General features: G+C 33.4%; 2 protein-coding genes across 2 annotated transcripts; both read right to left on the bottom strand.

The window, feature by feature from the left end:
• Positions 1-12,915: 12,915 nt before the first annotated feature.
• LOC132760298 (uncharacterized) lies at positions 12,916-23,119 on the bottom strand. Its single transcript, XM_060752248.1, has 4 exons — positions 22,777-23,119; positions 19,627-19,848; positions 19,082-19,178; positions 12,916-15,270 (listed from the first exon to the last, which is right to left on the bottom strand). The coding sequence occupies exons 1-4, from the start codon at positions 22,909-22,911 to the stop codon at positions 15,098-15,100; spliced, it is 627 nt and encodes a 208-aa protein (XP_060608231.1). The 5' UTR covers positions 22,912-23,119; the 3' UTR covers positions 12,916-15,097.
• A 12,240-nt stretch (positions 23,120-35,359) lies between these two features.
• LOC132760297 (guanylate-binding protein 4-like) lies at positions 35,360-45,455 on the bottom strand. Its single transcript, XM_060752247.1, has 7 exons — positions 45,373-45,455; positions 43,970-43,992; positions 43,573-43,766; positions 43,210-43,337; positions 41,027-41,136; positions 38,504-38,964; positions 35,360-35,607 (listed from the first exon to the last, which is right to left on the bottom strand). The coding sequence occupies exons 1-7, from the start codon at positions 45,451-45,453 to the stop codon at positions 35,360-35,362; spliced, it is 1,245 nt and encodes a 414-aa protein (XP_060608230.1). The 5' UTR covers positions 45,454-45,455.
• Positions 45,456-72,089: the final 26,634 nt, after the last annotated feature.

Below are 72,089 nucleotides of genomic sequence, written 5' to 3'. Positions count from 1 at the left end.
GTATTTTATCAAAGGATGGACTTCCTCAGGGTGAGCTGATATATATATCGACATGTATATCAAAAATGCGTCTGTCCATTCTTCGATGTTCTTTACATATAGATTTGATGCCTTTAGGCGAGTTTCAAGCATACCTTGATCATTAACAAAAAGGGACGCTCTATAATGCATGTCAGACAGCTCCATAGACCCTTTTAATAATAAGCTTAAATTAATAAACTAACCTTTTATAATTTTTTCTTTCAAATTTTGGGGGATATGGCTTGCCAACTCATCCCCACCACACCTAATGAATTCTCTTCCATTAAAATTCATTGGAAAAATTTATTTTACCAAAAAATATTGTCAAAATGATTTATTTGATTTTCTTCCTACCTGGTTGCTCCTGATGGTCACCATCTCCACCAAGCAATACTGGTTCGACTGGAATCTCTCTTTCCTGTTCTGGAGGATTCTCATTTAGATCTACAGCTTTGTATTTTCCTTTTCCTCCCTTTACCTCTTCCAGGCATTATTAGTACAAAGATGAAATTAAGATTCTTTTTATGATTAAAATGTGCTGCTGTTCTCTTTGAGAGTTTGCAGGAAAAGGAAGCTGATAGGGAATTGCATCTTGGGTAATAATGCAAGACAAGATACAAGGTCGAAGTTTCAAAATTACCTCCCTTGATATTTGAATTATGCCAGTACAAGTAACTTCCCTTGAATATGTAGACAGTACAAGTTACTTCCCTTGAGTGTATTTGAATACAATAACAAAATATAGGCATTCTAAAATAAACAGCAAATATTGTTAAATGCAATATTTGGATTTATTCCTTGATTTGATACTGCAAAATTGCAACATGAAAGTTTTGTCATTTAAATAATCGTTGATTTTTAGCTCACCTTGCACATAGTGCAGGTGAGCTTTTAGGATGGCCAATCAAATGCGTCCGTTGTACGGCGTCCGTCCACATTTTATTCAAACGACATCTTCTATAATACCACTTGGCCAATATTAATGAAACTTGACAGGAATACTCTTTGTATGAAGCTCTATCAAGATTGTTCAAAGAATGCAATTCCATGCTAAACTCTGGTTGCTATGGCAACTAAAAGAAAAAACTTAAAAGTTCTTATACATCAAAATGGAAAGGGCTAGAGCTTAGATATTTCTCACAAGACATTAGCTTGTTGGTTTCTACAAAGTATATTCAAATTATGGTCTACAGTTGAAAATTGGTCTCTGTTTTGGGGTTTAAAGGGTTTTTTTATTGCAAGATTATATAGACTGTCTTTGTAGGGATAAATTGAGATAGTGCATCTTGTATTTTTTGTCTCAACAGACATTGTTATGAAGATTTTTCTATTAAGACATTAGAAAGATGAAAATGTTGTTGAATGTGAATGTTAATTCAAAACAAAGTCAATCAGAATAGCACAAATTTGAGAGCTACAGTGAAGTTGATTTCCCCATTCAATAATGGATTCTTCCATCAATTTAGTAACACCATCAGAAAGGAGACTGTGTCATTTCCGAAATACAATGTAAAACATTTCGGTTCTTGACATTGACTTGCACATTTTATTGTGCAAGATATTGCACAAAGTAACGTAAGTGAACAAAAAATGTTGTATTTTTTCACAAAAATCAGCTGATTAAGATAAAAGTTTAATTTACAGTACGGATATTACTTTAATACATCCTTCCGGTTTGCGGGAAAAATCATATTCAACATGTGTACACCGGTCTTACTGATGAACGAATTATGTAATAATATTTCATTCTGAGAACAAACTTACAATTCAAATCATCAAATAATGCATATCAATCAGTCAAGTCAACAATTTTGCCCCAGAAAACATCTGTATCAATCTGACCTATAAACAAAACTAAACCGGAAGTATTACAAAATGGCGGCCTTGCACAAGGAAATTGAGAAATTTTGTAACGTAAACTCGTGTTTCAAAACAAAGAAAGTGAAGATGAATACAATTATCGGTGTGCTTCGTTGAAACAGGTATTTTGTTAACTATTTGTGAAGTATTAAGGCATGACATTCAGTATTTATGTAAATATCACCTCCCTTGATATGATTTCTAAAATTATACATGTACACATGTGTTATTGACCTCAATAGATGTTAGTGAAAATGGAACAATAATTATGGTAATTATCCATGGTGCTATAAATACTTAATTATCTTTATCATATTGTTAACTAAGCAAGAAGCTTATGATTTAAAAATTAACTTAACCTTAAAATAGTTATCAATTTAAACTTGAAAATCTACTCAAAATGACTTCCCAAACAGAATTTTTTGAAACATGAAAATGATTCATGTAGAAAAATAACACAAGAAAATACTGATTAGACTCATGAAAAATTTGGCCAAACAGTCTGCCACTTGAAATTCTGACCTTCCTGAGATCCCTGCTGTTTGTTGTTGTTGTTTTTTTATAACATTTTACAAGATTTAATTTTACGATTAAACCTGTGTATAGAGCCATTCATGTGAACAGGAAGAAGTTTTTGTAGAAAGGGGTGTCCTAATATGATAAACCACAGATGCTTGGGGGTTAGATCCTGTCTACAACATGATACCCCTAAGTAAACACTATCAAAAAATATTTTAATATTTAAACACTAATGGGATATCTGTTACGACTATAATACTGGTTTTCAAAATGAATTTACATAATTATTTGCAAAAAAAAAATACTGTTTACCATCATGTATTGAGACTTGATTCCAGGCAGACAGGCGAATTGGGCCATTTTTGTCCAACAGTTTTCTCAGCAACTACTTATCAGAGCCTCATAATATTTAGTATACAGCATTAACACATTGTCCCATACATTGGGATTCGATTTCAGGTCTGTCACTCATCCACTTCATGTTAACTGACTTAGTTAAATTCATAATAATGGTCAATGGTAGGAATTTTTCGTAACAATTTTCTCAGCAACTACTCATCACAGCCTCATGATATTTGGTATACAGCATCAACATGTAGTCACATACAATGGGATATGATTTCAGGTATATGGCTCATCCACTTCCCGTTTGCTGACTTAGTTAAATTTTCAGCATTAATTGTAAATGGAAGGAAATTTCCGTAACAGTTTTCTCAGCAACTACATATCACAGCCTCTTGATATTTGATATTTAGTATTGTGAATGCATTAACATGTGGTCCCAAGTTCAGGTCTATCGCTTATCCACTTCCTGTTTACCGACTTAGTTAATAAGTTAAACTTAAATGTTCGACATGGTAGAAATTTTTTGTAACATCACAGCCTCATGAGTCATGTTATTTGGTATACAAATGCAACCCGGCCATTTTTGTCTTTGACCATTTTTATTGAAGTATTATCCAAATTTGTACTTCGTCTTGTTAATTATGATGTCATTGTTAAATATTCATGATGTAAACACGCTACAGCAACCTATACTTTAAAGAAAAGAAAAAAAGAGGTATTTCTATACACTTGTTTGCATTCCTGTTGCTGTTTGCCAAACATATTTTACATTTGACACTAACCTTAAGATGACATTAAAGAATTTTATAAACCTCAAATTGTTGCTTGTTTTAAAAAAGAAAAATATTTTTAAGATCTATTCCTTAAGGTGAGCGATATAGGGCCATCATGGCCCTCTTGTTCATTTTATTTTGGTCTATATTTACATATATTTCAGTGATCTTTATTGTTTTATTTCTCTTTAATTGTTTAACTTTAAAAGTGGAATGGTTAGTTTGCCATTGGACTTTTCTTGACACAAATTAATATACATTTACTATTACAGCTTTTTAGTGGGGATTTACATGCCCTGACAACTTTGGAGTCCCCAACATATTTCACCAAATGTGACCATAAGGGTACTCTTTGTCAGTCATTCAATTTGAACCCATAAAGAACACCTTGGATGAGAATACTTGGTACATTGATTAAGGGCCCTTTTTACATTTTTTTTAGCTCACTTGAGCATATGCTCAGTGTGAGCTATTAGGATCACTCTTCGTCCGTTGTCCGTTTACACTTTTAAAACGACATCTCCTCTGAAACCATAAGGCAGATCATAATGAAACTTCACAGGGATGTTCCTTGTGTGAAGCCTTAACAAAGTTGTTCAAAGAATTCCATTCCATGCAGAACTCTTGTTGCCATGGCAACCAAAAGAAAAAACGTTAAATATCTTCTTCTAAAAAAGACCCAAAGAGCTAGAGCTTAGATATTTGGCATGAAACATCTTCTAGTGAGTGTCTACCAAGTTTGTTCAAATAAAAGACCTGGGGTCAAAATTGGCCCCGCCCCAGGGGGTCATTGATTTTCCCTATATGCATATAGTAAAAACTTAAAAAATCTTCTTTTAAAGAACCCAAAGAGCTAGAGCTAAGATATTTAGCATGAAACATGTTCTAATGGATGTCTACCAAGTTTGTTCAAATAAGAGCCCTGGGGTCAAAATTGGCCCCGTCCCGGGGGTCATTGATTTTCCTTATATGTGTATAGCAAAAACTTAAAAAATCTTCTTTGAAAAAAACCAAATAGCTAGAGTTTAGATACTAAGCATGAAACATCTTCTAGTGAATGTCTAACAAGTTTATTCAAATAAAAGCCCTGGGGTCAAAATTGGCCCCGCCCCGGGGGTCATTCATTTTCCTTATATGTGTTTTACAAAACCTTAAAAAATCTTCTTTGAAAAACTTAAATAGCTAGAGTTTAGATATTAAGCGCAAAGCATCTTCTAGTGAGTGATTACAAAGTTTGTTCAAATAAAAGCCCTGGGGTCAAAATTGGCCCCGCCCCAGGGGACATTGATTTTCCTTATATGTGTATAGCAAAAACTTAAAAATCTTCTTTGAAAAAACCTTAATAGCTAGAGTTTAGATACTAAGCATGAAACATCTTCTAGTGAATGTCTAACAAGTTTATTCAAATAAAAGCCCTGGGGTCAAAATTGGCCCCGCCCCGGGGGTCATTCATTTTCCTTATATGTGTTTTACAAAACCTTAAAAAAATCTTCTTTGAAAAAACTTAAATAGCTAGAGTTTAGATATTAAGCGCGAAGCATCTTCTAGTAAGTGTCTACAAAGTTTGTTCAAATAAAAGCCCTGGGGTAAAAATTGGCCACACCCCAGGGGTCATTGATTTTCCTTATATGTGTATAGAAAAAACTTAAAAATCTTAAAAATCTTCTTCGAAAAATCCGAATAGCTAGAGTTCAGATATTAAGCATGAAACATTTCTAGTAAGTGTCTACAAAGATTGTTCAAATAAAAGCCCTTGGGTCCAAACTGGCCCTGCCCCAGGTGTGTCATTGTTTTTAACTATGTGTGTAAAGAAAAAACTTGACAAGCTAGACCTTAGATGTTTAGCATGAACCATCTTCTAATGGGTGTCTACCAAGTTTGTTCAAATAAAAGCCCTGGGGTTAAAACTGGCCCCGCTACGAGGGCCTATATACAGGTGAGCGACTTCAGAGCCATCAAGGCCCTCTTGTTATTAAAAACTAGTCTGTGATTCTGTTTTTGTCCCCCGCCTTTTCGAAGAAAAAAGGGGGATATAGAAATAGGCTCTGTCCGTCCGTCCGTCCGTCTGTCCGTCCGTCCGACACACTTTCGTGTCCGGTCCATAACTTTGTCATTTATGAAAGGAATTTGAAATAACTTGGCACAAATGTTTATTATAATCAGACGATGTGTCATGCGCAAAAACCAGTCACCTACCTTCAAGGTCAAGGTCACACTTGGAGGTCAAATACTAACATAGTCTGTTACAGGGTATATTTTGTGTCCGGTCCATAACTTTGTCATTTATCAAAGGAATTTGAAATAACTTGGCACAAATGTTTGTTATAATAAGACGATGTGTCATGCGCAATAACAAGACCCCTACCTCCAGTGTCAAGGTCGCACTTGCTCATTCAAGGTCAACATTGTCTATTAGTGGGTATATGTCGTGTCCGGTCCATAACTTTCTTATCTATGAAGGAATTTTGTAAATACTTGCCATAATTGTTAACAATAACCAGACAATGTGTCATGCGCAAAAACCGGTCACCTACCTCCAAGGTCAAGGTCACACTTGGAGGTCAAATACTTACATAGTCTTTTACAGGGTATATTTTGTGTCCGGTCCATAACTTTTTCATAGATCAAAGGATTTTGAAAATACTTCGCACAAATAGTCTCTATAAATAAGAGGATGCGTAACACCTGCGTCCCTACCTCCAATTTCAAGGTCACACTTAGAGGTCAAAAATTAACATAGTCTGTTATAGGGTACATTTTGTGTCGGATCTGAACTTCTTCATAGTTCAAGGGATTTTGAAATAACTTGACACAAATAGTCACAATAATAAGACGATATGTCAAGTACAACACCTGCACCCCTACCTCCAAGGTCAAGGTCACACTTAGAGGTCAAAGGTTAACAGAGTCTGTTATTTGGTATATTTTGTGTCCCGTCCATTACTTCTTCATAGATTAAGGGATTTTGAAAATACTTAGCACAAATAGTCACAATGATTAGATGATATGTCATGCGTATCATCTGTGTCCCTACCTCCAAGGTCAAGGTCACACTTAGAGGTCAAAGATTTACATAGTCTGTTATAGAGTATATTTTGTGCACAATCTATAACTTCTTCATAGTTCAAGGGATTTTGAAAATACTTGGCACAATTAGTCTCAATAATAAGACGTTATGTCATGCACAACACCTGCTCTCCTACCTCCAAGGTCAAGGTCACGCTTAGAGGTCAAAGCTTAACATGATAGATTTTTAAATTCTGTGTTTCATTTTATTTTTTAACAAATTTATTGTTGCATTTGTAGATTTAGCATTGATCATAATTTTGGACTGAATGTTCTGAGATCCATACATCAATCTTTTGAAATAGCACAATTTTATGCTTCATATAAAACTCCCCGAGGCGGGGGACGTTGGTAACTCTGTTACAATTTTTGTAAAATAGATCTGGATCCTGCAATATTTCATAAAATACAAAATGCTAAGTTTATAGAACTTGTAATAACTCAAAAGAGTACAAAAGGTACAAATTGATAATAATTGGTATATGGATAAAGAATCATAACTATAAACAATATGTAAACCTTGTTAGCTCACCTGTCACTTTGTGACAGGGTGAGCTTTTGTGATCGCTTTTCGTCCGGCGCCCGTCCGTCCGGCGCCCGTAAACTTTTACTTTAAATGACATCTCCTCATAAACCACTAAGCCAATTTCATCCAAACTTCACAGGAATGTTCCTTTGGTGATCACCTTTGAAAATTGTTCAAAGAATTTAATTCCATGTAGAACTCTGGTTGCCATGGCAACCAAAAGAAAAAACTTTAAATATCTTCTTCTAAAAAACCCCAAAGAGCTAGAGCTTAGATGTTTGGCATGAAACATCTTCTAGTAAGTGTCTACCAAGTTTGTTCAAATAAAAGCCCTGGGGTCAAAATTGGCCCCGCCCAGGGGATCATTGATTTTCCTTATTTGTGTATAGCAAAAACTTAAAAATCTTCTTCGAAAAAAACCGAATAGCTAGAGTGTAGATATTAAGCACGAAACATCTTCTAGTAAGTATCTACAAAGATTGTTCAAATAAAAGCCCTGGGGTCAAAACTGGCCCTGCCCCAGGGGTGTCATTGTTTTTAGATATATGTGTAAAGAAAAAACTTAAAAAATCTTCTTTTAAAAAACCCAACGAGCTAGACCTTAGATGTTTAGCATGAAACATTTTCTAATGGGTGACTACCAAATTTGTTCAAATAAAAGCCCTGGGGTTTAAACTGGCCCTGCTCCGGGGAGGGGGGCTATATACAGGTGAGCGACTTCAGGGCCATCATGGCCCTCTTGTTCATTTTTAACTCTACAAACTAGATTGTTAATAATTATAGAGGATAAAACAGATTGCTGGTCCAAAAAATGGCCATGCCACGCGGAAATCTCCCGAAAATATAGTTTGGATTACGCTTTGGTGCTCATGTTGTGCAAAGAATTCCATCCAAAGTTGTACAAAAACGAATTTGCAACTAATTCAGACAAATGGTGTCTTAACGGTTGGCTCTAGAATAAATTATGGTGTTTTTTATGGACTTTATATAGACAAAGAACAAATTGTTGGTCCCAAAAATGAAAATGCCACGCGGAAATCTCACGGACATATCGCTTGGGTTAGGACTTTGGTATTCATTTTGTTCAAAGAAGACATTCTATAGTTGTACAAAAACGAAATTGAAACGGAATCAGACGAATGGCGTTTAAACGGTTTGATCTGGAATATATTTTTTTACGAAAATTTATGCATTTTATATTATAGAGAAAGAACAAAACTCTGGTCCAAAAAAAATGACCACGCCATGCGGAAATCTCACGGACAATGTTTTTGGGTTAGGGCTCTGGTCTTCATTGTGTGCAAAGAAAACGTTTAATAGTTGTACAAAAACGAATTTGCAACGGAATCAGACAAACGGGGTTTAAAGTGTTTTTTACAAACATGTATGCACATTATATAGAGAAAGAACAAAACTCTGGTCCAAAAAATGACCATGCCAAGCGGAAATATCACGGACTAAGTTTTTGGGTAGGGCTTTGGTGGTCATTTTGTGCAAAGAAAACCCTCCAAGGTTGTACAAAAATGAATTTGCAACGGAATCAGATAAATGGTGTCTGAACGGTTGGCTTTAGAATATGTTGTTGTTTTACGAAAATGTATGCACTTTATAATTATGTTGATAAAGTTTGTTTTTGAGTAATTCACCTACATTCATGATTTATTAAGAATTGCTTTATTGATAAAAAGCTCGATTGATAGAAAGTCCCATTATCATCAAATTCCTTTTTGATAGAAAATATTCTTTTGCTTTCTAAGTCACATAACGTGAGTTTTTTTATTTTAGAATGGAAAAGGAAGTATAATCTAAATAAATACAGGTACTCCTATTTGCTAAGAGTTGTAAGTTAAAAAAAAATGTTTTGTCAAAGGACATTTTAAATTTAGAGAACTTTTAGTTAAATAAAATAAGGGTTATGGTGAGAAACAACACCCTTTTTAACTGCCATTTTTATTTCTCATAATTTAACGAGTTCTAAATGCAGGATTGAAAAGTTATTTGTTTTCTGATGCACATTTATTATGGTTCTGAAGACACCGAAAGAATTCTTTTTATTCATTCAATAGTGTTTTTTGGAATGTGCACTTTTTAATACCTAATAAATTGAATTTTGTTATTCTTTTTGTCTCAAAAGGATGCACATAGTCGATAAATTGTAGTGTCATCACTTTCTCTTCCATTTTGATCAAGGAACAAGCGTTTCTTCTCAACGAACACCTATTTCCTTGATTCCGTGATCTAATAAGTGGGTCTAGCAGTTAGAACTTGCTATGGTACATGCACCTGTGATATTTGGAGGCTGTAGATAAAACATGTTATGATCACGTTTTTTTACAACAATTTAACAGACAGATCAGTAGCTTGATTTTTCGTTGAACATAAGTAAATTAATCAATATCTTGAATCTTCTTTGACGATTTTACTGAACCGGTACCTTCAGTGTTCTTGAATTATAAGTATAATGGTTTAGTACCTCAATTGTTCACACAAATTATGTTTTAAGTTTAATTTTATGTGGCCAGTGCGGTCCATATGATGATCTTATATTAATCTTGCAGAAAGTCTTGCCAACCAAAGAGATAAATTGCCTTACAAGCGAATGGCGTATACACGAAACCATTTCTGAACAAATAAAAAACCGTACTTTAAATAGAAAAAAATATTTTGTTCCGGGACATATTATTCTGTTTACGTTCTTTATTTTTGAATGTCAAATATTATGGTCGATCATACGACCATTGAAACAAAATTGTTTTTACTGTTAATATTGTTATTTTTTTGTTCTTTTTTTAAAAAATATTTTATAAGACTTTAAATGTTATGGACCATTTAAATTCCAAGCAGGTTTATAAAAGCATTGTTTTCTGGAAAGAGAACACATTTCCACAAAGCCTTGGACGAGCGCCTGGACAAGTATGTGATCAGAGGAAACATTTTTGTGATACCAGTAAACTCCTTCCCGAAAATATTCAGAGGTTTCTTACAGTGTTCTGCATACATATTGTTTGTTACTGCTTATTGTGTCATTGGAATATAACTGGCAGAAGGGATTGTCTTTAATGCCTGTGGCATCAGAATAGTTTGTAACACCCGAGTTGAGCCAAAAAGCATCTTTCCTGTTTCAGCGTCATATGACCATAATTGTGTTGTATTGGCCGGCGTTAAACCAAACAGGCCAATCTAACTGGCAGAAAAAAATGTCGTAGTTACGCCAGTTTCTATTGCATATCTGAGAGGAATTTTCGGTTTTAAGTTAATGAGAAATGTTAATTTATTCTTAAAAAATCAACAACAAATATGATTATACTATAATTATTATAACACACATTAATGATTGGTCACAGTAAAAAAGCTTGGGATAAATAATTCCACTAATCAGAAGCACATCATTGTCGACGAGTAATATATCGTGTTTCAAAATTTGATTTTTCAAATTAACAATGATAAAGAAAAGAACACTATAAAGGAAGATAGTTTTTTCTGATTAAAAGCACAGCATGTCCAAAGAATACAATTAAATCAAATTAAAAGTGCAGATTTTAAACAAAAAACATTGTTTGCTATTGCAATGCCTTTGAAACATTAACTAAATTGTAAGTTAAAGGGACTCCACTGAGATTTTGACAAAACTGAAAATATTTACTGACATTTGAGTATCATTAGATGTAGCGTATGTACAACATTTTAGATCATTCAATCTCTACGTTATCTTAATTATGCTAAATGAACAAAAACTCGAATTTCAATTCAATTCTGTGCATATTTTTTTCTCTCTTACTTTTTCTATTTAAAGTGACATTATGTCCATCCAATGGTATACAATGCATGAATAGGTGAAAGTTAAAATAAAGCTCCGTTTTGCATAATTCCTTTCAATTTTATTATTTACTTCCACAGAATGTCAACATAATTCATGTAGCCAAATGATTTGCAATATTCATTTAATAAAAAGAGTGGGGCAGTCTATTTATTTTTTAGGCAGATTTATATCTTATCCTAAACATGTTCAAGTATCAATTGTTGTTCAATCACAATTAGAACAGCCAATCTGTTGAAAACATGAAGTCAATTCAGCTGAACTTGACAATGAAAACATGATAGTGTCACTTTAAATTACCCCTCATTACCTAGATAAGAATTTCAAATATATTTAGGCTTTTGGACCTCAGTGGAGTTCCTTTAGGTATTAATGCTATACATTGGCATAATAATCAATGATTTCTCATAAAACAATTAGATCCACTTATATTTTTCTAACAATATTTTAAAACTTTCCTTTCATCATAATGTTTTGAAAAATCATAATTTTTTTTGTATATTGCATTATCTTAAAATGTTAGAAAATAATATAACAATATGTTTGATATTTTAATTTATACAAATGCGAGTTAATTTGATACAAGCATGAAATTGACTAAATATGATGGATAAAAAATTACATGTTTAAAGTATACCAAATTACTGCGTGAATGGCTCAGCAGGGCACTTTTTTCTTTTATAAAATTAACATTCAAATAGAGCAAATTTATTCTGGTACATGCCTCGGCACTATATATACATGTACACAATATCATACATTATAAAGGAAAGGAAGTAATAATTAATCCAAATACCAGTTTGCAGAGAAAAACTCTCACCATTCAAAAGTTGTGTATTAACAAATAAATTGTAAACATTCACTTGAAAATATTAAAACAGTTTAAACTACATTTTGTTTTCAAACAAAAATTTAATGAAATTACTGCAATATAAATATAAAATATAATATAAAAGTCATACAATATTCATGGTGTATATGGACAAGACAACGAGTGAGGGTAATCATGTTAATAAGACTATTTTAAACAACAATCACTTTTATTAGAAGGCACGTCACAATAGTAATACTTTGACTGATTAACATAAAATAAGGTGTGTGTTACATGACTATAAACATACTTTTCAATACTAGGTATGATCAAAAAGTTCTCGGCCCGATATATTTCTAGCCACTACACCACGGTGCATATCCATATCGGTACCCTCTTTGCGAAATCTGCTACAACGGTACTCTCTTTGTACATGCACAGGTCATTCTCTGCTAAAAACAAACCATCGATGGATATCAATCCAGTAACATTTCAATGTAATAAGGAAAGGAGGTATGACACATAGAAAAGATGTATACCACGGAACACTAGAATGTTTTCTTTAGATGCTGATTTGTCATGTGTCCTTTTTTCATGTACTGCAACATCACAAAAAGCTACAAAAAATCGACATGTCTTGCCTCGCCCATCACCTTGACATACTTTTCGGGCTGCAATGAATCTTTGGCTTGATTATATATGCATCATACATATTTAATATGTTCATTTACGTATCATCTTCGGACAAATGGCGGTATATTGTCAAAAAAAAAATGTAAAATTCATAAAAACACCATACTTTCGGTTTTGCAGCGACACGGGCTACCTCTCTTCACTTTAATTTTTATATCACAGGTACCATCTCACTTGTTAACACATAAGTATGTAATATTTACATAAAAGTAAGAAATATTACATACCTAACAATTAACGCAAATAAAAGCATATGTTGTGCCTTGAGGATACCTATGTTTTAAAAAATGAGAGGGCACCTGTGATATAAAAATTCAAATGAAGAGAGGTAGCCCGTGCCGCTGCAAAACCGAATGTATGGTGTTTTTATGAATTTCACATTTATTTTTGACAATATACTGTCATTTGTCCAAGAATGATATGTAAATGAACATATTTATTATGTATGATGCATATATAATCAAGCCACAGGTTCATTGCAGCCCGAAAAATATGTCGAGGTGACATGTCGATTTTTTTGTAACTTATTGTGAAGTTGCAGTACATGAAAAACTGTGAAAAATTGGACTGCTGAATCTAAGAGGGACAAGGAGAGCATTGGAAATGATGAGCGGCCTTGGCGGCCAAAAGAGGCCACCAGTGATGAAACTGCCGAAGCTGTGCATGATCTGGTCATATGCGACAGAACCCTGCGAAGCATTGCTAGGGAAGGGAGTATAAGCTTTGGTTCAGTTCAGGCAATTCTGACTGATGTCTAATGCATGTCAAAGGTAGCGATTTGGTCCCCAGACAGTTGACTGACGACCAGACACGGACCAGGTTTGACATTTCAAGATATTTTTTGTCTCGCCACTAGGATGTACCTGATTTTATCTACCGTAGCTCGGATGAAACATGGCTCCATCACTTCGATCCAGAATAAAAAAAACCCCAGAGTATTCAGTGGGAGTACCCTGGCTTATCCCCTCCGAAGAAATTCAACAGGGTGGCATCAGTAGGGAAGATTATGGCTTAAACTTTTTGGGATAGTCAGGGGGTAATCATGATTGACTATATTGAACAGGGCATACCATAAACGGTACGTACTATGCAGACGAATTGAGAAGTTTGTTTCAAGAAATCGCGCGTAAAAGGAGGGGCCAACTTACTGGAGACGTTATGCTCCTGCGCGAAAATGCGCCAGCTCACACATCCCAAGTTGCGATGGCTCCTGCAACTGAATGCGGCTTTGAAATTCTTCCGCATCCCCCATATTCTCCGGACTTGGCCCCCTCTGACTTCTACCTGTTTCCAAAACTGAAAAGCAAGCTTCGTGGTTGACGTTTTGGAAGCAATGAAGGTGTAATGGAGGCGGTCAATGAGTTTTTTGAGGACCAAATAGAGAGTTCTATTTTGAAGGGTTAAACAAGTTGGAGAACAGGTGGGCAAAGTGCATTGATTTTGAGGGCTATTATATAGAAAAGAAAGACTATTAGTTGAGTTCTCTGACTACCGGAAGTACATCGGGCCAAGAACTTTTTGATCAATCCTCTACATGGGGAGAGTAACTTTATTGTCAAAAACTCCTGCAATGTTGTTTGTTTGTTTTTTTACGAATAATTGTTATATAATAAGTACATACATGTATGTCATTAAAATATTTAATAGTATGTATTTATTTATCTATCGAAAAGCGGTTCAGTGCGGATACATCACACTTGTAGTTATATTAAAAATAGACAGATTTATCATAAAAAGGATAAAATAAGTGGATATAGAAACATAAGCTTCTGTATATATATCTTAAAGGTACATTATTGATCAGATTTCTTTTTCTTTTGTTAAAAAGGGAAAACATGAGCTTTATAAAGTTTAACTAATGCTTTAAGAGCATGTTAGAAACTAATCACATGAGAAATATAGCGTTGAATGTATGGTCATATAAGTAGCAAACTATAAACAATGTAATATTTTAACTTCTATACAAAGTATTACATCATAATAATAACTAATTGCCTATAAGCTGAATATGATTCAATTAAATGGCAAACAAGAAACTAAAAACAAAATTAAAAAACGTTCGAAAAAATAAAAACAAAAGCATAATTGGGGATAAATTGTCTTGTAACAAAAAGAAATCGACCTTATTTGAATATGGATCATGCAAATCATTGCGAAACATTTCTTTTTCTTCTTTTTTCCTTCAGAAAAGTGTTAACATAAAATACTTTTAAAATTCAAGAAATTGTAAAATGATAGCAAATCAAAAACAATGTTAAAGGCAAATTGGAAGATTACGAAGATAACAAGTGTTAGGATATATAACACACTGGTAAGTATTATTCAACTTAAATGTATCAAAGCACTAATACATGTATTACTTTTTACAGAAAAATCATATGAAATAAAGTCAGTTTAAAATGAAATTGCGTTTATATTGATCATACTAACAAGTCATTGATTGGCCAGCACAAAAAGGCAATAAAACAATTTTGTAATGCAATACAGTCCGGTTCATATGGTGTCCCTAACCTCCGTGATATTTATATAGTTCGTTATTACGAAATAATTGAAAGATTTACAAGTGTACATAACTGTTTACATTTAATCTGATGTTTGTTTCTTCCTCAAATATTGTAGATTGAACTAGTTTTCAAGAAATTGTGAAATAACACGATTCGTATCTTTTACATAATTGAACAACGGTCTTTTTGCGAGAGAGATTTATGCAGTTTCTCATATTTAAGTCTTAGCTCTGCCAGTTGCATCTCTAGATATTGATCTCTTTTCACTAGCTCTTTGTCACGTATACGTTTGAATTGATGTTCCGTCCGCCAGTGAGATTCACGGCAAAATTCATCTGAGAATAAGTAATCAAAAGAATGTTGTTAAAATGATTAAATTACACATAATATGGGCATGATTAATTGTATTTTCTTTCTCTATGTTATCTATCTAAATTTGCAATGTTATTTTGTCAGTCGTAGTAATTGTAGCATGTCTGTTTAAAATATAACATGATGTGGAAGATAAATTACACTTATATGTTTAACATGTTTCAAGAAATTTCCATTTTGTTTAGTTCCCCCCCCCCATTGTTTTCTCGTTTAGGTCGCACACAATGTTTGAATTGGGAACCATATGCCGTTATTCATGAAATGGCACTGACGTGATTCATAGATAACCACAGTATGAACACATTTGCGGATTGACTTTAAATACCGGATATGGCTTATATTTATCAATGTTATTGTTTTTATATTTTTTCTTGCTAAGGTAATTTATAATGTTGCAATATTAATGCATGCAAACAAATCGTTAAATTTGACCCATAAATAAAAATGATACAGAACAAGTTATATTCGTTGCACATTATATAAAAGTAATATCCGTGGCGAACAGAAGATATCGATTATTAAAATATTATCTTTAAAATAATATTTTTACTCATTATAAAATTCATGACAATGAAAAAATAATGCCTGCTAAATATCGTTAAATTTGGACCATAAATAAAAAGTTTTAAGTAAAGTCCCTTGCACGTTCTATGTAAAAGAATTATATATTTTCTAAGATTCAAATAATAAATAATACATGAAAAAATAGTGAATTTTGGCCAAAAAATTAAATAAAAGTTACAAGATATTTCGTTTCACGTTATCTTCTATTTAAACCTCATATTTTTGTCTCAATTATTTCGTGATCACACTATTTATAATGTTAAAGTAATAATTAATGCAAGAAAAAACAACAACTAAAAAACGTTAAATTTCGGCCATAAACGAAAAGGTAATGAATTAGTTGCACGTTCTATATAAAAGTCATATTCGTCGCGGACAAAAGCACGGACATTGTCAATTTAAGTCCGTGACAAAAGATACCGAATATGACTGGTAATTGTTAAACTTATATATTTTCCCTTTCTGTTCTTGATTACATAACTAACAAGAGCCGGTTCGAAAGGGTGATGCTCCCCGAATAGGTTTTGGACACAGGAAGGTAAACCTCTCAGACAAAGTTCAGAATGTAAAAACAACCCAAATGTTGTGCACGACACATTGTCTCAATATGGTGATCATTTCTATGAAATAGTTATTAAATCCGACTTCAAATAATGAAGTTATGGACCGGACGCGATTTTGCTGCAAGGACATGCTGTGACCTTGACCTTCAAGGTAGCGACCCAAATTTGCGCGCGACACGTCGTCTCTATTGTGATCATTTCTGTGAAATAGTTTTAAAATCCGACTTCAAATAACAAAGTTATGGGCCGGACACGAATTCGGTACGGACGGACGGACTGACGGACGACAACCCGACGACTATATGCTCACTTGAAATTTTTTCGGGAAGCATTATAAGACAAAGATGATAAGACATGCAAAAATTGTTAAATATGGCCCTTAAGTTAAAAGTGACAAGTTATATTCGTTGCACCTTCTATTCTATATACAAGTCTAAAATTCGTGGCGCACAGGAGATACATGCATATATTTCTGACATATTTTCTTTTACACGCCTCCACTTCAAAATTGTGGTGTACGGCATTTCCGAGATAGAGCGGAAGGCCAATTTAAAAGGCTAATTGTAAGTTTTGTTTATGTTTTTGTCTTGTTATTCATTTATTTTTTTAAAAAATCGATCAATGTAGTTCCGTGTAGGATTTATTTAGGCTTCCAATGATCTAAGCTGTTACAAAAAGAAAATAATATTGAGCCCGGGAGAACTGTTCTCCCTTACGAAGCGAACGACAATTTGTTAAATAACAAACTTCCAACCACAGAAACGCTCTACACTTCGGATTTCTTTAAAAGGTGTTTTAGGAATATATCAACCCGGACCAGGAGCTAGTCCTTCGTGCAAAATAAACTACTCTTGGTGGATTTCTTAAATTTGTATAGAGATTTGTTTCGAAGGTAGTTGAGCCAAAGGGCAAGAAATGGAGCGAAAGGTCGGTTGTTGTGCGCAAGGCGATATTAAGTTGGCGTAAAGAGCATAGTCAACGAATTTCTATAAATAAAAATCTAAAATAGACGTTCTACAAAGTACACTATAATCTAGAAGCAAGTTTCATTTTCATTTTTTTCGAAATGAATTTTTTGTATTATTTCTTTAAATTTCAATATTTTAAAAACTGTGTTTGTACGAATTACGCTTAAGCTCTCGTCATAAAATCAAGCGATTCGTGCTTAAAATCTACTTTCACTTTTACAGTTATTTAAAGTAGGTCAAATTATAAAAAATATCAAAAGTAGGTCAGATTATATCAAAATACAACTCGGTAACAGAAATTACATTCTTGGTCAAATTCCATGTCAAGAAAGTAGGTCAAACGATATCAATAATATAAAAAGTAGGTCAGCTGATATCAAAATTAAATTTGGCATCATAAATTACACCCATGGTCCAAATTTCAAGTCTGTGTATTTCAAAAAGCAAGAAACTAGGTCAAAAGATATCATTTATATCGAAAGTAGGTCATTTGATATCAAATTTCAATTTTGCATCAGAAATTATATTTCTGGTATTTTCGGACCGTCTACATTTCAAGTCAGTTTGATGAAATTGAGTCAGTAATGTAACTACTGAAGTGTTAACAATGTTCTCCATATCTGGTGTTGTGACCTAGCTTTTGATCCGAGGTGAGCCATTTTCTAACTTGACCTAGAAATCATCAAAAAATCTTTCAGACCAAAATCAAGGATATTTGAATCAAAACAGTAACCACTAGAGTGTTTACAAATTTTTTCTATTTTAGCGCCTGTGACCTAGTTTTTCGTCTGAGATGAAATATGGAAAAGCAATGCTTCAATCCATTTTTTTCTGGATAATAAGTCGGAAAGGTTGTTATGACTATTTCAAGGTCAAATTCGAATATGGGTTACCTGTGGTCAAAAGCTAGGTCAATGTCAATGCCCACTTGTTTTGTTATATCATCATATTTCGACAAATCATCATTTATTACAAGACATTGATGAAAATCAAATAACCTTGTTCCGTACTAATTAATGATCTAGGCCTTGAAAGTACGAGTATTGTTATTGAATTTTCGCTATTCTTTCCTGCTGTTTCCTGTTACTTTGTTATTTGCATATGGTTTGTTTTCATATTTGGACTTAAATACCTTTTGCTTAAACATTCGCAGAGATTTAAACCTACCTTGAATTTAAAGACACTTTATTTGAAGACTTGATTTGAACACTATCATTTGTAAAGTGTTGACATTTTTTACAAGAGAATTTATTTTAATTTGTATCTATTTGGTATGAAAGTTATTTCAATTTCTGTCGATGGCATCGGTGGTGGTATAAAATCGCCTTCAGCAAAATTTCTAGTTTTTAAAAGGACCAACTGCTTAAAGGACTAGAGTGTAACGATGAGAATTATAGTTCTTAATAAATACTTTCTTTTGTTTGTATTTTTAGGATATACTATTATGTGAAAAAATAAACGCTACATGGCATTTGATGCTAGCTATCATAGAGTATAGCTAACCTGTTCGGTGTAAAAACAAAATAAGATCACTTTGGTTGGGTCCTAACAGTAACATGGTCAAACAAGTGTTTAGAACACCCATTATCATATTGAAACCTGAGTCCCATTAAAATTATGCCTGCCTTATTATGATCTATGCTTTATTTATAAGGAATTCTAACTACGAAATATAGTACCGTATTGGTCTTTGTACTTTTGTCCAGTTGCATCGCGGTACCGTGTCGTCTTTTCATCATGTTTGCTCTTCAAAAACTCGTCAAAGCACTCAAATATCTGTTATAAACAAACATTCATTTGCATGAAAGATTTTAAATGTATCAAATGTTTAATAATTGAAATATAAATAAAGCAAATTATCTGATGAAGAAAGTAATGCTTGTTATCATTTCTGTGATACTTTATTGGAGTCGTTGCTAGACAGTAAGATTAAAGGTGGTTGGTAGGCTAAAGATTTAAAAAAAACTGCACCAAAACGTTTGGAAAAAACTTAATGTCAACAGTTCCTCAATATCTGAAGTCAGAATATAATTGGGGTAAAAATAATATTTTTTTATCCCCCAACCCTCCCACATACTTCTCAGTTTTAATATGAACAGAAGAAAGTTACCGAACAAAAACAAGATCTAATATATTTTTGCATGTATGTCTGTATGGCGAAGGTTCACCCAAAGTATGTAAAAGGTATCAAAAATATAATCTAAAAGACGTTACTAAGTCTTACAACATCTTTGTCATACAGCTTTTTCGCTTCGAAAAAATCTTGTTTTAGTTTTTCCATGTCAGCTTCATAGTAACTGTAGATTTGTGACTTATCCGTCAGGTATCTACTTTTGTTCCTTTTTTGCATTTCATCATACATCTTCGACAATTCCTTCATTCCGTTTTCCTTGCATTTTTTATTTATTTGATTTTTCATCATATCTAAATAGGCTTTTATTTCCGCCTGCAAAAATACATAGAACAGACCAGAACGGTGCTGTTATATAAACATATGTAAAATGTACATTTTTTTGACGCATTCAAATAATTTCCCGTTAAAAATCATCAATATATAAGTTGTTATTATAATAACAAATTTCGAATGAGGGACAAGATTACAATAATCCATTAAACTATGTCCATATTATTCTATGATAAATATCTTTAATAAATCAGCATGTTATGAGATGATGCACGCCAAAAAGACCATTAATTTTTTAATCTTTACATGAAATTAAAGTCGTTACGGCAGTAAAATTCAATTCTTGGTTCGTTCCATTTACTATAAGTCATCGACACCCTTTAAGATGACATGTTTGAATTAATTACCCCTCACTTTTGTGTCGCCTCTAGAGACTAGTGGCGACAAATAAGGATCACTTCTCCGTCATCTGTCTATTCGTCTGTATGTCCGTCACAAAACTTGTCAGATCAACTCCTTAGAAACTTCTGGTGGAATTTCTTTCAAACTTTACAGGTATGATCTGTACTGAGTCTAGTTATGCATATCGTCGGCATTTTCCGGTTCAATGTCAGAGTTATGGCCCTTGAATGATCTTAATTTTAAAAGTTTGTCCGTACTAATTCTCTTATACCACTAAAACAATATCAGTGAAACTTTATAGCTTTATAGCATTGATCTATAATAGCTCAAATATTTGCACATATTACATGGGTTGTTTGGTTGAATAATATTTGGCGGAGTTATTGCCCTTATAATATTTTATTTTTGTCTGGATTTCTTCTCTTATACTACTACTACTGCAATTTCATTGAAACTTCACAATATTGATTGGTAGCTCAAGAACTTATGCATATTACTCGGGTTTTCTGCTTGAATGATTTTTGGCAGAGATATGGCCCTTGATTAAAAAGATGTTAATAAAGTTTGTCCGGAATACCTCTCTTATATCACCAGTGCAATTTCATTGGAACTGTACAGGATTCTTGCGCATATAACACAGGTTTTTCACTTGAATGATTTTTGGCATAGTTATGGCCTTTCAATAAAAAGTTGTTTTTGTGTTGCCAGTTTCTTGTTTGGTCCACTCTTCCGAAACTACTGGTGCATGTTCATCAAAAATTTACAGGACTGATCAATACTATGTCTAGTTGTGCATCTCATCAGCATATTTCGATTTAATGATTATCGTTAGAGCAACGTCCCTTTAATGGTTTTTATTTTTAATTTTTCCGGACTACTCGTGTTATTGGAGAGATCATCAGTTGAGAATGATTGTTTGTGGCATCCATTTTTGCGTATCAAATTGAAGCTAATGCATCGCATTTTAAGCCTTAAAACATTAGAATCAGTCTACAAAAGTTGTTATGCGCATGCTCCGCTTCAAAATACGACTTAACGTAAACGAAAAATTAACATCGAAGTGAACAAATCGGTACAAGGAAAAATCGGAAAATATCATTTACGTTACTTAACACTACGAGCAATGGTTCATTCCGTTTTTAATCCTTTAAACTGTTTAAATCGATACTTGTTTTCTGAATAGCGTTTTACTAATTTATGTTCCGAAAATTAGGAACAGTGAACATTATTGCAACAATATCACCATGCACTATTATATGACCGAGTAAACGGTGTACCGAAAAGTTGCTGCTACCTCCTCTTTTGAACTGGTATGACTTAATTACGCAACGGAGATGTTTTCGCGCAAATGGCGAAAATGGCACAACTTTTTTCAAAATATGATAAACAAGATAAGAAGGAAAGGCGGCGTTCAATGAACGCAACCATCACATGATCCAGCAACAAGAACCAGTGGCTAGGAACCCAGGCGGACAAGTTTAATTTTCTTGCCATATTGTGGTTGGAGGCATGCAGCAGTATATATTGTTTATTCCAATAAAATGATATATACATTATATATATAAATCTGGGACTTAAAGTTGTTTGATTAACATTCTTTATGCCCGTTTTGGAAAATCTCTGGTGCTCTTTATAACTCCAAATATTATAAAAATTATTTCGAAATAAACAAATCTTCAACAGCTACAAAAAGACCTCTCGCATGCTTCTTTTTAAAGAAGCAAACTTGTGCCACTAATGCAATTTTAATGAAAGTGTACAGGATTGATTGGTAGCTTAGTACTTGCGCATTTTACACGGGATTTTCGATTGAAGGATTGTACCGTTATATAGGTACTTTTTAACAGCATTGAATCTTGTTGCGTATTTTTTCTTTCTAAAAATAAAGTGGCAGCTAATTTTTTCTCGTTTCAGCCACTTTTTTCGAAGATCACCTAAAAGGGGATTCATAAGTTAATTAACCATTGGCCACCAGACTATGACACCAAGAAAATTTAGTTGTTTGCACCCTATAGTGCTTTCGGGTCATAAATATCTTTTGTTTGAATAGTTTAAAATTATACATCCGTAACGTGTCAGGTGTGGTAGACAGATGAAAAATATCGTTAATACACATTGTCAAAACCCAAGTCGAGAATATTCTGGATAGGATCAGATTTCTCAGATAATCATCATAACCGCAAATGCGTGTTTTGTTTTGATTTTGAAATGAAACACAACTTATTGTATGTGTATGACTGTTACTCTCAAGTACACTTACAACTTGCAATGTAAGGTGTGTTGAGTTATTGTTACTATTGTTTTATTTAGTTACAGTTACATTTAATTGAAATTCTCAAATGATTATAGTATTTGATCGGGGTTATTGAATAAATAACACATAGATGTGTGGGTAACAGTTAACATATCATCCCTCGTAAAGATACTGTGTGGGTAACAGTATTTCCTTGGGATACTATTTTTACTATTATACGCACAAGCATATGTGTTATTTTAAAAAGAAACACTGATAATATGACCATTTCAATAAATTCAATATCAAAAGTTAAAAAAGAAGCAACACTTTACCAGAAGTTTGTCTTCATACTTGTCTTGAAAGTATACCAATGAGTCTTCCCGGTATTTAGAAAATGCCTTATCAAACAATGGGAGGAACATGGTCTGAAGCTTCTCTTTGTTTTCTATATGTTGAAGTTTGTCCATGTCTTTTTTAAACTCTGTGAGTACCTTGTTCAAAGCTCGCTCATTGCGCTCACAAGACACTTGTTCATATGCTTCTTGACACTTCAAAGTTCTATCTGTCTTTAGTGCGTTTACATAACTCGTGATGAGATTTGCGAAATCTAAATACAAGAACAAAAATGTTTTGATATTTTTCTTGACGATGACACAATGTTTAATATTACGGAAGCTTATCAGGGCCTCCACTCCTTTAAATTTTTCACGTCATGTCAACTTGGCTTTTTTTTCTCGTTTTGACCAAAAACATCCCACGAAGACGTAATAATTAATACGTAATACGTAGAAGTGTTTTAATCATTGCGAAAAAACTTGTTGATTTACGAGAACTATTTGTCAATGAGAGTAACGTCTTTGCGTCCTTCCAAATATTTCAGCAAATGCGTGAAATCACGAAGTGTATGTTTTCTTACTAGATTTTTTTCGAAGAGACAAAAACATCAAGCGTATCGAGAAAAGTTAAGTTGCAATGCCTAAAAACTCTTCATCTTTGTCAGTAAATTTTATTGAGATGTGCCAAAACAACTTATCAATGCGAATAAAAAAAGTCGACTTAGCGCAAAACATCTCATCAACTGTAGGCCCCGTAAAGCTTCCGTAAAATATTACGTTTTCTGTATAAAATAGAGATTATATCATTGTTCTTCGATAATATTAAAATTTAGTTGTTTTTTAATCAATATTCTTTAACTCTGAGAGACAATCACTTTTCAACAAATTGAATTAATGAACTTACAATATCATAACTACAACGTTCACTTGACGATTTTACATCAAGAATTCACATATGTTACTTCAAGAATTATTGATCGTAAATTCGTGATGTTCAAAAAATGATGTTATGACGTTCATATTCGAGATTTCATTAGATTGAAATTGTAAATTGATGGCCGTGTTTGAGTGTATTTCACAAGTCATTTGCCTTTAAAGATAGCTTGTTCTGCTTTTAACATCATTGAATAAGCTAAAACATCATACAGCCATATCAAACGTTTCACAATGGTATTCAATAGAAATAAACAGTTAAACCCCGTTCTTCTTTTGCCTGTCACAGTGGCAAAACATACTTAAGTTATGCATATTTCACACAGGTCAAGTGTAATGTAATATTAATTTGCAATTGATTTACTTGTTATGTACAATGTCCAAACTAAGTTTTAAAATTGTATGTTCACTTTTCAAGTTCTTGATAAGACAAACATTTTACTCTTAGTTACGCAGTGACCTTGACCTAACGATAATGAAATCATTGTCATTGATATAGTTCCAACTAAGTTTGACAATCCCAGGTTTATTCTTCCTTCATGTATTGATCGGTCAAGGCTTTTGAAGATTCAATAATTACTGTGACCTCGACTTATAAACACAGACTCAATAAGGGTCGTCAACTAACCAGATGTAAAGTCTTTAACATGTTACATAAAAACAAGTGTAACAATTCAGTTCAGTTTATTTGCTATCAGCAGCAATTCAGTCTTTGGTCGTTTACAATATTTTCAACTGATGGTAAAGAAACTATACACGATGTCAATATGTGTTTCAAACATATCAAAAGGTATCCCTTTGTACATTATTTCAGTCACAAACGGACACCTGAGTAGAACCACAACGTTCTGTAAGAACATTTGCACACAGATACAAAGTCTATGAGTTAATTTACAACATTTCAAGGGATATTTACTTTGTCCAATTTGTAACATAACATACGTTTTATTGTAGTTTAAGGCATCCGGCCCACGATACACATTATTGTACATTATTTTTATAGTAGTTCATTATTTACAAAATAAATGATGCATCATCAATATATAATTCATATACAAATATTTTTCTTGATCAATACATAAGCGGTAATTATTTACGAATAAGTGAGCAAAAAGAGTATTATTATCAACATTAACAATGCTGAATTTAAGGATGTGTTTTAAAGCAAATTATTCGTGTTCTTTAAAATTTAATACTGTTCACTTTATAAATTTGTTATGCATTTAACATCATCTAGATCATAGTATCGGTTCCAATTAGTTAAATTAGGATGTTCCAACATTTTTTGATGAACATGTTTCTAGTTTCCAAAGCTTTGTATATACTAGTATAGTTTGCAAGAGCGAGTATGCCCAGTTCATCGTCACATGACATAATTAAATAAAATAAGTTAATGTTTGGTTCACAGTTAAGCCACGTTTGAAAAAAAAAACATTGTGTTCTCAGTTCATCATATAATTTACATACAAGCAACATGTGATACTCATCCTCAACATAATGAGCATGGTTATTTAGACAATATGGACAATATCTGAACTGTCGATCAATATTTTGGTGTCGTCCATTTTCAATCATTAAATTGTGGCCAGAGCATCTTAAGTTCGCCAATTGACTTTCAGTTTAAATGGCAGATGTATTGACAGATATCTCTCTGTATCTAGATGTGATTTAAAGTGTTAATAATAATTGGCTTTGGAGAGTTTTCTTCTTGCGAGAGGATATTTAGCGTAGCTCGATCTGTGACTCTATTAACCAGTAATGCCATAAAGTTTGTATGATTTCCAATTTCTTTAGCAATCCACGAATATCCGAGCCCATATTCAAACAAATATCCTTAATACATGCTACCCATGTTTTCCTAACTGCGTCGTCTAGTCTGCGTAGCATTAAATAACATTGTCTTTGATAACGCTCATTTGGCATTTGTAATAGTTCAGTCCAGTATTTAACACATTTGGTTATATAATGTACTGAAATTTGAGCCCTGCCACATTCGCGGAGTGGGAAATAGTTAGCTACATTCTGGGTTTTACCTCAAATACGTATGCAAAAGTCTGTGTACACTTTCTCAATAATGGCTGAATACTGGTAGCTCAAAATTTCTGCACCATAACACAAAATCGGTCGGACTATCGTGTCAAATAATTTAAAAGCGTCTTTAGGGTTAAAGGTACCAAAGTATCGTTGCTAACTCAGAATACAAAACACTGCTTTAGAAGCTTGTTTGGCAAGAGTTGTTCGCGTGAAAGACCAACACAATTTAGGAGTGAAATATAGTCCCAAATATTAAAAGTATGATACCACTTCTAATTAGATACCATTAAAGTACCAGCGTTCAGTACCAGCGTTCGTAGTTACGCAATGGGCCACTGTTTCGAAAAACCATGACTTCAGATTTATCGGTGTTTAATTGTACATGTAGTCCACTATTATTGCAAAACAATTTGATGGTATTTATATGTCTTTGTAAGTTTATAATTCTACTTCTATGTTGAACTCGTCTGTAAATCCGCTGCGCAGACATCAGCGACGAGTGGTGATGTGAAATGTGCTCCATAAAACGTGGGCTAAAAACCTGTCCCCCATAGCTGTATCTGTATATGCAAATGTTGAAACGTCATCGGCAAAAAGAAGAGCGTACAGCTGGCCTGTATCTTCGGATAGAAATATTCTATAAGTAGAACCGGGTCTTATATATTTAACAAGATCAGTGACGTACATTGTAAAAATTTTCGGAGACGTAGAGCAGCACTGTTTGGTTCCACTGTCACAATTAAAGAAGTCAGTGAGCCCGCCATTTTGTTGCAAGTTGCCTTCACCTCACCTGGGACAGAATTCACTTTAACACAGTTTTTAAGTTTTTCGTGAATGGATTGAAAGATAGTCATAAATTTACCATTAACTCCATATCTTCGTAAACAAGACAATAACAGATGATTTGGGCAACTGTCGAAAGCTTTACGGAAATCTACGTAAAACACGTAGATTCTACGCTTTTTACTGATAGATACTTTTGACTGTAGATTAAATAAGTTGTCAATAGTTAAAAACCCTTTTATAAATTTTGCCTGTGATTCATCAATGCCGTCATTATCGCCACACCATGTGTGTTCTTTTTGACAAAATATTTACAAATATCTTGCTTATGCAAGTTGAGAGGGCTAAAGCGCGATAATTATTAGGGTCGTACAGTGATCATTTTTTTGTGAATTGGTGAAATTATGTTTTCGCTCCATGAATTAGCAAAATGTCCACTATCGAAAATTTCATTGAATAAGCCAACTAAATATTCTGCAAAAAATAAGCAAACCATTCGTCTCCGTTAATATAATTCGTAACACTCTTTAATATCGGTTTTGCCCTTTTCAATGTTTCCCAGACTTTGTTGGATCGTTACTACTCGCAATAAGCTTTTCGCCTCATTCCTTTTCGCATTCTTTTCGTTTCATTTTGCATTTTTTTTTTAATTTATTTCGTTTTGCAACATTATGTTCGAGGTCGACTCATGCGCTAGTGTACCGAAATGATCGTAAGCATTTATACTTTTCGCTTTTTAACTTGTTGCAGGTACTATCCCACCATTCAGGCTGAATATCCCTATTGCCCGGTGACCGGCTTCTTAACCTTTTCCACAACGCACCTGCTTTTTTTTATACATTGCCATAAAATCCGATAACTTACTTTATATGTTTTCTCTGTTGCACGTTTAAATAAAATCTGAATATAATCTAGTAAATGTTTGTAGAAAGGCTTCTCGCAGATCATTCTTTCATTTTTACTGGTAAACTGTTTTCAGTTTATTATCACAACAGCGGCCCTTCCCAAGAGCAAAACTAAGTGTACAAAATAGTGGGAAGTTATCTGAAAAGTAATCAGTTCCGACGCCGAAATCCGTTACAAAATCAAATTGAATATAGCCGTTGACGCTATGAAATAATCCACCGTACTTAGTCCGTTATTTGCCGTGCACGTGATTTCACCTTTAGTATCTTGAAATAATCGGCCGTTTAGAATATGCATATCCAAGGTGCAACACATTTCTATTAATGACTTACAAAACTTATTTATAGTACTGTCTTTATTGTTTTTATGCATTTCAAATGTATCTGCACGATAATCAGTTTCTCCGAATATGAAGTCTACTTCGCCATGAGGTATATAGTCTTTCACATCACCAATTCGGGCATAAAAATCGCCCGCAACCATATAGTTAGCAGCGGAGTGATCCGTTATGATATTTCCTATACTGTTACTTAGAAGTTTAATGCCATCTGTGTCGATTGATTTGTAACTAGGAGATCTCTCCGGTGAAACATAAGCGAATATAATGATTAAATCTTTATCCATATGCCCAAGCGATCTCAAACGAAGAACAACACAGTTTTCGAAATGACTGTATAATCTCTCCACATTGTTGCTCAACCATTCTTTTATATAAACAGTAACTCCTCCAGACCCTCTTGTTAGCTCGACTATTCGTAGTATAATCGAGCTAATGCAGTCACCCATTTGTAGGCGTCGGCGTCCCTGTGGTTAATTTTTTGTATGTAAGCTGGTGTCTCCATAACTACTGAAGGGAATGGATTGAAACTTCACACACTTGTTCTTTGTGATTATCTAGGATGATTGGCACAAGTCCCATAACTCTGATTTGCTTTTTTACATAATTATGCCCCTTTTTCGACTTAGAAATTCTTGGTTAAGTTTTTGTATGTAAGCTGGTGTGTCCATAACTACTGAAGGGAATGGATTGAAACTTCACACACTTGTTCTCTGTGATTATCTAAGATGATTGGCACAAGTCCCATAACTCTGATTGCTTGTTTACATAATTATGCCCCTTTTTCGACTTAGAAATTCTAGGTTAAGTTTTTGTATGTAAGCTGGTATGTCCATAACTACTGAAGGGAATGGATTGAAACTTCACGCACTTGTTCTCTGTGATTATCTAAGATGATGGGCACAAGTCCCACAACTCTGATCTGCTTTTTTTACATAATTATTCCCCTTTTTCGACTTAGAAACTCATGGTTAAGTTTTTCCGTGTAAGCTTGTATCTCCATAACTACTGAAGGGAATGGATTGAAACTTCACACACTTGTTCTCTGTGATTATCTAAGATGATTGGCACAAGTCCCATAACTCTGACTTGCTTTTTTACATAAGTATGCCCCTTTTTCGACTTAGAAATTCTTGGTTAAGTTTTTGTATGTAAGCTGGTGTGTCCATAACTACTGAAGGGAATGGATTGAAACTTCAAACACTTGTTCTCTCTGATTATCTAAGATGATTGGCACAAGTCCCATAACTCTGATTTGCTTTTTACAAAATTATGCTCCTTTTTCGACTTAGAAATTCTTGGTTAAGTTTTTGCGTGTAAGCTGGTACCTCCATAACTACTGAAGGGAATGGATTGAAACTTCACACACTTGTTCTCTGTGATTATCTAAGATGATTGACACAAGTCCCATAACTCTGATCTGCCTTTTTACATTAAAATGCCCCTTTTTCGACTTAGAAATTCTTGGTTAAGTTTTTGTATGTAAGCTGGTATCTCCATAACTACTGAAGGAAATGGATTGAAACTTCACACACTTGTTCTCTGTGATTATTTAAGATGATTGGCACCATTCCCATTACTCTTATTTGCTTTTTTACATAATTATGCCCCTTGTTCGACTAAGAAATTTTTGGTTAAGTTTTTGCTTGTAAGCTGGTATCTCCATAACAACTGAAGGGAATGGATTGAAACTTGACACACTTGGTCTCTGTGATTATCTAAGATGATTGACACAAGTCCCATAACCCTGATTTGCTTTTTTGCATAATTATGCCCCTTTTATCTTAAGAAATTCTTTGGTTAAGTTTTTGCGTGTAAGCTGGTATCTTCATAAACTACTGAAGGGGAATGGATTTAAACTTCACAACCTTGGTCTCTTGTGATTATTTAAGATGATTGCATAAAGTCCCATAATTCTGATTTACTTTTTCGCATTAATTATTCCCCTTTTTCGATTCATAAATTCGTGGTTAAGTTTTTGTGTGTAAACTGTATCTCCATAACGACTGAAGGGAATGGATTGAAACTTCACACACTTGTTCTCTGTGATTGTATTGAAACTTGAAGGGTTTGTACCTTTTCGTACAATTTTATGTTTTCATATAGGTAAGCATTATTATATTCAATGAAACACCCTTGTGACAAATTTTCGAATAGTCGAGCGTTACTGTCCTCCGACAGTTCTTGTATTTTTAATTTTTCTAATATTGATATGACCTGGAATCATAAAATGTTCGTCTGCACGAGTCCAAGTTTCGCATAATGCCAAAATATCATATTTAAAGCAAAAATATAAAAAGTCACCTCTCCATCATATTTATTTAATCCTTGTATATTAAACATAATTATTTTCCAATGAATGCATAATAAAGAGTGTTCTGGACGAAGGTTGCTGGTTCGAACCCGAGAGGCCATTGTACATCGCAAATCAGTCTTATACAAGAAGAAAATACATTGTACAACATTTTTGTAATAGCTTTTTTGTTTCTTTTGGTGAATAATTTCCATCATGACTGGGTATAAAAGCAATTTAGGAACTTTAAATACACATCATATTTGCTCCGACAACGGTCGCAAATAGAAAAAACGTTACGTTAAATTTCAGCCAAAAAGGGACTCGAAGAATGAGAGTACCTTCCGCCAAAGCGGTTTAACATAACGACTAAACCCAGCCACGTTGAAATTAGAAACCTGATTTATATATACATTGTAAATTGTTTAGGAATAACTAACAACCAATACTGATAAAAGTGACAAATCTGTCTTTACGTCACTAAATCACATCGGGAAGATAGGCTGAATGAATAAATGACCTCGGAAATATTATTTAGCATCAGGTCATACATAAGAGCATTCAAGCAGACAATGACAACAAATTTTAAAGATATAGGTAGGTGCTGACTTTAATATCAGTGGTTCTAAATAGTGAGGTCAAATTAAGAATAAAACAATTGAATTAGACCGAATCTGGTGGTCTTAAAAGTGGATAAGCGGGGTGGTCTTAATTCTGGTCATGTAACCATTGATATAAAGAACAGAAAATTCCATTCTCCCAAAAAATGGTCTTATAGTGGGATGGTCTTAATTCCGGGGTGGTTTTTAAGGAGGTATTCTATTGTATATTATAGCTACTGGGAGACAAGTGTGTTTAGCGTCGTACCTAAAAGAACATTGGGGCTAGAGTTTATACACCGGTATTTTAGGTAGTGACCCCGCCATTTATTACATATGTGACTATAGAGCTGTTTTTATACGTTTTCTTGCTCGGTCAGCGTGATATAACGCCATGATCGCCATGGTAAATTATGTGACCAAATTAGTTTTGTATATGGAAACTTACTTCTGATAATATCTTGATTATTTTGAGACCGCAATTAATAGCCGCAGATGTTTTAAGGCCTATATCCTTTGCCTCCACAATGAATACGAATACAGGTTTGGGTTCATTCTGCTTAAAGGAAGTTAAGTAGGCTATACTTTGTTCGAGATCCTCGATTTCATACCACCCATATGTTCCAAGCAATAGTGTTCCTAACACCGTCTGGTGTTGAACACAGTCTCTGATATGCACCGCTTAAAATGAAGGAACCAGTATAAAGAAGGAACCAATTATCAATATCTTAAAGAGACTTGGAAATTTGGAGCTAAATCGTCAATATTAAGGTAAAGGTATCCGCCAGCGGTCTACCTATACTGTGATAGCAAATGTTACATTTAAGTTGCCAAAAGCGGATCGCCGACCAATAACAACATTATACCATTGACATTGCGTTTGTTAGACTTATAGCAAATATCACCTCACCAATTTATGACATAAAATAATACATAAATATGTATACCATCGAATCGATCTGGTATTATTATTATTATCATTATCTTTGTCAAATTACCATTTTCATTCTTAAATCATATTATCATTTCATCATTATATTTATCAAACTATCATTATCACACAACGAGGACTATCATCATTTCGTCGTTATCATCATATCATCATTATCTTAATAAATTATCATTATTATTCTGAAATCATTTTTATAACAACACAAACATTATGATGTTATCACCATCATTTCATCATTATCTTTTTTAAATAATCATTAATCTGAAATAATTATCGTAACAACACAAACATTCCGATGTTCTAATCAACATTCATCATTGTCTTTATCATTTCATCACACAACTTTATCTTTATCCTTTGGCATTTATTACTTCTACATTATCTTTATTAGTTTATCATTATCTTTATCATTTCATCACACAACTTTTTCTTTATCATTTGGTATTTATTATTTCTACATTATCTTTATTAGTTCATCATTATCTTTATCATTTCATCACGCAACTTTATCTTTATCATTTGGCATTTGGCAGATCCTTCACAATATCTTTATAATTTAGAAAAATAAGTAACTGCTATCATTTGACTAATTAAGCTCCGCGACTCAACTATTATAAAGCACATTAGATAACACGAAAAATTATTTCACACAAAGACATCTTAAAATGCAAAACAGAGAGGAACTAGCGAGAAGAATTCAATATTATGAACTACTTATTTATGCCATTTTAAAGAACTACAGGCCACAAAGGCGATTAAATGATCCGACATCGGCTTCAGGAAAACCCATAGAGATACTTTGCATAATATTGTCGGAAATTAACGAATATATATATGACTTATAGGTATCAGACCTCCACCTACCATGTGTTTTGATAGTATTTATAAGACATCCAACTCTATACATTCATAAAGCTCATCCTATCCTGTTGTTATGCAGACCAATGAATTTTAACAGTTTTTTGAAAACAACATTGAACTGGTAAGACGTCAGAGGAGACCCATCAAAATGGAAAAAAGGGGGTCATCATTATGTTGGCAATAGTTCAGATAAGAGTGAATATTATCATAACAAAACTTGAAGCAGTTTATTATTATTATCATTATCATAATTATTGTTATTATTATTAATTTCGATATCGAGAGAAGCACCTTGACCTCTTTGGTCAGTTTTCAAATGTTTCATGTTTCGAACCCATGATAATGTCATGTGTTGACAGGAAATGATTTGATGATCTCTTGTTCCGTCAAGTGATTCACTTACTCTAAGAAGTACAAATATACGCGAGTGAAAATGCAGCTTCAAATAACATGTATTAATACAGAAAGCGACAGAAACTTTGTAAAGCTGAAATCAACTTTTTTATGTTATGTTACAGGCTGACGTGTCATTAGACCCTCTTGTTCGTTTTAGACCTTCAAGCATACGTTTAACCTTAATATTTTTTCTTGTGTGTGTGTGTGTGTGTGTGTGTGTGCGTGCGTGCGTGCGTGCGTGCGTGCGTGTGTGTGTGTGTGTGTGCCATATCGACTAAACTTATTGACATACGTTATATCAGATGTGTAGCTATTTATAGTCTTATATGCGTACTGTTATAACGACATGAAAGCTATATTTCGCTATCTGGTAATACTTCAAAAGTTTGAGAATATGGCAGTGTTATATTTATTACGAATATTTTATTAGAAGACGGAAACATAACCTTTTTGTTTTTCATTTCATTGCCCCATAACTGGAGTGCTAGAAAAATAGCACGAGTTCAAGATATGTGATGTCCTTAAAAATAAGCTCCTCCCATTGAGCTGGCCACTTAAAGGCACACCACTGACATTTAAAGTAGCAGTCACAACCTTAATAACTGCTACCGGACGCATCGGTGTAGGGTTCAATAAATGTATTCTCTGACCAATTCTTACCATGTAACATTGCGAGTCCATTAGATTCAGTAAGAAATAAGAGCCAGGTCATGGCGCATTTGCGCATTTCCCTTTACATGCATAAAATAAAAATATTTTTTAATCTTAGACATAGAATCATAAAATCTTCGCAAGAAAGCTCTGCCAATAGGAAAAGCCTTTGTGATAATGTTAAGTAATCATGCTTTAAACTGAATTTCCTTCAAAGATGTACATTTTTGAAGATATAAGCCGCAAAAGCTCGTCTATGGCTTTTATGCGGGTACATGAATGGTTTGATTCTCCGCATTTATTTCAACCCCCGAGTAATCGATAGCTTTTAATAGATCTGCGCAGATCGACATACCCCAAGGTCTAAACAAACGTGTTTGAATACGTTAAATATCTAAACAGGATTCAAAAACTAACGTTTGCCAAAAAAATCATTTTTTAAAAAAGGCAATCTAAGAAAGAAACAAATTTTTCAAAATGAAACAGGGGTAGGCGGAACCCTGAGGTAACATTTTTTTATTTATTTTTGTTTTTTAACCAGGTAATACAATGTACCAGGTAAGTCAGATTTAAGTCACCTGGCCATATTATTTAAAAGGACACAAGTTAAAAGCTGGTTTTTTTCAGTTTTGCAACAGACATATTTTCCTATACGTTGAACCAATGATTATACAATGTACATGCTCCGTCGAATTGTGCATATTTGACATGCTAATAGACTGGTTCGATAAATTCATTTAAGCTGTTACTTGGTGAAAATAACAAATTGGGCACCCGTGACTTTTGGCACGAGCCAAGCAGCATTAATTTGAAAATTGGAAATAAGTGGTTATTTGTATGGTCCGACAATCCAGCCAAATGTTTGTCCTCATATAATTGTTATTTAAAACTGCTGGATTGGTGCTCTTGGATCAGTATGATTTAATTTAAACCAATGATTAAATAAAAAACTAGCATCGTTTTTATTGTAACCTGTCAACTTATATTAATTGACGTTGAACCTAGGCCCCTTAAATATTCTGGTCGAGAAGAACCTTGTTACAGGAACAGTGGGGGAGTTGCTGGGACTGAAAACGATTAGGCCTTCTATTAAATATCGAAGAAGCATTAAACTTTGATACTATTTACAGTTGTGAATCGTGGGTCTTGGCCACTCTGCTATTTTCTTGCCTGCACGGGTTTCTTTTCACTTGGGTCAAATACGTACGATTCTCCATCCACTGTAAGTTTATCATATTTGCAAAAGGCCCTCTTCCCATCTTCATAACATTGCTTTAGAAAAGGATATAGACCTGTGCGGGCCTTTGCTACCGTTTCAGGCAGGTCTTCCACGATTCTTCCTCGCACAATTTAACGTTTGCGTTTTTCCTTGTAAGCATTTAGAACTTTATCACGATCAGATTGTCGCGTGAACTTAACTAGCAAGACTCTCTCAGCTCGTCCCGGAAGTTTATAGTCTGCATTCATATCTAATGAGTCTCCGTCTAAACAAAAAATAATTTGTTAAATGTTGACAAACGCTTAGTTCTACCTGATCCTGTTGAATATTGTCAATATTTTCGATTCCGTGGATTTTCAAATTGTTTTTTCGGATATGCATTTTAAATGTTTCGTGTTCAAATTCAAGTTTTGATCTTTAACAGCTTTTAAGTCATTGGACAAAGACTCAACTTTACTTGACAGAATGACATTTTCTGCTTTGCTTTTTTTTTTACTATTTTCGAATATCATTTCTTCGACCGATTTTTCTAACGTATCAAATCTTCTGTTGATTTGTCTTCATTCGGATCTGATATCTAGTAAAATAGACATCACGTTCAAGTTTTCATCATTTTTTATTGGAATGACTGTGAAGATATCGATGTTCTATCTGCAGTAGAGGTTTTCTGTTGTGTAGCGTCTGGCTGTAGCCTAGGTACGAGAGACGATTGATTAGAACTACGCGTAGGATACATATGCCCGGCATCATCTGCTACGCTACTCTGCGAGAGGTCGAACTCGTTTGTCGGTGTCGGTGGATGAGAAGTAGCAATGGATGATCGCCCATCACGACCGCCCCCGCATGGTCTCCCGTTTGTCAGTCCTGGATTTCGCTCAACGCATTGTGCCGTTAGATGAAGAAAAAGCAGAAGTCGTATGCACAATGATAAATAATGAATGGAGGCGCCAGTCATTAGACAATTTTTTTGTGACTGGACTGATTTATGAATGTCCCAATTCTTGCTCGCCATAGTCCAATTGTAATCCCCATTATCTCTTTACATTCAGAATCAATATTTATAGATCTGTTCTCCTGATTACAGTTAAGTCAAGCGTGACGATAAGGCGGTCAATAAAGGTATGTGCTTGTTAAATCTACGTGATGTCCTAGCAAATGACCAACTATAACCGCCAACTATCTAACAAAGGCCATTAATGTCAATTCAAATATCACAAATTGTATCAAATTCACAGTTTCGTGTTTTTTGCATTCAATAACATAGATACATTTTCACCGCTCATCTATAAGTTAATCCATTAAAGGCACAAATAATCCAGAAAATTTCATTTCATTTCCCGTGCAAAATCAACAACGACTATTTAGACCGGAACTGGATACATGTGTGAACATGGAAAATCCAATCAATGTAATAGGAGGTCAAGTTCACAAAATGAGATTTTTTTAATCACTGAAAATTCTCAATATATATATATAATTCATTTTCTATGTCAAAAGTGTTTAAAGAATTTAGAGATGAATTAATTTTCTATGTTTTGTCAATACAGAAATATTCAAACATTCGGAAAGTAAATTCATAGTTTTGCAATCTTAAACATGACTTGTGACTCTTTGAAGCAGTCGCAAACAATACTAGTAAACATCTTTAAATCGTGATTCGTTTTTACTCAACCAGTAAATATCATGTCGGATAGTACTGTTATGGACAGACATATTCACAATTTGACAGTGTGTGAGACATAACTTTCCTTCATTAAAGTTCTCCTTTGTTATAAACTTGATTTGTGTGGTTGTTTATCAATTACATTGTATATATCTTACAGTAAACAGTATTAGTATTCAATGATTCGAGTTAAAGGACCATTGAAATATCTTACAGAACTATGTGAGCATTATCCGGATCGCAAAATAACATGACGATTCAGCGTAGATACTCAACTGAAAATAACAATAATAAGAACCAGAAATGTAGAAATATACCTGAACTATTATTCCATTTCAAGAGATGTTCAAAGTACACTTTAAAAGTGTCACTAGAACACATTGATGTGTATTATTTACAGTGCATTTCAAGTTGACGAATTCAGACGAAAAAACTCCTGAACGGTCATATACTGAGAAAGTACTTTACTGTAATATCAGGAAATACCATAATCAAGTTTCGGAAAATGAGTGACTATTTTGTAGAAATGTACCATTAATTTAAGTCATTGTTATTCTATAAAATCATAATTACATTTTAACGGCTCCTTGACGGATCTAACTTATCTAACGGCATATGAGCCACGACAGTGCTTTGTTTAGCGGAACGCTGTGATTACTTAACTAATTGCGCTGTCTAAAAGTACTTTTGAATATTTAGCGGCGTACAAATATCTATTTTAGAATTAACACACAGAACTTTAAAAGCAGAGACGCTTACTTTAGTTGAGCAGCTTCTCCAACCGTAAAACAAGAATTAACAAATTAAGGTTATGATTTGAACATAGCTAAACCGAACTTAAATTCCGCCAAACAACGGAAATCCGCCTAAATTTGAACATTCCGCTAGATAAATGTTTCGCTGGAAGAATAAACTAGAATTTAGTCGATACATTTACATATAACCTCTTCTTTAGCGAACTCATTCTAGTAACAAACCCAAGGGCGATGATTTATCCCTACATGTATTATTTATTATTTACAGTATTTATCCAGTTTTATAATTTATTTATTTATCAGAAGATCTTAATTAATAAATAAGATTTCAAGCGTTTAGGTATCTTCAAATGTTTATTTTCTTTTTTTAAATTAAGTTTTATGGTTAATAATCGTAACATTTTACTTGAGTAGCTTCATTTTTAGCTCGACTTTTCTATGAAAAGGGGAGCTATCCTACTCGCCCCGGCGTCGGCGTCGGCGTCGGCGTCGGCGTTGGCGTCACACCTTGGTTAAGTTTTTCGTACCACCCCACTTTATTTCAGAAGTATTACAAGTATGGCTTTGAAACTTACCATACTTGTTCACCATCATAACCTCCATCTACAGACAAGAGTACATAACTCTGTCAAGGTTTTTGACAGAATTATGGCCCTTTTTTGACTTAGAAAGTGTATTGAGCTTGGTTAAGTTTTTTGTACCACCTCACTTTATTTCAAAACCATTGGAGGTATTGCTTTGAAACTGACCATACTTGTTTACCATCACGACCTTCATCAACAGACAAGAGGACATAACTCTGTCAAGGTTTTTGACAGAATTATGCCCCTTTTTGACTTAGAAAATACATTGAATATGGGTAAAATCCACTTATTGCCTTAACCCTTTGAGATATTGCTTTGAAACTTTTAATGCTATTTCACATCATTACCCCCATCTGTACGCAAGAGAAGGTAACTCTGTCAAGGATTTGTTTTAAAAATTAAGGCCTTTTATCGACTTAGAATCTTGGTTAAGTTTTTAGTACCAGTCCACTTTTTGACTGAACTGTTTGAGATATTAATTTTTTAGTTTTTAGTACCAGCCCTCTTTTGACTTAAACATTTCAAACTTTGCTGCAGTGTTCAAGGGTATCACACAATTCAGTAAAATAATTCTTCACTAAATATCTTAATGCTCATGGCCATTGTTCACTTTAAAAATACAGAGATTCTTGTATTTCCTTTTACTGCAAAAACTTTTTTTATTGGCAAGCAATAAAAAAGTCGAGCGCGCTGTCTTACGGACAGCTCTTGTTAGTTTCATTTTCAGTCTAGATTTCAAGAGAAATTTCAGTACTTACCTGGTCCCTCTAATGGTTTCGTGCTAGCGTTACAAATCTTCTTTGGTTCTCTCATATAAACGTACTCTTGCAATGTTTTGATGTTTTCGACAAAACTCTCGTCTAAGGATGTTTCATCTAATTGTTCGATGTTCTTCAGTTTCCTACCCATTGCTGGCTGTGCAATCGCAAAACATTTTCTCTCTGGAAAAAAATCCTTGATACCCTCTTTAACTTTGTTGGATTCCTCTTGTTTTTGTACCTGTTCTTTCGATGTTAACGTAGACAAGTTTACTGATTTAAGGCTATCTTCAAGGTATTCATCTGCTGTCTGAAGTCTTCCATCAATCATAATTTCCAAGTAAGAATCTCTGAGGCACATGATCAGAGTGGGAACAGCAACTTGGATTGTTTTGGCATTATGTTTGTCTTCCGCTTTATCATCTAGAACTTTAATTGTTTCGGGAAGATTGATTATGAAACTTTAATCATTAAGGAATTAATAATTACGGCTTTATTTCAAGGCAAATTTTCAACTTGTCCTTTTAACAATTTTTTGTCAAAAGCTCCCTCTGCTTCTGCCCTATTCCTTGAAATCCATGATTGTATAAACCACAATACCAGAATGTTTAAAACAAATTATATGGTACATACATGTAGTTCTTCGTTGTTCAATTTTATGTCATTGTACAAGCAACTTCTTCTTATCTTACAAAGATACCGGGTTTTTATCAAGATCAGATAACTCTTTGCATGTTTATTCATACAGTTAATGTTATTACTTCCCTTTACTTGATATTCATAAATGCTATGCTTAACATAAATGATCATGCCTCTCTCATACCTTGGCATTCTCACTTGAGCTCTGCTCTTAACAACATGTGTTAAATAATTATTAAATAGTTATAATAAATAGTAGAATAGTTTGATACAACATACCAGTGATTAAATGAAATCTCAAGCAAAACATAGAATTTCTGTTAACAAAATTATTCAAGAAATTTGCAGTATTTGTTACGATGGTGAAGTGTCTTAAGCAACAGTTACAAGGTCCATAATTCAATAAATAAGACAGGAGTCAATTGAAAATGCGTTATATAAAAGTATGTTTTTTGTATTCAATGTGTGTTCTTGAAAGTAGGCATGCATAAAACAAACACTTGCTAAAATATAGAATATAGTTATGGCTTTCGAAAATGTACTTATACATTTCTTATTATTATGTTTCCAAAAATTTTGGAATACAAAATAGTTTTGCCTTCGCCGTCTGTCTGTCCGTCTGTCTGTCCTTCCGTAGGTTCACAATAAGCTTGTTCTGCTTTCACGAGTCAAAACTACTCTAACTGCTGATGAATTTCAGTACAACATAGCATAGATATGTGATCAGTACCATACCTTGTTGTGCTTATCGTCGGCACGTTCGGCTTCGCTGCACAAAATGACCGCAGGAGCAAAAATTAGAAATATTATTGTCCGACTTTCATAGATCTAACTGCTCGTAGAAATTCAATGAAACTTCACAGGAGTGATCAGCATCATATATAGTTGTGCATATCAACCGAACATTTGGCTTCGCTGCACAAAATGACCGCCAGAGATATAAATAGAAAAATATTGTCCACTTTTCAGAGGTTAAACTGCTGGAGGATTTTCAACGTAATTTCATAGGAGTGATCAGTACCATATATAGTTATGCAGATCGCATGCACGTTCTGCGTTTCTTCACAAAATGGCCGCAAAAGCTAAACTTTGAAAAATGCTGTCAGGCCGTTACGGAATAAACAGCCAGTTCGACTTTCATGAAACTTCACAGGAGTGATCAGTACCATCTCAAGTTGTGCATCTCGCAAGCAGGTTCCAATGTGTTGCACAAAATGGCCGCCAGATCTTTAAATATAAAGATCCTTTCAAGCTTTCATAGGCCAAATAGCTGGCGGATTTGAACTTTACTTCACAGGAGGGACCAGTACCATACATTGTTGTGCATATCGCCGGCACGTTTGGCTTTGCTGCACAAAATGGCCGCCAAACCTATAAATGGAAAAAAATTATACGGCTTTCTCAAGACAAACTACTGGCGTGATGAGTACCACTCATAAGTGCATATCACTGACATGTTTCTCTTCACTGCAAGAAATGGCCGCTAGAGCAAAAATAGAAAAAAATGTTCGGCCTTCACAGTTTAAAATAATAGGGGAATTTAACGAAACTTCATAGGAGTGATCCGCACCAATCTAAGTTGTGCATATCGCTTGCACGTTCTGCTTCGCTACAAAAAATAGCCACCAGAGCTATAAAAATTGTTTGGTTTTCATTATTCAAGCTGCTGACTGGATTTACATCCAGCTGTTCCATCCCAAGAGTACTTACACATGAGACATAAGGTTTTTGTTTTTACAAAAAAGCCTTTTCGAGTTTATAATTTGCTCCTCCCGTAATTTTTTCTTTATTCTGTCCATGATAAATCTTACCTTCCCAAACAATCAATTTTGCAACAGGTGACAAAACATTAATTGCTCACCTAAATGTTTACTAAAAGGATACTTTAAATCCATCAGGGTTTGGAAGTCAAACACAGATTTTACATTTATGATAAGTATACTGCTCATCAGAAGTGCAAGACAAAACGTTTTGCTGTCATGTTCGAGATCTCCCTAAAATTGAAATATTATTAATGATATTAATTACTTACATGAAATGAGACGGGATAATATTTCCATTGTAATTGTACTCTTTCGTAGAAATGATGAACTTCTTTAGTTGTAAGACAAGCCCTATGTGGTTAAAAGATCTTAGCATCCGAAAAACCTTCCGTGCAAGTTGTAATTACTTGACATATTTTTGTGAATAGTACGTAAAAACAAGATTAAAAACAATTTTCAGTGGCTAAGTATGAAGAAATTTAAAGAATATGAAAATTAGACAAAAAATTACTTTCTTCTTTCACCTTAGGTCATTTTTATTTTGTACATGTACAATGTTGTACATTTTGTACATTTGTAAAATGTTAGAAATATTCATGTTCATTTTGTTTTAAACTAAAGCCCCATAGGAGAAATTTTATTCCAATAATTTCATTTTTATCTTTATGTGTTTAAGCGTGGAGCAGTCTGTGGTCATTTATTACCCCCCCCCCCCCTTCAAAGAAGTAGGGGTATATTGCTTTGCATTTGTCTGTCGATCGGTCTTTTGGTCCATCGGTCCGTAGACAAAATGGTTTCCGAGTGATTACTAAAGAACACTTAGGCCTAGGACCTTCAAACTTGGTTTGATCATTGTTCATGACCAGTAGATGACCTTATCGATTTTGGAGTCAAGGAGTCAAAGGTAAAGGTCACATTGACCTTAAAGTTAAAAACGGTTTCCGACTGATAACTAAAGAACGCGTTGGTCTAGGAACTTCAAACTTGGTTTGATGATTTTTCATAACCAATAGATGACCTATATTGATTTTGGGGTCGAGGGGTTAAGGGTCTAGGTCACATTGATCTTGTAGGTAAAAACGGATTCCGATCAATAACTAAAGAACGCTTAGGCCTAGGAACTTCAAACTTCGTTTGATGATTGTTCATCACCAGCACATGACCCCTATAGACTTTGAAGTCAATGATCCACGGTCAAGGTCACATTGACCTTATATGTAGAAACGGTTTTCGATCAATTACTTAAGAATGCTTGGGCTTAGGAACTTCAAACTTGGTATAATGATTGTTCATGACGAAGGGATGACCAATATTGATTTTGGGGTGAAGGGGTCAAAGTCACATTGACATTGTAGGTGAAAACGTTTTATGATCAATAACTAAAGAACGCTTAGTCTTATGAACTTCAAACTTTGTACGATGAATTTTCATGACCAACAGATGACTCCTACTTATTTTGGGTCAAGAGGTTAAAGGTCAAGGTCACATTGACCTTGTAGGTAAAAACGGTTTCAATCAATAACTAAAGTACGCTTAGGCCTAGGAACTTCAAACTTGGTATAATTATTGTTTATGACCAGCAGATAACCCCTATTGATTTTGGGGTCAAAGTTCAAAGGCCAAGGTCCTTGTGTCAAGGTCTCATTGACCTTGGAGGTAAAACGATTTTTATGATCAATAACTTGACAACTCATGAGCTGTTGGCCCTCAAACTTGGTAGGTGCATTGGACGTGACCAGTAGATGTCCCTTAATGATTTTGAGGAGGTCAAGGGGTCAAAGATTTAGGTTGCAGTGACCTTGTAGGTAAACAAGGTTTCCGATCAATAACTTGACAACCCAATGGATGTTTGCCCTCAAACTTGGTAGGTGCATTGGACTTGACCAGTAGATGACCCCGATTGATTTGGGGTCGAGGGGTTAAAGAGTATGGTTGCAATGACCTTGTATGTAAAAACGGTTTCCGATCAATAATTTTACAAGCTATGCAAATATTATTTCGTAAGATTTGTAATAACTTTGTTCTCCGTTCGTGCCTGAAATAATGCACGAAAGGCACTTGAGGTCGTCCTCCATCAGTTAAGCTTGTAGGTCGCTATTGCGACCAATACTGTGTCGGTGTGACGTTAGAGCAAATAAAAACTAGAGTAAGTAAAACTCATGAATTGTTTCCCTTTTGTAAGTATAATTAATATACATTAGGCATTTTGAAGAAGTCAAGAAAATACACATGCGTTCTTTTTAATTTTATGCCATGGATTTTAAAATTTCTTCTTCTGTTTCAGAAATGACAAGTTAATACAACCTTTCCAGGATCACCAAAACCCTCTGTGTCTAACAAAACTAACACTTGGCCCCTTTGCGTTGGATGAGGTCTGCATCGGATCCATATCCCTTTTGTCTCTGATCGAATTGTATCGCCAAGTTTAAACCCTTAAAGTAAATGATGGACTGTTCAGACAAATGTTTAGTCTTGAAAATATCACGTCATGATTAACACACATAATTGATATTTTGGTTTTGCCGAAAGATTGTTAAGCAAAGTTTAAACATATCAAACAATATTATACTGTTTTTACAATGCTTCCGAGGGACTTCCATTTCCAGATTTCAATATATTTCTTTAATGATTATGTACGGAATGTATGAACTGACAAAGTTTACTTACCTGTTTTGTCGCCAGCAATCCGATTCATTAAATACGATTTCCCAGTTCTATAAGAACCGCAAACACAGACAACACTGATTTTCATGTTAACTTGTGAAAGTTGAGACAAAACATTTGTATCTACTTCCAACTGCCCTCCTTTTTCTGTCTTAATCAATTGTTGTGGTTTCTTAAAAAGGTTCAACCTGCTTGTTCTAAAATACAAATATTAAAGCTTTTCTTAATTATAGAGATTATATATAAAATTTATCATTTGTTCATCAACAGTTGCTCTTTATTTGTTTATGACCAAATGTATTAAGATAGATTTAAAGTGTATACAAATTTGAGCAATTTGAGTGTAAACTTCTATGAAAAAATGACTTTGCAAACAATGTTAATAAAAAAATTAACTTACAGATCTTCGATTGACATATCTTCCTGAAAAAATAGAAAAGAAATCACAAAAATTGAAAGGGACTGGAGAAAAACAGAATATAAAAGTTATAATACAACGGCTGGTGACATCAGTTTACATCCTACTTAAACTAAAAACACCCAGAGAAATGAGCAGTTTATCACATTCAAGTGTCAATCAGAGCACTACGCCTTTTTGTATAGAACATCTTACATGGATACAATCATAATATATTTTACAGTGTCACACAAGCACTTTAGGCGGGCTTTTGTTTACTTATTTAAGAAAATGACATCTATTTTATCTTTGTCCGTGCTACCAACACACTATTATGCACAAAATTGACTAAATAAATTTGGCCATTTACCTATTTAATTAGTTTTGATATGCAGTAATATTGAGGGTCATTGATTTGTATGAATATGGTTACCTATTTAGCACGTTTATATTCTGGAAAATAGGAACAACCCCTGAGAGCAATATGAAACTAGATTGAATAGGTGAAAACTATTGAGACTTGATTTTCTTTTGTTTGTTGATATTAAATGTCAGAGAATAGATCGTCTCGCCTTCCTTATTGCAAAGGCTTAATAAAAAAGATATTTAACAGTCAAACATTAACGCATATGAATCAAGTATTGTTAAGTAGGAGAGATTCCTCAAGCGCAATAAAACATATAGAAAGCTAAAAACTGCTGACTCAGATGGATAGACTTTATTCATAAGATATATTGTAGGTGCAAAAAAACATTCACGTTAAATTGCAGAAAACATTGCATATCAACATTACTACAACACATGTACTTGTGGTTATTATGGATGCATATGTGTGATTCAATTTTCTTTTTAAAGTTTTTTTGTATCATTGCGAGATTTATCATGAATATAAGCGGATGCAATTATATAGGTGCAATAGGTTAAGAAGCATTCTAAGACACTGCTAACCCATGGCATACACTGCCAGCCTTACTTACCAATACCATTCGCATTTGACAGTTATTCACTTAAGTGTCAACTTACTAATGTTAGTTCATTAATGTATAGAAATAACCAAAACCTTTTATAAACAGTGACAGTTATCTACGGTAACAATAGTGACTCTTATAAAATTGTAAGTACAAATACATAATAATTTGTACATTCAAAGCAAAAATCATTAAATATACAAATGTAGATTCTTGTTTCATTCAAGTAAAACGTGAAATAGTGTTGTTTTATCATAAGCCTATCTGCTCTAGGCTATTCAGAAGCAATAAAAAACCGAACTACTGGTAACTGACATTTAAATTTTTGTGTTTTTTATGCTTCATAAGTAGCTAAAATGTTTTCCTTCTACACATTTTTATATGTTAATCACAGGGGGAAAAAGATGATAACAGAAATTTCAATGAGTTGAATCATACCATTCCGCTTTGAATCTGTATGTCATCGTCTACCATTTCTGACCCGGTGGAGTGTTCATAAACATGTTCGTTAGATGCCATCGTTACTGTAAAATAAATGCTGCTTACACTTATAAACAAATTAAAAACGCAATGATTGAAGCTTAATGTCCAATATGGTTGCCCGTTGCTATAATTGGAGTATTTGTTTGTGTGAAAAGCCTTCTTTATTGTTTTGGAATAATTGTTGGTAGTCGACCAGGTGCTCCAAATTGATAGTTTTATTCCACTATAGATCTTTAAACATGTCAATATCTCCTTAGAAACTGAAGTAATATTTTGCGCATGCGCTTTCTGAATAGGGCACAGATAGATACTGAAAGCTTATTTTTAATCAGTATAATCAGTTTTAAACAATTTGATAGACAATTTGAACAGTTTAGAGGCTAGTATTTTGATAATTAACCGATACAAAGGTGCATATCAGCAATTGATTTGACATTTTCTGCAATTTTGAATTCATGAATACAGAATCTTTCAGATATGTAAGAAAATTAGAGGGTCTTTATTTCAATCAACATAAGAATGATTTAATTGCGTTTACATAAGCCCTCTGTTGAAAGAATCATCAGACATTTTTGTCATCAGTAATTTAAATTGGAAGTGCAAAGAATTTTTGCTAGCTTTTTATCCTTTTATTGTATAAATATTACATAATTTGTGCTGCATGTACACTTCCTTGGGTGTGACATGTATATCTAATAACCTTGAGTATGATAATCACAGTTTAACTAAATAGCATCTATACAGTACAATCCCTGTAAACATAAAGTTATTGGGCCAACCACGTAAAATCGTTAAAGAATAATCGATGTTGAGCCATGGGCCAACTATGATTATTGCTCCGCGCTCCGCGCCACGCGCCCACTGACGCGGATCTATCTGTGTTTGCCATTTTGCCTTCGATTTACAGCAAAAGTAAATTCGGAACCAAACAATTATTGCGATTTCTATTATGTAAAGTCATATATTGGTTTCCCCTTCGGCGATACGGAGAATGAAAAATTAATGAATGAGAACGAGAACAAACTTCATTCGTCAACCGGCAGGAAGGCACAATAGAAAACGAAACGGAAGTTTAACACAACTTTATGAAAATAATCAATTCTAAGAGGAGATGCGCATATAATGGTGGTGGTGTTGGTAGTTTTCACTCCGGATTACGACAGTAAGCCACATTGAATTCACCAGAGCACAGTTCAACCACCGCATCGTTCCTGGACAGGCTGTCAAGCAGTTTAATTATCAGTACTAGTTGCCCTCACTTTCGCAAGGAACTGAAACTTCTGAACATGCCAGAGCAGAGGTACAGGGCGAATGACCGTAGAAAGGATTTCATGATCAATCACAACGAAATTGACCTGCGCCGTCCGGGAATCGAACCCGGGTCGCCCGATTTACAGTCCAACGCTCTACCTACACTGTAAAAAATGGTAACGCCTGACGCGTTCCACAGGTGTTTGTTAACAAAACGTATGTGTTCTCGTTGTGTGCAGTATAAAAACACATGCGTTTCTTTATGGAACGTGTGTTTATAACTAAAACAATAATGTGCAGTGTTTAAACGGTTGGTGTTTACATTGGCATGCCTGTGTGCAAACATGAAACGTTTGTGTTTACTTTTATGTCATAAGCTCATCTCGTGTTTTTCATTATTAATAACAAACAAAACAGAAACATAACAGTAAACAGAAACATAACAGTAAGGATAAGACAATACGAATGTTAAGAAATATTTAATGAGAAAGTGTCTCTGTATTAAACGCCGGTGTTTCAGGGGCGAACATTCTGCGTATGTCATGAGTGCCGATCAAGAACACCTTCTGATATTATCCGAGGTGTTACGAATTTAACTTCCTTTCTTCTGCTGCAGCCGAATTTTTTGGCGCAAATTTTACCTTTCTTCATTTTGCGTGAATTTAGCAAGGAAAACATAGAAAAAACAACAGCAAAAGGTTAGTACGATGTACTTATGTATTTGTAGATCAAATTCAAAGAGTGAAAAGGCAGATCTTTTTAAGACGGGCGCAATAGAGCATTTTCATTAACCCTAAAACTGATTTCCCAACCCACTTTGTTATTTATATGAATATCGAAACAAAACATATAGACTAGATCTAGAGAATAACATGCTACTGTACTGTCTTTTGATATTAATTTTATCAGGCGAGGCTGGTAAGGACTAGAAAGGGCGAGGCTTGCCGGCAAAGTAAAGATAACAAGAAAATCGTCTAGCCTGTTTGTTATGATTACATGTATAGTATGACATGAACATTGATGATGTCATTTGCAATGTAAATTATGACGTCACTTCATTTAGTTGGTGTTAAAACTTTCCGCTATCTAATTAATTCGTAATTGAAATCGAAATTGAAATAATAAATAAATAAATAAATATCGCATCTTGATTTAAGACTTGTATAAGGGTATGAGATTACATTGTAGAATTCACATGCTGATGGCAAGAGAGGGAGCGAAAGATCGGTTGTTTGGCACAAGTCGATATTAAGTTGGCGTAAAGAGCCAAGTCTTCGAATTTCTAGAAATAAAATCTTTAATATCCGTACTAAATTGTGAAGCCGAAGAAATATGATACTATATTAATTTATTTCTACCCAAACTAGGTCTATCAAATATTGATAATTTTTGTCCGTTCACCGATTGAGCCCTGGCCTTTTTTATTACGTTCGTTTTGTTTATATTCTCTGTGAATAAAGAAACAACATTTTACAGATAATTTTTTAACTTAATTTTTTCTTAAACCACGATTTGTACTGCAGTGTTTTATCATAAAAGTAAACATGGCTATTAACACTTTGAGAGGATAATAATAAACTAAACGCTAAATAAGGGAGGACGTATCTTGAAACATAACTGAAACACGTGTTATATCCTTAAAATGAATGACACTTTGTCAACCATTTTCATAGATATGTAAATTCATGAAAACGCGGCTTATTTGTGCGTAAGTACATTTACGTTAGAGCAATTAATTACAGAAAGGCATAGTAAAATGAACTCGGTAGTAATGATCTATTTAATTTCATTGCCCCCTGTATTGCATAATTGTGTCTCTGTTCTGCGCCTCGAATATCTAACTTTTCGAAAAACAAACATTTTGGCGGGAACTATCGCGTTACACCTGCTCGTAAACATTTGATCGCGATAGAACTGAAAATATTCGATTTTGTCAAATTTTGCACGGACACACGTTTTTAAGTGAACATTACCGTGTCAAAAATCATAATTGACATCGAGTAAGTGGCACCCTGTATAACGCCATGTAGATTCTATATGATTCAATGATCGAGCCTCATCCAAATTTGGAACCTATACAGCAGTCATAAGTTACACCTTCGCGATTACATTTTTTACGCTATATAGCCGTTGAAAGGATATCATGCTTTATTAGTTGTCTTTTATATATATAATCCACAATTTTGAAGTGGAGCGACAGTTTGCCGGGCGTCTGTATACTACATGCATATATTCTTTTAATAATTTATGACTTGTTTCATCAGGTTTACTGGCAATCTTAAACTTCTTGAGTATGTACGCAAAAAATCTTCTAAATTGAAATTTGATTTAATAACGAATTCCGAAAGCCTAGAAGTGTCATTAAAAAAGAAATAGGTCTGCAGCTCTACTGTTTACATTTTTTAACTTTATGTTCATAATTTTACAAGAGACAAATATCGGAACACGTCCTTTAATAATTTGAAATAACCAAATTGATGTAATATATCTATAACATTCTAACACGACCTGCATTTTTCACTTTTGAATATAGAAGAACCGAAAGTACGTGTTAAATTATGCAACAGAGTCACAGTTGACGTTTTATATTTAGATATGTGACGTTATCATTATACATGTGACGTAACAACTAAAAGAATCCGACGCGCTTAAAATAAGTAAGGAAACAAATCAGGCGCAATTTTGCTTAATATCAGGTACGGCAGCATTTATTTGTTGATGTCGTGTTAGAATCCAAATCGGTGATTATATCGCTTGATAGCATCACTGTTTGTCGTTTTGATGCGCATCATTATATCACGAGGGCTACGCCCTCGTGATATAAAACGTCGCATCCGAACTCCAAACAGTGATGTTATTGAGCGATAAAATCACTGTTTGGGAAATATTATTTCTTAATTCTAACACGACCCGCATTTTTCCCTATTGAACATAGAAGAACCGAAAGTGTGTGTTATTATGCTATAAAATCACTGTTTGACGTTCTATATTTAGACATGTGACGTAATCATTGTACACGTGACGTAACCACTAAAAATGTGACGCGCTGACAATAAGTACGGAAACAAATCAGATTATCATGTACGGCAGCATTTATTTGTTGATGTCGTGTTAGAATCGAAATAATATATCCAAATCGATGATTTTATTGCTTGATAACATCACTGTTTGTCGTTCGGGTGCGCATCATTATATCACTCGGGCTACGCCCTCGTGATATCATTCCCCGCATCCGAACTCCAAACAGTGATGTTATTGAGCAATAAAATCACAGTTTGGGATATATTATTTCTTAAATAAAGATATGTAGTTGACGTTCTATATTTAGATATGTGACGTTATCGTTATACATGTGACGTAACCACTAAAAGAATCCGAACGCACTGAAAATAAGTACGGAAACAAATCAGGCCCAATTTTGCTTAATATCAGGCATGGCAGCATTTATTTGTTGATGTCGTGTTAGAATCGAAATAATATATCAAAATTGGTGATTTTATCGCTTTTTAACATCACTGTTTGTCGTTCGGGTGCACATCATTATATCACTCGGGCTACGCCCTCGTGATATAATTCGTCGCATCCGAAATCCAAACAGTGATGTAATTGAGCGATAAAATAACTGTTTAGGATATATTATTTCTTAAGTAACATTTCTGTTAAAATTACAAATAACAAGGGGTAAGCTAGCATTAGAATAAATGACGTGCCCAACAAATCAAAATAAATTCAAAAAAATATAACCGACGTCATTCTTTTTGGCAAAAAAAACAAAACAATAGGAGTACATCTATACCTAGTGCTTGGTCTTTGAATCATGTAACTATAACCAGAACTCATTTGTTGAAATGAGGCGGTACAAAAGAAAACAACCACATTATCGCTTTAACTGAAAAAGAATGACTATATCGATCATTCCCGTGATTTTTTAATAATCTAGAAACGTTCATGAACATGTCGAGGAAACTGAGATAATTTTCATTCATACAGATTTATATATAAATGAATTTAAATAATGATAGTATTGAAAATTGCCTTTATTCACTATCAGATATATGTCTAATTGATGTTTAGCTTTAAGCTTTACTTTTTTTCCAAGCAAAAACATGGGTATTGTTAAAGTTATATCGGCGTTCTTGTCCCCAAAATTTTAATGATGATCATATATCTTTTATTTCTTGGTGTAAAATTAGAAAAGGGATATCGGAAGATAGACAGATTAAATATTATTCCTAGCACCTAAGTTAGTAATCATGTCACATATTGATACAATATTGTTAACACAGCATTAATTTTCTGATGTTAAGTATCTTAATCTAAGTCAATAACACGGAGCAATATTAAATTTATGACATGAAAAACAACCGTAACATGTTCACGTATTGTTTATCTGTATTAGCTCATTTTCTTTCTGGCAGATGTGTTTTCTCGGTTGTAAAGGGAGTTAAGCAGGGCTTGAAACTTCTTGCAGCTATTTTAGTTCTTTCCCTTGATATTTTTCTTTAACTTTTATTGTACATTATATAAATAAACATGGCTGTATTGATTTTAACAAATGTATCATTATCATTTGCATAGAACGTTTGAGTATCTGCTTGATTGAATATGTTTATAAATATGAATATGAAACTATTTTTTCTTATTAAAAGGTTTGATTTTTGCTTAAGTTATTCATTAAAGCAAGTTGCAAGACAAAGACAATATTTTATACTTCATTTAGCCTCATTTAGATCAAATAAATTAATGTACCAAAAGTTGAATGTATAATCATATAAAAAAACATAATCATATTTCAACCATTTAAGATATGATAATACGGGGATTGACACTAAGGTGCCATAGGGGAAATAAAATCAGCAATGTTTACAAATCAAACTGGCATTCGATCTGCAGTATTTGTTTTGTTTTTGTCTTCTCAAAATATTTGACTATAATTGTGTTTTAATATCTAGCTTATTGAATTACCATGTATAGCATCAAACAATGTATATCATCAATATTGCCTATTCTTTTTCAAATGTAAACGTTACGTCGAACAACGAATAATACTCTTATTATCCATTAAGCATTGATACATTATTGTTCAGTCGTGAAAATTTAGAATACAAAGATATCATTTTCGAATCAGTTCAAACATTTATCAAGACGACCCATCGTTATTCATCTTGTTTTTATTCTAAAATTTGTCATTTTATTGGCTTATTTGCTCTAATCTTACTTTCTTAAATAACAAATATTCATTACCAATCATTCCCCAAAAACAAAACTTCAACTGTTTTAATAACTACAGTGAGATCAGGATGGCAACCTGTGGATGGATCGCACTTCAGAATCAAATTGCACATTTAATTTTAATGAAGAAACGAACTGTTCAAAAATAAAATTTTTCTTCGATGATTAAATAAGTTAGTGAATTTGACAGTAAATCATTTCAATAATGTATTTTAATTAATTTAAGCAAATGTAAGAATAATCTAAACTTATACATTATGTACGGTGGCACAAAGGTGACATGTGTGTGTTTTTATTTATCTCGTGGCCACGAGATACTATGTCGTGGCCACGAGTTACTAAGTCGTGGCCACGAGATAGCTAAGTCGTGGCCACGAGATACTATGTCGTGGCCACGAGTTACTAAGTCGTGACCACGAGATACTATGTCGTGGCCACGAGTTACTAAGTCGTGGCCACGAGATAGTTAAGTCGTGGCCACGAGATACTATGTCGTGGCCACGAGTTACTAAGTCGTGGCCACGAGTTACTAAATCGTGGCCACGAGATAGTTAAGTCGTGGCCACGAGATACTATGTCGTGGCAACGAGTTACTAAGACGTGGCCTCGAGATAGCTAAGTCGTGGCCACAAGATAAATAACCAACCAGATTACACCATTTTTATGAATTTCCATAATTAACTAGCACTGGATGACTGGATAACGTGGTGCTACAGTACAAGGATGCCCCTACTTCACCAGCCTGTAAAAGTGCCATTTATACTACTTATTGACTGGTCAATAATTTTACATTTAACGTCACTGTGACCCTGATTTTTGACCCAATTACCTCGAAATTATTAGATGTCATCTACTGATCAGGTGCAATGATATTTCTTGGTTATATAAACCATGGCTTATCCCTTCTATATTATTCATCAGGCAAGGATTTTACCTTATAGGCTATCTACTGTCCATGGGTAATGTCCCTTCCAAATAAAATAAACCAGGACTTATTTCTTCTCATGTTATCGTATAAACAAGGTAACGTACAAACTGACCAGTTCGATCACAAATTGTCCCCAAAACGAGCTTTATTCAAAATAAATGTCTGATGGGCCTTGGAAGTTGACTTTCTAATATGATCCTAAAGACAAGTTCAAAGTTAATATCTTCAGTATATTCAAAGATTAATGTTGCATGTAAAAGGAAGTTGTTAAGTTAAAAAAAAATCATAATATATATAGTGTATTCTGATTGGGTAATTATCTCGTGGCCACGACCTAGCTATCTCGTGGCCACGACTTAGTAACTCGTGGCCACGACTCGGTAACTAGTGGCCACGACATAGTATCTCGTGGCCAGGACTTAATATCTCGTGGCCACGAGTTATGACTAAGTAACTCGTGGCCACGACATAGAATCTCGTGGCCACGACTTAGTAACTCGTTGCCACGACTTAGTAACTCGTGGCCACGACATAGTATCTCGTGGCCACGACTTAGCTATCTCCTGGCCACGACTTAGTAATTCGTGGGCACGACATAGTATCTCGTGGCACGACTCAGCTATCTCGTGGCCACATATTAGTAACTCGTGGCCACGACATAGTATCTCGTGGCCACGAGATAAATAAAAACACACACATGTCACCTTTTTGCCACCGTAATAATGACACAAGGACATTAACATGTAGTTAACTGCCTATATTTTGTTGAAATGATAAGTGCCCCAGGTCTAACAACAAGTACCGACTTGAAAATTGTCTGTTAAATTACTGTCTATAAATGCTTCTTGACTTTCAGAAATCATATTTCTAAAAGCAAGGCAGTAATGGTATTAAAATACGTGAAGAGAAAAGATTTTTTGTGTGTTTTTCGCCACAATAACCCTTGGGACAAGACCTTTAAGAAGACAAGACTGAACTGGACCTTCATTCGTAAATGAATTTGTCCTTCAAGGTCTCAAATGTCTAAATTGTGCTTGATTTTTGCTATAAGTGGTTTTAACTTTTTTTTTAGATGGAAATGTCGTCAAACTTGAACATAACAATCTTTGAGAATATGCTTTCATGTTAACCAGACAAACCTTGACCCTCATTCATAAATTACCTTGACCTTGAAGGTCAAATTACTGAAATGTTCTTCATTTTTCCCCTATTCTTTGCTGTAACTGATAATAACTTATTGGTGAATGAATTGACTACATATTAAGAAACAGCATTTTGAGGATAGACAGTTATGTATATCGATTTCAAATTGATCATGGCTATTTAATTACCTTGACTTTAAAGGCAAAGTTAATAAATTTTCGCCGATTTTCATATAATTGAATGTAAGTTCGTAATTGATAAATGGACTATCTTCATACCTTGACAATGCAACCCTTTGAACATGACCTTCTAAAAGGTTAAACTGAACTTGACCTTTGTTATTTATTTATAAAAGGATTTACTACATATTTAGACACAACATCCTTTAGGTCAGGGCTATCATGTACTTGACTCATGCATGACCTTCATACTTGGACAAAACAACCTTTTTGACAAGACCTGCTAAAAAGTTGAACTGACCTTGAACGAGCTTTAAATTACCTTGACAACCAAGTTAAAATTATTAAATTTTAGACAAGTTGTTGTAATTTTGTTATTTATGGATTTGATTTATACGTGATCATAACAACATTTGTGACCAAACTGACATGTTGAATAATTTAGATATGACATTGACCTTTAAATGTTCTTGATGATTACATTTTGCTTAGAGATATTTTCTTTATTTTGCCATTTTTTATAGAAATGATTCATACAAGGAGTCAAGGACAAAAAACAACAACAAAAAACAAGTGTGACAAGACAGACATAGTAAAATAAGAGGAAAAAAATTCGGGCAAATTATGTTATACCCCCTGGCGTCCGTCCGCATGCAGCTGTAAAATTTTATAGGATGAACAGCCAAGTCCAATACATGACCCCTATTGATTTTAGGGTCATAAGATCAAAGGTCAGGGTCACAATGATCTTTACACTGAAAATTGTGATTTCTTGAGCAAAACTTAAGTTCCATTTGGCTAACAGTGTTCAAACTTCATAAGATGATTGCCTATATTAAATAAAAGATCAATATCTATATTGGGGTCACAAGGTCTAGGTCAATATCAAATGACCTTCATATTGTTAACAGTTTTACAACTGTCACACTTCATCACTTATATTGAGTTCATTTTTACTTACAAGATGGTGGTGCTTTGAAAACAGCAACTGTATATATAGATATGAAGGTTCTTCAGCTTTAAAGGAGGATTGCTTTTGGAAGGAGTTATATGCTATTTAATTTCCATGTCCTATTACAATTTACCAACGGTAGGGCCAACGTTGGCAATCTTCATTGTGCCAACGAAGAAAACTTCATTTGGGTAACACCCTTCAGCTGACTAGGTATCTCATCGGACTTTGGTATTATAACACTGACTTGACAAAAAATATAACAGGCGTATTTCTGGACTTTGAAAATATGTGAAAGATAAACTAGAGACAATAAACTAGACAAAAAAAATATTTTGATACCATTAAAATTTAATATAAATTGACTTAACCACTCTAGGTTGTGTAAAATAAACATATTTATGTAAATTATCTGTAAAGTACTACTGTGTTACAGTCAAATTAGAAGAAGGATCTGAAATCTTATTAAATGTTGATTTATATATATTTCACATAGCTTGACCTTTATGTAACTTCGTATGAACGGTATACTTATTCACGGAGCTAGATTGTATCTGTTTCATAAATCTCTGATGTTTTCTTAGTCTTCTCCTTGATGAATATGTTTCAAGAAAAATCAGATTGGCCAAATCAATTTCACATCGATTAGCTTAGTGATTTTCATGGCGGGAAGTCAAGTGGTGAATAAAAAAATATATTCCTCCCCCTTTCTATATAATTTGTGTAGTCAACCTTATAACTACAACACTTTAAAGATCTTTTGTTTTTGTAAATAGTTTTGGTTACCGATTCCAATGCTACGTAATACACATCTAAGATGGGAACTAACGTGAAAAATAGTCCGGCACTTCCATGTATAGTACCGCATTTGTCACTAACATAATACGGATTTTTCTTTCCGTTGAAATGTATCGCGCTGTAATTAATGAAAATATGTAGGTATACGAGGGCTGATTTATAAATTCGCGGCATTATCCTCTAAAAACCAAATTACTTTATTGAATTACATGAAAACTCGAATAGATATAACCAAACATGTTTGAAATTATATTTCCATATTGCCGAATATATATCATAATTTTCTTACAAATACACCGTGTCCATGGCAACCACTGTCCTGTGACTTGAAGTACGCTGTATTTTAAAGTATATTTGATATAGTATAAATGTCACGGCGGGAAGAAAAATTAAAGCGCTGATGCTTGTTACGTTAATGTGACGTCTTTACGTCATTTCCTGTAAATGTAAAGACAATGTGTTGAACGGTTGTTTCGCAGCAGCGTTAACCTCAATGTCTACCAAACGGCGAATTACGTCAGCAGACGACATTTTATTACGCGCTGTCGTCAAGTTTTGTGTGGTACTGAAAATTCACCGAGGGAAACTCTTAAAAAGATGAAAAATCTGAAACATTCCCTACTTGTGGAAAGATATTTTGTATAAATAGCATCAGCGGTTCAGAGAAGGAAGAACATCCCTGTCTGATGACGAAAGAACTGTTCTCCGATTTGAAAAATGAACTGAGGGGCCAACGATTTGAAACATCATTAGAGCTACGCACCAGGCGAGATAGTTTCGTCGTTCAGTTCAGACAGGTTTAAAGTAACTTTTGACAAATGGACACACATGCATAAGAAATGTGTCGCCACTGGGGGAAAATACTTAGAAAAAGTGAACCGGACATTAGACTTAACGTTTTAGTGACGCCAGCGTGTGACAACGTCGCATCCAACCTCCTACGCAGTGATCTACCCTTATCAGTACAATTACAATTCTGCCAAGGGAGGTAATCACTGTGAGGAGATCCGTCGCATCGGCGTGCTTCAAGTGTAGGATAGTGTAGTGTGTAAACTTTATTGTTCAATACATCTCAATGATTTATTTGACTTTTTGTCAGTCAAGAGTTAATGTATCTCGTGGTGTAATTTATTTGTCAGTTTTTCTTTTAATGAATAATAATATTATTTAAGAAATAATACAATTCCGCGAGTTTATCAATCAGTCCTCGTATTTTAAAATATAATAATTTGTACCATCAACTTAAGTGGAATATACTATAAACGTCTACTGCTTTTCTGTCCTTCTTGTCCTACGCAGATTGCGCATGCGCGAGAAAAAAAATCATTCGCTTGATTTTTCATGGCAACGGGCCGCGTCGTACACAGTCTATACTACGAGACAAATAATCCATATAACTGTGTATTTTTCTCAAATAAAAACAATCTAATTCGTACGCTAAACATTTATATATTTATATATCTTGTCTGTGTTCTCCCGCTAGTTAGATTATATTATGGTAACTTATATTTTCCATTAACAAATTCGAAAGTGGGCGTGCAATAAACAAATCAGCTAGAAACTGTTAAATATTTATTCAGATAATTTGAAAGTGATCATTGTCAGGTCATGTAAAGAACTTTTTATATAGTTTACCAGTGAATATAATGATGCATGTTTAATTCTCTACAGTTTCAATATTCATATAAATTTCTATACATATTTAAGATAATATTAATCCTCATTCGAAGTACCTATAAAAATACTGTTACAAATAAAAATCTAAAATATGATCTTAAGACATTATTGAAATGTACAAATAAAGTTACCTGGCGTATATCCTTTTAAGATTTGCCAATCACGAAAGGTATCAAAGAATATCTATACAGGTACAGTCCACAATTTGTCATATATGGTCACCCTTTTCATTGGCTATTGAAATCAATTTAGAACAAGGAAGAAAACCAAATAACTCCTCCCCCCAACACGTACAATCATTTGTTTTTCTTCTTCCAATTTAAGACATAGTAAATGAACAGGGCTTAAAAAATCACTCTGTTTTCAAAGTGCATACTATTCTTTTGTTGTTGTTTTTTATTTTTCATTTTTTTAAATTTCATTTTTTAGAATATTTTTTCGCAGTGATGTATAAGTGTATATTAAAAGCCATACGGCACAGCAGCATTTGTGTCAAACATTTTCACTGAGAAATTAATTAATCAATACATGTTAGGGAGAGGCTGCGTTTTGAAATCTTCGCTTTTGCTTCTTGGTCTTCGTAGTTCTCATTCGTAGTATATTTATGAAAAGGAGTCTTACATTCCGATAACTTTTGTTTACACAACCAAACAAAGGCAGTGGAGCGTTTGCTGGGTGGTTATAGTGTCTCCAGCCAACAATTAGGAGTAAGTGCAATTCAACACTCTTGCTTATGAATCTAGTGAGAAAAAGGGCTAGCTTGTCGTTTGGTCAGTTAGTCCATAGTTTACAGATATATAACTCTTGAACGAGGCAATGACTTTTAATTAGAATGCATAGATTTACACCATGAAAAAAAGTCAAGTTAGAATTTGGCTTCGGACCACTTTCTCCTATTTTCACTGAACCCCCCCCCCCCCCCCCAAGAACAGGGTTTTAATATTTTAACTCTTCAAAGGGACAATGAATTTTAATAATGTTTAATACATAGAATCTGATGTTACATCATAACATGCAGGTCAAACACGAATTTGGCCTCAGACAATTTTTGGGCAGAGTTATAGCCCCTTTCCTCCTATTTTTAATGAAAAACATTGTTTATGGATTTCAATAAACATCACAGGTATAGTCAAATTTGGCTTCAGACCACTTATTATACTCCAAGAAGGTTGAGCATATGGTCGCAGCTTTGTCCATCTATCCATCCATCCATCCGCCTGTCCGTCTGTCCCTCTGTCCGCTATTCTTGTCCGGGACATAACTTGAACAAATGGTATCAACATGAAACTTTGTAGGTAGATAGATCTTATTAGGTAGATATGCAGTGCTCAAGATCCGTAACTCTGCATTGCCTGTTATTTGAATTGTTGCCCTTTTTTATTTTTACTCAATAAACTTTGTCCGGGACATTACTCTAAAACTATAAGAGATATCAACATGAAAACGTGAAGGTAGATAGACCTCATAGGGTAGAAGTGCAGTGCTAAAACATAACTTTGTCTTCCCTAATTTTGGAGTTATTGCCCTTTGTTGATTTTTACAATTTGAACTTTGTTAGGGTCATAACTCTGAAACTGTTAGAGATTTCAACATGAATCGTTGTAGGTAGATCTATCTCATTGCTCTGTATTGCCTAATATTGAAGTAATTGCCCTTTGCACATTTGTACACTTTAAACTTTGTCCGAGACATAACTGTGAAATTATAAGAGATATCAGCATGAAACGATGTAGGTAGATATATCTCAGTAGGTGAAAGTGCAGTGCTAAAGAGCCATAACCCTGTTTCGCCTTATTTTGGAGTTATTGCCTTTTGTTTATTTGAACACTGTGAATTTTGTCCGGGATATGACTCTTAAACTATAAGAGATATCAACATGACAATTTGGACATAAACAACATAAATCTGTCTTGCCTAATTTTGGAGTAATTGCCCTTTGTTCATATTTACAATTTGAACTTTGTCGAGGACATAACTCGTAAACGATAAGAGAATGTCAATGATTTACTGTTTCACAAATGGCTATTTCAAAAATTTCATCACTTTGTTAAATCTTTTTCTCAGTAAAGCTATTTCGGATTCACCTCTCTACCTGACCTAGTGATTGTACATGGCTTCTATTTATCTGGCACTTTTGCAGGAGAAGGGGACAGGTCAGATAGGTCAGGATCTTTGTTTAGGTTACAGCGATTTCTTCGATGAACAACACTGTCAGGAATCGAGTCGGCTAGTGAACTGAGTGTTCATTATGCTGGATTATAATCTTGGCTGGTTCCCAGTACGTATATTTTTTGAATTCGGACAGATTTTTTCGATTTTTAAAGGTTTCATTCTGTGCGCATTTTTATCGTAATGCTTCTTGCTAATTGATTATGTATTTTTTTTCCATTTCCTTTTTTTTTTTTTTTTTTTTTTTTTTTTGTCCTCGTCATATGATGCTGAAGGGTTCGAGGGCATCCCAAACAGCATCTTACAATGTCATTTCATGTATAATTATAAAACTGTATAACAATGACAAGAAACAAAAATAAGAATACATGTATATAGGAAAGTTACTTAATAGCTATAATACTAAACCAAAACCAAAACAAAAACACAAAAACAAAAACTTGCCCACCTTTGTTACATGAACCATGGTAGAATTTTCTTAGCTTGAAGAAAAAATATTTAAATATAAACTTAATCTGAGGCGTCCTGAAAAAATTTTTTGACCAGTTTCCATTCTTTTTCAAAATCTTATAATGTATTTCTTTTTTGAAACTATATTTCTGTTTAAATTGTATTGAAATTGAAAAGAAAAAATTTCAGTCTAGGGAATGTCAAAGTTCCATTTAAAAATCTACTTTGAAAAATGAACTGTTTTTATTAATAGTAATGTATTATACAGTGGTATATTGTTTGTACCTAGGATAGTTGTTCTTTCATTCACTTGGAATTGTACATTATTTCTTTCACATACTAATTTTACCTCATTGAGAAGCCTAGATGTATGAACACATGACCAAAAGAGATGCTCAATGCTTTCATTTCTACTACATTACAATAAGAACAAAGTGGGGAGTCTTTCAGTTTAGTTTGAAAAGTACTCATTTACTGGTAATATTCTATGTAGTATTCTAAAATTGTAGCCATTGTGCACTAGTATTTTTAGTGTTGTTAAAGGCAAACTATAATAAGATTTCCATTTGGTTTGTTCAACTGAAAATTTATGTTCCATTAATCTGACTTGTTGGTTTTTCAGTGTTATTGTTAATATTTTGTATATTGCATTGGTACCTTGTTTATTCTTTAATTATGACTGATAAAGAAAGCAGGTAAGAAGGGTTGTTGTTGCTTATCTATTATATTTACATTGATTTTCATTTTTTTAAGAATTTCTTAATACTATTTTTGATTCCCATATAATGCAGATATTTATACTCAAACCCAAATAGATTTGTAAATGATCTTTACTCAAGATTATATTGTCTTTATCAAAAAATGTCATTAATACATGTAACACCTTTTTTGATACCAAGATTTGTAAAAAACACTTTTTATCACCAATTACAATATTTGTGATTATAAAATAACGGTTCATTAAGACAATTTTCTGAATCTGTGTTCATTAATGATATAAAAATGTGAAAGATCTAGAAGAACATTTTTCCAAAATTGGTTGTTACAGGCCTTTGCCATTTTTTTCAGCAGCATAGTGTTTTCCGCAAGTGAACAATTAGTTTCATCAAAATAAAGATGTGTCAGTGTCTGCCATTGCTGCTGTTATAGAAAAATAACCTTCTAATCCATGTTAGTTTCATTCCTCTAATAAATGCTTCTAAATTAATCATTTTTAGACCACCTTCACAGTATTCCTTTACTATAATTGCTTTTTTTTACTTTGGCCGGACTTGCCATAAGAAATCAAATAAGATTGTATTTATTATTTTCAAACATTGTTACATCAGGTGAGGCAGTGTAAGAATAGCTGATTCATAACTGGTATTAAGAGATTTTTGATGACAGTTATTTTTCATATTGGGGTCAAATATCTGCGATTCCAAAATTTTATTGAATTTTCTAATTTTTTTTTTTTCTCTTTGTAATTTAGTTCCACCATTTTTTTGTAGATGTACATGAAAGTGAATGCCAAGAAGTTTGAATTGTGATTGTCCCAAAGAATTTTGAATTTTGTTTTTATGGAGTAGGTGCTATATTTTTTTGATCCTAACCATATGGTTACAAGATTTATCAAAGTTTATTTTAAGTCCTGAATATCTTGAAAATTGTTCTAGTTCATTGAGTGTTTCATTAAGAGACTTATCTGATCCATCAAGTAAAAAAGAAGTATCGTCTGCATATTGAGATATAATATGTTCTATGCCACCAACATTGATGCCTTTAATGATTTGGTTCTGCTTAATTTTTCTGATTAGAATTTCGGTGCATAGGATAAAAATATAAGGTGATAACGGATCTCCTTGACGACACCCACGACCGATTGTGAAAAAGTTTGAAAGAAAGCCACGTTGTATAACAGATGATTCAATATTGTTATAAAATACCTTTATCCATTTTTTAATTGAATTACCAAAGTTAAAATATGTCTAAGGTTTTTTGTAAAAATTGCCAAGAAATGGAATCGAAAGCTTTCTCAAAATCAATAAGCAAAAGAAGACCAGGTAAATTCTTTTCATCTAAGTAATGCATAATATCATAAAGTAATCTAGTGTTTTTCACCAATAAATCTTCCCTTTAAAAAAGCCAGTTTGTTCTTTACTAATAATTTTATCTAATACAGTTTTTAACCTATTTGCAATTGAACCTGATGCAATTTTATACACTATATTTAATAGAGTTATGGGTCTCCAACTTTTTTAAGAGATGACGTGGTTTATTTTCCTTTGGTATGCAGGTTATAATTCCCTGTCTTTGAGTTATGGACATAAGACCAGTATCGAAGGCATAATTAAGGGAACGTACAATAAAGTGTCCTAGTTGTTTCCAAAATACTTTGAAGAAGTTTGAAGAGAAGCCATCACTGCCTGGACTTTTATCATTTGTCATAGATTGTAAAGTTAAACCTGCTTCCTGAAATGTTAGCTTGCCTTCAATTGAATTCGTCTCGAAATGATTAAGGGTAGGGTTATTATCACTTTGCAAGTACATATTTAAATCTAAATTTTCATTATCATGATTTTTATACAGTTTTTCATAAAAGTCATACATTTCTTGTAATATTTCAGGCTGGTCTTTTATAACTTCACCATTTTCTTTCTCCAGTATTGAAATAGTTTATATTTAGATAATTGTGCTTCTCCAGATTACACAAAAAATTAGAGGGTTTTTCTCCTTCCTCAATCCATTTTACTTTTTGATCTCAATATATGTCCTTTTAGTTTTTTTCTTCTCTTAAGGAGTTCCATTGTTGTTTTATTTTGGAATAATTTATCTGAGTTTTCATTATTTAACTCATTCTCTAAAGACTGAATTTTATTTAATATTTCAGATTCTAACTTAGATTCTTTTTTTTTGACAAAACTTGCATATGATATTGACTGTCCTCGTAATTCCATTAAAAGTGTTTCCAAAAATAATTGATCATTTATAACAAATTGTATTTCATCATTAGGTACATCATTATGTTATCTAAATTTATAAACAGGTAGACAATATTGTTTGTTTTATATCATTAATTTTTTTGTTAATGGAGGCTATGTAATCAATATCATTTAAAAGTGCATTGTTATGTTTCCATAACCCTTTACCATGAGAAATATCTGAAAAATTTATATTTAGTGTTATAAAAGAATGATCTGATTTGTAACTTGATTGAATTTTCACAATTTTTTATATTGGGGACCAGGTCTTCAGTAACAAGGAAAAAATCTAATCTTGCTTGTTGTACTGGGTTACATCTTCTCCATGTATATCTTTTAACACTTGGAAAGAAATCTCTAAATGGATCAATAAGCAGACGTTCAGTAATATGTTTTAGTAAGTTTTCCCTAGCTTTTTTATTATTTATTCTTTTTATAATTATAGTAATCAATTTCTGGATTTAAAACTAAGTTAAAATCACCGCATATTATGTATTTTATCATTATTTAAACCATCTATTGTTTCAAAAACTTTTTCATAAAAATCTGGATTGTCGTTATTTGGTCCATACAGATTTACAAGAGTTAACCTATTTTTTTCAATTGTAACATCTAATGCAATAAGTTACCTATATCATCATTTATCTTTTTGTGGATTTCAAATTCCAAATTTTTATTAAACAAAATAGCTACACCTCTAGCATTAGACTTAGAAAAACTAAATAGACATTCTCCACTCCACTGAGCATATATAGCTTTTTCTTGCTTTTTTGTAAAATGTGTATCTTGTAAGCAATAAATATATGGTGTTTTTGATCCTTTAAAAAATTAAATACATCAATGCGTTTCTTGTAATCATTCAGGCCACGACAATTAAGGGATAAAATACTTAGTTCATACATATTACTACAATGAAATGTTCAAAGCCATTGAGATCTTCTGAAGTTCTTAAAAAAACAACTAACAATTCTGCACTGTGGGCAAGTTGAGAAAAAGAATATAATAATAGTAAATAATAAATGGGAAAAAAATATCATGGACATGTACATTATATATAAAGAATTTCTTTCAAAAACATTCCAAACAAAAATTTAAAAAATCTTGTGCTTATTTAAGATTACTAGTTATAATTCAATACTTACTTAATTACTGTTTAAGATAATAGCAACACAAAGAAGATACCAAGAATATGGTAATAGACTTATATTGTTTTCTATCCAATTATCATTTCAAATATGTTTTAACATTAAGAGAAAAAATATCAAAGGGTAATTCTTATATGATGATAATAGTTATCAAAATACCATAATTTATGTAAGAAAGAAACCATCAATAAATATACATTATTTTTATAAGTATATAATTATTTTCCATGACAACAATAACTCTTTTATGAAGATAAGTACTCAAAATAGGTGATAATTCTAATATGTAGAAAAAAAATATATTAAAACATCATCATGATATTCTAGCAATAGAAGGAGTATTTTCAATAACGATGATAACTCTAATATGAAGAAAAAATAGGTGATAATTCTAATATGTAGAAAAAAGATATATTAAAACGTCATCATGATATTCTAGCAATAGAGGGAGTATTTTCAATAACCATGATAACTCTAATATGAAGAAAAAAAACAATATTGATTACAATTCTATTTTCAATATGAAGAAAAAACAAACATGAATAATTCTGATAATTTATAATATGAGGAAAGTTATCATACATAACTATGTTACTCCCTATATATAGTTCAAATTATCAATAACTATTGTCATTCTTATTTGAAAAGAATACAAACATCAATAATCATTATTCTATTATGAAGATGATAGTTATCCATAATCATGATAATTCTCATATGAAGAAAAACCATCAATAATATTTCTTATATTTAAAGGAAAGATTATCAAAAAATACTAATAAAAAGGATTTATTATAATTGTAAGAGAGATCTATAATGTCACACACGCGTATAACTTAACACAGTAGTATATTTGTATTTAAAGTGAAAACAAAAATAAGTACTTCTAAATAAAATATTTGCTATTGAATGTCACGAGAAACCATGAAATGCATAATAAGAATTTTTAAACCTGTCTTGTAATAATAAAGTTCAAAAATATACTTAAACACTGTTAAAGACTTTACTGTCGTCTTCATCTATGTGTCTGTTGTGAGAGTATATGAGTTATCATAATAGTTGTATAGTTATTCACTTTGTAGTTTCTCCTCAACCTTGTCATATAAATCAAATTTATGTTTCTTCCCTCTCTTATCGGATCCATATACAGTGCCATTGAAAAACCAAGCACTGGCAATCATTGGGTTAAGTGATAATCGGTTTATCAATTGTTGATTGGCCCGTGTGACATATTCCACTAATCAAAATCCTGCTGCATTCATTTTCTGCCCGTTTCCTCACGGTGACTTTGATCATTTGTTTAATAATCTTATAATTACTGGTTTTCCTTCTTTGATTCACATTGATTTATGTTTGTTTTCTGTTTGATAGTTGTTGGGAGATTGACGAGTCATCTGCAACATTCACCATTTAGGTCGGGTAACCATTTACATTTAAGTGGTGTATTCTATATTCTATAAGGGGCAAATGAGAGATCTTTATTGTCTTCCATAGCTTCTCTGAATAATGTGTTTATTGCATTTTAAACATAAGTCCATTTGTCAATTGTTGAAGAAAATTCTGAAAATGTTCACTAGTAAAGCATGTCAAATTTTTTCAGTTTTAACTTCTCACAGATATCAAATCTGCTAAAATGTACCTTAAGTTTTCTAATGACACAAGTGTCTTAGGTAATAGTCAATAGGTCCAATTCCACGTGAATAAATCACATAATAAATATTGCCATGATCTTTGGGGGTATGTCATGAGGATGCTATGGATTTTTATTCATTTAAGTTTCTGTGTTTACAACAAATCTGACCATTAAGTACATAATATGTTATTTGTTTTGACATTGATAGCCAAAATATTATATATCTTGCCCGTCTTGTCATTTCCTCTGCAACAAAATGACTTACATACACTGCTTTAGTCTTTTCATGTCTCAAAGATTTTGTATTACTATTTTCTGACCCTTTAGCACAATAATTATTGTCTTCAAAAACCAATTCGTCTCTTTGATTTCAGTATTCTAATACAGTCGCAGGCTAATTTCATCTGTCGTAAGGCCATCCGTTAGATATGACACTAATGCACGTTTGTAACTGAGGATTATTTTGCTTTGTTGTTTGAATTTCCTGCAATTTTTAATCACTAATCGGTAGCGATTTCAATACAGTGTGTACATGTGTTTCTAATCCGTCAATCAGATTAGGTAATGTGTCAGTTACGTATTTACGACTGAGAGCATCTCCAAGCGGAATATTTTAAATTTCTACAGTGAATTACATCGGGGTTAAAATCTTAAAATTGTAATAACATCCGTTGTTCCATAGGCGGGCAATATAAAGAGGTTTTCTCAAAATAAATATTATCGGTTTTCAGTCAGATTCGACAACCGTTCGCCGTCCATAAATATAAGCCTGAGTCTAGTGCATCCAAATATTATTGCCAGCATCTCTTTTTCTATTGATGCATATCCTGTCTCGTCAATTTCAGTGTTTTTGAAGCGTATGCAATTGGTTTACAATTTTGAAAACAACAAACAGCAAGGCCTTTGGACGAAACGTCAAATTGCAATCTAACAGGCTTCAAATAATCATATTAACTGAGTACAGGTGCTTATGAAATCACTTGTTTGACATTGTTAAATGCTTCAGATTGGGCTGGATCCCATCTGAACTCCACGTCATTGCGTAATAATTCTCTAAAAGAGAGAAAAGCCGGGTTTCATTTGTATACCAAATATCTTTAGGCTGTGATGTTACTAAAACTTTCTACCATTGGCCATCAATTTCGAAAATTTACTAAGTCGGTAAACCGGAAGTGGATGAGTAACAGGCCTGAAATTGAATTCAAAGGTATGGGGCTACGTTGACATGCTGTATACCACATATCAAGAGGCTGTGATCAGTAGTTTCTGAGAAAACTGTTACTAAACAATCCCACAAACAATTCTTACCATTGACCATTAATGTCGAAAATTTAACTAAGCCAGTTAACTGGAAATGGATTGGCGTGTTTATGCTGTACACCAAATATCAAGAGTCTGTGATAAGTAGTTGCTTCGAAAACTGTTAAGATAGTTTTTCACCGAAAATTTTCAACTATTGACCATTAATGTCAAAGTCGATAAACCGTATGTGGATGAGTAACAGGCCTGAAATTGAATTCCACGGTATGAGGTAACGTGTTAAAGCTGTATACCAAATATCAAGAGGCTGTGATAAGAAGTTGCTGAGAAAATGTAGCAAAAATTTCCTACCATTGACCGTTAATGTCGAAAATTTAACTAAGTCTGTAAACAGGTAGTGGTTGGGCGACAGACCTAAAATGGAATCCTATGGTACCACGTTTCTATGCTGAATACCAAATATCTAAAGGATGTGAAAGTAGTTGCTCAGAAAACTGTTAAGAAATCTTTTTACCGAGGTCGCCCATTTTTACCCCGGTCGCCCGCGCCATTCGCCTTACTACAACCCGGGTTTGCACCTGTGCAACCCGGCCAAAAAAGAAACCACAAGTTAATTGTATTTTTTATTTGGATGGAGGACCATAACTATAACAGAGATTTATTATGCACATTTATTTTTTCAATTTGACTTTTTCTGTACGTCCTAATAAATCTGGATATGATTATAAAATAAAGAGCACACACGTCAGGTTGATAATAATTGGCATATAAATATGGGACCAAATATTTGACAATATGTTAACCTTCTTCATTTTAAACTCTACAGACTAGATTGCTTTAATGCCTATGACATTTGTTCTTGAGTAATTCGCCTTTAAATGATTTGTTTAGAATTGCTATATTGATAAAAGCATGAAGATTCATTTTCTTAAAAAAACCTGTCTGATAGAATATATTCTCATGTTTGTAAGACATAATCACAATAGTTTATTATTTCGTTAATTTCGAATAAAAAAGAATAAACAATATATTCGGTACATTATTTTGTATGGAGCGTAATAGCTGCCTCATGTTGCTACATTTATTTTTATTTTTCCCTTAAAGCGTCTTATTATGTATAATAGTATTGTTGGCTTGCCAACCTTGAGAACCTGTATTAACAAAGCCTTATTAAGTCAAATATTCATGTTATCTTGTCAAAATGTAGTGCTGACTTGTCTTAACACTGTCTTATTAGTTCAAAACGTTATGTTATCATGTCCAAATCGGGTGTTAACCTGCCTAATAGAAGTCTCAATATGTCTATGCCATCTTTTCTAATTAAGATTTAAACATGTCTAAACACAGCCATATTTAAATCTGGTGTTGAATTGTCTTTAAGTTGTCTTATTATGTGAAACAGTAGTGTTATCTTGTCCAAACTTGGTATCAACTTGTCCAAATGTGATCCTGGTTTGTTATGGCACTATTGTATTAATATTCTATATTGTCGTTTTGTCTTGTCCAAATGTGGTCTTGTCATGTCTAAACAGCTTCACATGTCAGACTGCTATGTTATTGTGTTCAAATTCGGAGTTATCTTGCCTAAAGAATGTCTTTTATGACAAAATAGCATGCTGTCTTGTCCAACTGTGGTGGTAAATTGTCTAGAAATTGTTTTATTATGTACAACAGTAGCGTTATCTTGACTTAATGCCATTTTGTTATATTCATGTCTGATCATGTCAGCTAGTAGTGATATCTTGTTCAGCCTTTATTTTGACTACTCTGAGTATTGTCCTGTTTTGTCAAATTGTTATGTTGCTTTGTTTGAGTTGGTCTTACTATACTCATGATTTCTTGTCTGAAACTGCTTTAATCCTGTCTAAAAATATCCTTGTTATGTGAAATACTAGTCTTAATACTTGTCTAAATACCGTCTCATTATGTCAGACAGTCCAGATGCGATGTTGTACAAATTTTGTATCACGTGACCACAGCCCGCGCAAAAAGAGATGGCGGAGCGTGAAAAGCTAGAGAAAAAAGATAACGGGACAGTTTAACAAAATCAGACATCGCTTTTCTAGACAGACCTAATTTTGAATAAAATAACACAATTATTGACATAATAAGACATTTTTTTTACAATACAACATCAAATGTTGACAATATAGCACTTCTGTTTTACATTATATGAAAGAGTGTTGACAAGTCATTACCACATTTCGACAAAAAAACGCAATTTTTTTTGACTTTATGAGACTGAGTTTTAACAAGTCAAAACCACTTTTTGAAAAAATAGTATACATTCTATCATAATAAGGGATGATATAATCCAGAAAACACCCCATTTCGGCAAGAGAACACTTCTGTTTCAAATGATAAGACAGTCTTTTGACAAACAGCTCCACAATTTGACTAAAAAGCGCAACTTGTTGACATAAAATGACACATTTCAGACAAGCCAAAACGACAATTTGACATGATAACACTACTGTTTGAAGTAATTAAACAATGTTAAGACAGATGAACATCACATATGAAGAGATAAGACTACTGTTACGCATAATAAGGCAATGTTAAGACAAGTTGATAAAATACAAAACACTTATATTTGACATAATAAGACGCTTTGTAGGCAAGGTAAAAAGAAATGCAACAACATAAGGCAAATATGGCATTCCATAATTTTGCTTTGTCTTGTAGTATTACTTATAGATTGAAACTGTTCCGTCAAAGGACATTTTTATTTAAAAAAATGTTTAGTTAAATAAAACGATTATGTTGAGAAACAATACCAGTTTTAACTGCCATGTATATTTCTCAAATTTCTTTCAACGTGTTTTGAAAGAATATATGTTTTTATGCTCATTTATTTATGTTTTTGAAGACGCCGAATAAAGTCTTTTTCATTCTATTCACTAGGCGTTTGTTTGTTGTTTTTTTTTTTGGGGGGGGGGGGAGGGGGGATTTCTTTTTGGAATGCTTATTATTTTAAATACCTAATTAATTGAATTTTGTAATTTTTATAGTCTATAAAGAATGCAAATAAACGTTTAAGAACAAAAGACGGCTACAGTGTCATCACTTTCACTGCTATAGTGACAAAGGAACAAAAGAACAAGCTCTACTTTTCAATCAACGCAAATGTCCTTGATTCCGTAAACAGTAATCTCTAAATGGGTCGGGCAGGCAGAATTCATCAATGTACTTGCATCTGTAAAGTTTGAAGAGTGTAGGTGAAAGGTGTTAGGGTCAAAGTTTAAGGTTTTACAACAATTTAACAGACAGACCAGTTGGTTGATTGTTTGTTAAGTATAAGTAAAATGATTCAGTATCTTGACTGTATCTTCATTGTTCTTGAAATATAAGTATTATGGTTAAGTACCTCATTTTTTCACACAGTACAATAGGGGTGTCGATTTAGTTATGTCTCCAATGCATTCCATATGATTATCTTATATTGATCTTGAAGGATTTGTTGCCATTCCAAGAGGTAATTTGCATATGTCATCGTGGTCAGTGCATTAAATTTACCTACACAGCTATTTCCTTTTGCGTAATACACCCGACATGTGATACCTATGTAAAAATAGTCATTTGCCGTCCATAAAAGAACAAAAGACACTTATAGGTTGTGATATTTAGCCCTAGAGAGTTAGATTTAAAATAAGCATGGGTTGTGTAAAGACAAACAAAGATAAAAAGAAAGTTAAGACACTTGTCAAATGAATATGTATAAATAAAGTATATTAGCTTTATCTACTGCAACAATTATTATTTCTAAAATAATTGTATAAAAGAAAAAATATGGTAGTAAATTGCCTTACAATCGAAAAGTGCATACACGCAAATGAAACCCAACTTAAAATAGAAAACTGATATTTTTTCCGGGACATATTATTCTGTTTCCGTTCTTTATTTTTGTATGTTAAATATATGGATCGATCATAAGACTATTGAAACAAGATTGCTTTTACTGTTAATATTTTTAAAAATATTTCATAAGGCTCTAAATGTTATGGACCAATTCAAATTCCAAGCAGGTTTATAAAAGCATTGTTTTCTGTAAAGAGAGCACGTTTTCACAAAGCCTTGGACAAGCGCCTGGACAAGTATGTGATCTGAGGTGACATTTATATAAAAGTGTAATGTTCTGCAGACATATTGCTTGTTACTGCTTCACCCATTACTTCATGAGTATTTTGTGAAAAATGTTCAAATTGCTATAGAACTATAAAAACTGCTTCAATACTAATCAAACTTGGCACAAATGTTGACTGGACCATTGCTTTTGCAGCAACATGCTCAGGCTTAAATTTTCTGTTACCATGGCAATGAGGGGACATCTCAAAATTGCCAAAAATCAATATATTGCGTTGATTTTTTCCATCAAAATTGATTTCAAAGTGCTGCAACTTCTCAATGGATTGAGATAGAGTTATATGCTTTTCAGCGTTGGTTACACGTTACCTTATGATAGATCTGGGGTCATTTTTAGCCTCTCACAAGTCCGAAATTTTCTTGGCGATGAGGGCGACTGCCGGCCCCCTTCAAACCCCCAAACAGAAGGGGGCACATCCCTTTTCTGGCAACCCCCTGATGTATCTTTTGGTTGGGGGACCGCGCCAAAAAAGTGGTCACTTTTTTAACGACATGTTTCAAACAAAATCAAGTGTTGGGGGCCTAAATAAGGCATTTTTTCACCATTTGAGACAACCAAAAAGGCGTGTATATCGCGTAATGGGTTAATGTCATTGCACATGGCCGTCCGAATATAACTGGTAGACCCCCTTGTGGCTCAGATATTGTCTTTAATGACTGAGGCATCATAATACATGTAGTTGTAATACCCGAGTTTAAAAAACCAAAAAGCATCTTTCCTGTTTCGGCGTCATATGTCCTTATTTGTGTTG

Source organism: Ruditapes philippinarum, unplaced genomic scaffold (assembly GCF_026571515.1).
Source record: "Ruditapes philippinarum isolate M1 unplaced genomic scaffold, ASM2657151v2 ctg1148_1_1_1_1, whole genome shotgun sequence".
In the NCBI taxonomy this organism is placed as follows: domain Eukaryota; kingdom Metazoa; phylum Mollusca; class Bivalvia; order Venerida; family Veneridae; genus Ruditapes; species Ruditapes philippinarum.
This window is presented reverse-complemented; position numbering and strand designations above follow the sequence as displayed.

Coding starts and splice junctions, on each gene's coding strand:
- LOC132760298 (XM_060752248.1), bottom strand. CDS start 22,911: ATGGACAAACTTCAACATATAGAAAACAAAGAGAAGCTTCAGACCATG. Junction 19,849..22,776: donor AGTATGAAGACAAACTTCTG/GTAAAGTGTTGC, acceptor GTATTTTTGCAG/GCGGAAATAAAAGCCTATTT. Junction 15,271..19,081: donor AAAGTACAAAGACCAATACG/GTACTATATTTC, acceptor ACTTATTCTCAG/ATGAATTTTGCCGTGAATCT.
- LOC132760297 (XM_060752247.1), bottom strand. CDS start 45,453: ATGGCATCTAACGAACATGTTTATGAACACTCCACCGGGTCAGAAATG. Junction 43,338..43,572: donor GATTGCTGGCGACAAAACAG/GTAAGTAAACTT, acceptor ATTTACTTTAAG/GGTTTAAACTTGGCGATACA. Junction 41,137..43,209: donor GTTTTGGTGATCCTGGAAAG/GTTGTATTAACT, acceptor TTTCAATTTTAG/GGAGATCTCGAACATGACAG.